General features: G+C 29.1%; 3 protein-coding genes across 3 annotated transcripts; all 3 read left to right on the forward strand.

Annotated features, from left to right (window-relative positions):
* The first annotated feature begins 3,465 nt into the window (after positions 1-3,465).
* On the forward strand, positions 3,466-12,956 carry LOC129919891 (uncharacterized). Its single transcript, XM_056000989.1, has 3 exons — positions 3,466-3,911; positions 12,305-12,482; positions 12,739-12,956. Exons 1-3 carry the CDS (start codon positions 3,743-3,745, stop codon positions 12,926-12,928), a joined length of 537 nt encoding a protein of 178 aa, XP_055856964.1. The 5' UTR covers positions 3,466-3,742; the 3' UTR covers positions 12,929-12,956.
* A 6,147-nt stretch (positions 12,957-19,103) lies between these two features.
* On the forward strand, positions 19,104-31,427 carry LOC129919482 (uncharacterized). The gene is made up of 3 exons (XM_056000366.1): positions 19,104-19,354; positions 24,147-24,336; positions 30,860-31,427. Exons 1-3 carry the CDS (start codon positions 19,150-19,152, stop codon positions 31,023-31,025), a joined length of 561 nt encoding a protein of 186 aa, XP_055856341.1. The 5' UTR covers positions 19,104-19,149; the 3' UTR covers positions 31,026-31,427.
* Positions 31,428-43,339: 11,912 nt separating this feature from the next.
* On the forward strand, positions 43,340-56,104 carry LOC129919933 (uncharacterized). Its single transcript, XM_056001044.1, has 4 exons — positions 43,340-43,648; positions 50,843-51,835; positions 54,669-54,789; positions 54,880-56,104. The coding sequence occupies exons 1-4, from the start codon at positions 43,512-43,514 to the stop codon at positions 55,969-55,971; spliced, it is 2,343 nt and encodes a 780-aa protein (XP_055857019.1). The 5' UTR covers positions 43,340-43,511; the 3' UTR covers positions 55,972-56,104.
* Positions 56,105-72,089: the final 15,985 nt, after the last annotated feature.

Genomic DNA, 72,089 nt, shown 5'->3' on the forward strand with positions numbered 1-72,089 from the left:
TTTAATATCTGTATAAAACTTAAAATTTAGTTTAAAAAATGCAGGATTTGTGAGGGCTTTCTCAATTTTTCAAGTAGCCTTAAGCTTAGAGCTATAAAATTAAATAACGGTAACACTGAAAGAGAATGATTGTAATGGTTCTTTAATCTATAAAATATGTGAACATGTTTTTCATCAAAAAATTTGCTTTTCCAATCTAAATACTAGAGTAATAAGACTTTTTGGTAAAACACATTGGTTTGTACGCGCATTTTTATCTTTTAGTTTTTTTTACTAAAAAATGGACTTCAACTTTTGTACTCTCAGCTCAAAACATTCCTTATACAATTTAATTACTAGTTCAATCATTATTTTTTCGTTTTGGTGTGTTATTAGAAAATATCAAAACTTTTTCTCAAGATTTTTGGAATTTTTCGTGAAAAAAATTTAAAAAAAAGTTACTCCGGGAACAATGGGTTAAGCAAGCTTAGATCACTTAAAATATCATTCGATAATCAATTTAACAAAAACTAATAAATATAACTGTATATGTTTTATATTTTTTAAACCGCCGATAAATACCTCAAAGCTGACGAAATCAGAGCCGAAAATTGTAAAATCCTTAGTGAGTGATCTAAAACATTTCTTTAATTAGTATTGGCGTTTGAAATTTCGAAAAAATATCTACCCTAAAACTAGCATAATTTTGTTTAATATTTTCTGTTACGACAAAAATATTTTTTTGTCTTTACTGTTTTCACAGAGGTTCCTATTTGAATCCTGTAACCCCCTCGTCTTAAAAAAAAATAAAAATTCGCGTACAATTTTAAAACAAAATTAAAAAAAAAATTATATTTTCAAACACAATTTTTTTGGAAAAACTTTGCGATTCGTTTGCCTGAGGTTAGGAAGACAATTAATTCGAAAGTTACCAGTGTTTTAAATTAAAATGATTTTTATTTTAACTTATAAAATAATTCTGGACCAGCGGAAAACAATGCAGAGTTGTTTAAAGGCAAATTATTGAATCGAAGGACTTGTACATTACTAGGGATAGGGTTTCCATGCAAATGCATGTTTTTTTAGGAACACCTCGGAAGCATGGCAACGAAGTATGTACACGAATCAGGATATTTCCTTTAAAATGGCAATCAATCGTTAGTGCATATTTTTGCATATTTTGCATTTGTTAGCATTTTGTTTTTGCATATTTTGACATATTTTGGAAATAAATGCATGTTTTTCGTGCATATTTTCGCAAAAATTGGCAAAAATAACGAAATTTCACGCTTAAAATTTTTGACTAAAAGTGACTGAAAGTCAATTGGAAAAAAGTCAAAAACTTAAGCAAATGCTGTGCAAAACTGGCAAATTGTCCAAACTCATAAAAAACACGATCAAATGATAAATTGGATTATTTAAGAGTAAATTTTGGCCAATTTTATTTATTATTTTTAAGGAAAACCCTAATATTTCCAAAAAGTTACATCTTTGAACTCGGAAATGGTTTCGTATATAGATTTCATAAAAGTTACGTAAAATCTTTTTATAATTTTAAAGAAATATTTATATTTTACAAATTCATGTGGCCTTAAAAGCATATTTAAAGTAGATATTTTTTTTTTTAAGAGTATATTTTGAGCACATATTTTTCGTTTTTAAGTGTATGAAAATCCTATCCGTATACATTACACTGTACTTTAAGGACAGGATGGTCTTAATTGGTTAGACTTAAGGTTGAACCCTAAACAAAAGCAAACGAATCACACAACGTTTTTGTTTGGTTATTCTTAAAACTCTTCGGAACTGCTCGATTCGATTTGCAAAACGAACAAACTTTAATATTTTTAATTCAAATAGCACATTTTCAAGTTTATGCCTACTATCAAAACTTTTGTAAAAAAAAATTTGGCATGACCCCCCCCCCCCCCCCCAAGAAGAAATCCTGGATACGCCCCTGCAGCACACCAAAATAAAGTTGTATGTACCAGGAACAAGACCTATCTTTCTATATGTTTTTGAACCCTCTGAATCCGAATTTCAAGTCCGTTTTGCCCGGTCACCCTCCAGTTTTGAGAAAAATGTAAAAAAGACCCCAAAAAAGGCAAAAAACTTCCTTTTCTTGAGTTTTTTGCATTTAACTCAAAACTCGAGGGTGACAGGGCCAAACGGGCTTGAAATTCGAATTCAGCGTGCCCAAAAACATATAGAAAGATAGGTCTGGTTCCTGGTACATGACACTTTTTTTATTTTGTGTGCCGGTGTTATCATTATAAAAAATTTTTCAGAGCAAAAAAACAAACAAATATAGAGGCTTTTGTACAAGAAAAATAAACTTAAAATAAAAATTCGAGAAAATGTGTTTATTTTTGGTTGTTTTTTGTTCTGAAAAAAACACTGTTTTGTTGAATTCAAATTGTAATATATTGAGAAAACTACTTACAGGGAAATTTTTTAAAATACTAAACCAGAAATAATAGTCTATTTAATAAACCGTAGCTCCAGAGTAAAAATTGAACGAATTCGTTCAAAAGTTCAGAGTAAACTTCAGCCAAAAATGCTACTAAATCCATTGGTGCATTTCTGAGAAAACGGTAGCACTGGTTGGTCGGTTTTCAGTTCTTTTTGATATAACTCGAAAACCAAGTCTAACTTTAAACTGGTTCAAAGACACTTTTCCATCAAGTTAAGGTGATTGAAAAAATTTTTAAAGTTAGTTATGACTTAAATTCTTACCTAAACAAAATAAAATCCTAAATTTTGTATCTTTTTTTTCGTTGATTTTAAGTAAGAATTTCAGTCAGAACTTATTTTTAAAATTTTTTAACAGCCTAGAAAATTTAATTTGCTATATAAAAAGTGTCCTTGAACCAGTTTAAAGTTATCCTAGATTTTCGAGTTGTATAACAAAAACTGAAAACCGACCAGTGCTGCCACTTTCTCAGAAATGCACCAATGGAATTAGTAGCATTTTTGGCTTTAGTATACTCTGATGCCAAGAAATCAGAACTCTTGAATGAATTCGTTCAATTTTTACTCTGGAGCTCTGGTCTATTAAATAGACTATTATTTGTGGTTTTCAACAATTTATTACTCACTTTAAGGTTTAAAAAATTAAGTTTTCCAAATATTCCCAAGTTCAAATCTGATCGCTAATGAGTTTTCGTCTTTTAGCAGAAAACTTAACTTAAGTCTGAAAAGTTCTAAGAAATGTATCTTTATTTTCTTAACGTTTTTATCAAAACTAAAATTTTCAACTTAATTCGTTTTTGTGTCCAAATTGTAGGTACTACCATAAATTTTGATCATTATTCCGAAAAATCAACCCTAATTATCAGACTATTTCAACAAACTACAGACAGACAGTCAGAGTCAGAGAATTATGCGCTCACCTGATCGGGGAGTAGGGGCAACAAAAAAAAAAAAAAATAACATTCGCACAGGTAAATAAATGAACTCAAGCTTAGTATACAGTTAAGCCGCGCGATCGTTGGACGCTAAAATCATATACATTTTCGTTTTCATTGTTTATTTTTTTGTCTGTCAGTAATATAAGTAAAAAAAATTCGTTTCGGTATTTTGATTTTATATCAAACAATCTCTTTAACAAAAAAAATTCCATTCAATACGAAATGTTTTTGAACTGCATTTTATAAGATTTTTTTTGACCTTCAACTATACCAACTTCTATTTAAAGAAGTTTCAAAACATAATCAAAACAAATAGTCTCTCTCGAAAACCCCCCTTTTTTTAACCATCAAAAATGGATAACGCTTGGACGCTTCGCATAATGTTATTCGCGGCTTTAGCCTTGGTTATTTTTGGCGACTTTTTCGGCTATGGCAGCATAAAGGGAGTCAAGTCCGCCTCCAATCAAGGATCGGCTGGAAAATTTCAACAGAAACAAACTGAATTCGAATTGACTGATGATGGTAAGATACGTTAGCAAGACTTTAAACCGTAAAGTCTATAAATATTTTTTATCTATCTAACGCAACTTTATGCGCTTATGCAACTGGTTTCTCATTTTTGCTTTTTTTTTGAAACTTGTTTGAGGTATTTTTTTTTATTTTGTACTTTTTCTTCAAACCCCTTTCGTTTTTTTTTTTTTTGTTTAAACATTTTTATTTTGCTATGATTTTTTGTTGAGGAATTTGTTGTTGTTGTAAAAAATGCTATCTGTGATGTGGTCATTAGCATAGGAAGGTGAAAGTGAAATTTTTGTAGATACTTGGTTCGTGCAAATTAACATGATCTTTTTTTGTTTTTTTTTTTTTTATTTTTTTTTGTTTTTGTTTGAAGAAGATACTTTATCTGAAGAAGAAGAAAAAGATCGTGTGGAATATGAAATTTCATTTAAAATTGTTTATTCAAATATTTACAATTTTATTTTTCTATTGAGACCGAAACGTGTGAAGAATTGAAATGAAAGTTTTTCGTAATGTTTTTTTTTTTTATTTTAGTTTTTAATTCAAGAATAAAATTAGTTTTAATGAATATTTTTTTGTTTCGAAACAGTTTTTGTATATTCATTAAAAATAAATTAAAAAAAAAAAAATAATTGTAAATTAAGTATTATTATGTTTAATTAGTGAGCACAGTTTTGTAACCCAGTTTTGACGTAGTTATTGAATAATGGCTTTGTAAATAATTAAATCGTTTTTTTTTTTTTTGGGTTATTTTTTGTTTATGTTATTTCAACAAAATTTGTTGTTTTTTTTTAATTTTTGAGTTAAGCAGTTCAAGTGCGTGGAATAATTAATGTATGTTTATTGTTTACTATCGTTGATTGAATGTCAAATGAGTAGCAGATGTTTTTAAAGTTAGAGAAGTGTCAAATCTAAAAGAACAAAATATTTGCATTTTTATGAAATATGAGTTATTTAAATAGCTAACTAATATTAATAGGTTTTGAATAGAAAACAAGTTAAGTCTTTCAGATAATTTTGGGACTACTTAAAGAATTTAATTATTCATTAACTGTTTAGTAAAGTTGTGAAAGTTCTATAAAACTCACATAGATAAATTTAAATACTCTGTAATGCATAACTTCAATTGAAACGTTTTCAATAATTTTTCTACATTATGGATATTTTGGTAGAAATGTTTGAAACCTACATTAGGTAGATATTTTTACTTTTGTTTAATATACTTTCTTAACGACCTTTGTTTAATGATATTTTTTTAATTATAGTGACACGATTAATTACTTAGAGTTTAATGGCTGGTTTTCTCCATTTGTATTTGAATTGTTTTTAAGCGCATAGACCGTAGGTAAAACAAGTTATAAGTATGAATAAAATTACTATGTTGGATTTTAAACTATAAAAAATGTTAGAATATTTATGATTTGTAAGAAGCTGGTGGAAATTATGTATTAAAAAATTCCTTCTTTCAAATTTCTTTGATAGAAGTTTAGTCAACGGCGTATAAAAGGGGGGGGGGGGGGGTACGGGGTCATGACCCCCCCCCCAAGAACTCAGAACTTAAAAAAGAATTTGTTATGTGATACTGAAATCTCTTGAGTAAGATTATTTTCAAAATGTTGAAGGTTTAGAACATGAACGAAAATTAAAAGTAAACAAAATTTTTGGTATTGAAACAAACTATTTTACCATATTTTGGGGATGTGGTCATATTTTTAGCGAACGCTATGCTGGAATAGGATTATTTTGATTCGTTCGATAATATTAGTTGAGCTGTAGAGTTTTGTATGGAAACAAAATCCGGATAAGTATTATATTCAAAGATTTTTAAAAGAAATTGAATCTAGTAGGTACACAAAAATAATATCTTAAGGGCAAGACACTGCTTACCAGCAAATAAAAGAAGCAGCCATATCTTCTATTTTTTTATATGATGAAGTGAATAAAATATGTTTTAAATAGGGAAGCTTTCTGTGGCCTTGCTGTGTGGAGGTCAATTCTGTTGATAAAATTCGTCATCGGCAAAATGTTAAAGAAGGATATCATTTCTCAAATCTTTTTAGTTTTTTGCAATGTTCCAGTTCAATACATTCGTCTGATAAAATTTGGTGAATTTTGTTTGCTTACAGAACATAACAGTATTTTGTACATACTAAATTTGCTAGATCTGTTGCATTTTTTGAAACAACTATCGATTTGTTAATCATCAATGGCCAGCCAATTATAGAAGCAATGTAAACAACCTTATCTAAGGCAATTTAAATATTATTATTAAATATCACTTAGGGCTAATTTTTTGAATAGTTAGATACCTAAGTTAGAGCTTATTCCTAGGAATAAAAGTTTTTTTTTATAGTGACATTTATTCTTCTGATAGTCTATCTGAAGATTGAAAAAGCAGGGCTTAATCTAATAAATACAACTGAATGTTTTTTATATTGTAAATCGCTGATTAATACCTGAAAACGGACGAATTCCAAAATATCGCCAAAATTATATTTTTTGTCTTTGCTATTTTAATAGAGGTATTTTAAATTCCCATACAATTTTAAAACAAAATTTAAAAAAAATTATATTTTCAATGCAATTTTTTTTTACAAAACTTTGCGATTCGTTTGCCTGATGTTAGGAAGACTTTTAATTCAAAAGTTAAAACTGTTATTAAGTAAAAACGATTTTTATATTAACTTTCTGGGCTAGCGGAAAACAATGAACAGTTGTTTTAAGGCAAATTATTCAATCGAAGTACTCGTACAGTACATTTTATTTTTAGGAGAGGATAGCCTCAATTGGTCAAAATTAAAGCCTAGTACGCTGCTGATAAGAAACGAAAAATCCCATACAAAAATGAAACAACGAAATGGTAAACCAAAAATTTCGTTCAACTTTTCGTTCTGTAGTACGCTGTTCGGCACAACGAAATTGAAAGTCTAAACTTCTTTTTCATTGTGTGTGGAAAAATTACATTTTGAGTTTTTTTGTTTGTTTTTGTTGTTCATTTTGTCATTGCATGTCTTTCTGCGATGCGTGTTTGCTTTTTTTTCATTTATGTTTTGCAATTTTTGAGTATTTTTCGGTCCAGATTTCGCAAGCATTTCGTTGTCCTCGTGGAGACCGACGAAAAATTTCGTTTCACATCAGCAGCGTTCTAGGCTTTAAGGCTTAACGCTAAACTTAAACGAATCTCATACCGTTTTTGTTTGGTTATTTTTAGAACTACATTCGGAACTTTTCGATTCGAAATGCAAGACGCACAAATTTTAATGTTTAATAATTCAAAAAGCCCATTTTCAGGTTTATGCCTGCTATCAAAACTTTTGAAAAAAAAAAAAAAAAATTGGCATGACCCCCCCAAGAAGCAAACCTGTATACGCCCCTGAGTTTAGTCACAATTGCACAAGTGACTCTGTAAGAATATTTGAAATTCTGAACAAGAAAAACTTTTATTGATTAATTGTGTGTAGATTTCAAACAAATATATTAATTATTTTAGTTTAACATTTTTTATAATTTTATTATTACAAAATAATAAATTGACCTTCCTTGTTTTATTGTTCCTTTTTTTTTTTAAATTAATATTAATGTGTGTGCTGAAAGTGTTTTTTCTTAAAAAAAAAAAAAACATTCAAGTTTTGAAGGTATTAAAAATGATTATAAGAACTAACGATACCTGTCAAAAAATCGTTTTATTTTATTCTGAATTTCTGACAAAGGAATGGTTCAGTTTCATTGAATTTTTGTATAATAAAGTTTTAAATATAGTTTTAAAATAACTGAAAAATAAAAATACACCTTGGATTTTTTAAAAATAATTTTTTAAACAGGAGATTGTATTTTTTGAAATTTAGTTTTTTGGTGTTCAATAAAGAATGCTTAAAAAAATGTCGCAATTCTGTTCTTTCGATTTTGATTTAAAAAAAATAGGTACACGAATGTATTGTGGCTTGTTTTGAAATAAAAAAAAAAACTATTTTTTGAACCGTTAATTGATTCATTGATGAAATGAAACTCATTTTGTACAATAATTTTCTTGTTATCTTTATGTAAATTAAAAAAAATGTCCAAAATTAAAATTATTAAAAATGTCCAAGAAATAGTGGTTGTCAGTTTACGGACAACGTCATAAGAAAACATGTTATTTTGCTTTAGATACAAAAAAATGGTTTAAAAATTATTATTTTTTTTTAGTCAACTCTCATCGTATAATATTTATGATCAAGTTTAAGCCTTTATTTATATTTATTTTTGAAAGCCAATAATATTTTGCAAAGAAAAAGCGGGAACAAATTACTTTTTTTTCCTTTGTCATGTTATCAAAAATATTTTATATGAAAGGTTTAAGAAAAAAAATATACCATTTAAAAGCCTTATTTTATTTTCTAAAGATAAAATCTATATTCACCAATCATCACTAATTTTTCATGAAAAAGCGAGCAAAAATAATTTCTTTTTTTCACAAACTTTACTTCACTACAAATTTTGTTTTATCTGAAAGATAATTATTTCAGCTGAAAATATTAACCACAATCATATCTGTACAATATCTTCAAAAAAGTCTGGAATTTTATGAATAGAATCAATTTTTATAAGAAAAACAATTAGAACTTTTTTTTTCCTTCCACCAACCTTTTATCCAAAAAATATCAATAATTTTTCATTTTTTTCATTCAAGCATGCATATTAAAAATTCCTATACCCAAGCTCTGTAAGCTCTTAAAAATAAACAAAAAAACACTCAAAAAATGCATTTCGAAATCTAGTACATTTTTGTTTTCGTTAACTTTCCAATTACATAACTCAAACTGGCGTAAAAAATTTTTTCTACGCCTGCTTTCGTTTTGAAAAAAACGTTCATAACTCAGTTTGGAATTTTTTAGAATTTTTTTCCATTTATCTATTAGTTAAAACAAAATTCATTTCTCAAGAATCTACCGTTTAGAAAATAACACTGGTCAACAAAATTGAACTTTTTTTTTGTCACAAGAACCAAGATATACTTTTCTAGAGGTTTTTTGATGTGCTGAACTCGAATCTAGAGTCAGAAAAATTTGATTGGCCTCCGTTTTTGAGATATTACCGTTATAAGATGCTAAAAAACGTCATTTTGGCTGTTTTCGAGCTTCTGTTTTTATGTGGAGTAATTCATTGTATTCAAATTTGTAACGGTGATTTAAAGAACAGATATTCTTCTTTCAAAAACTGTTTAAATTTTCCTGATATCTCTTTAATTGCTCGAGATATCTTAAGTTTCAGTTAATAAGCTAAAGAGAAACTAAACTTAAACTAAAGTTTAAGTCACTGGTAACAGAATTTTTGCCACAATAACCAAAATATACTTTTCTGAAGGTTTTTGAGTTGCTGAACTCGAATCCTCAATCAGAAAAATTCTAGAAGCTTCCGTTCTTGAAACATAACCGTTATAAAAAAAAAACCTTTTTTTTTGCATTTTATAACGGTAATATTTCAAGAACGGAGGCCAATAGAATTTTTCTGATATCGGATTCGAGTTCAGCAACCCAAAAACCTTTAGAAAAGTACATTTCTTGTGGCAAAAAACTTGTTGACCAGTATAATTTTTGTTTACCATTTGTGTTCACGTGTAGCGATAATATCCTTTAAAATAAGCTATAAGATTTTCGTATAAACAATTTAATTTTGAATTGTAATGTATACCACATTGCTAACAGGCTCAGGTGGAACGGTAGAAAATGAGTAACGGTTTTTCGTAGATGCAGTCCCGACTAACAATTTTGCTTCTATAAAGCTTTACAGGTGTTATAGTTGCTTATGTAAAGCTTTATAGAAGCAAAATTGTTTGTAGGGGTCGGGATTCATCGATTTATAAGATGTTAACATGTCAAAAAACTTATTTTTGGATTAAGAAAAAAAATTGAAAAATTAATACACTCCTGCTCAAAATTAACGCACAATTTTTTTCTGTTTTAGTTTTGCTCCTCTGTATCTTATTTGCTTGGAAATTCTTTGGTGTTGATTTTGTTTTTAACTTTGGTTAATTAGCTATGTGTCGATTAATATTTTCTTTTTAAATGTAATTTTTTTACATAAACTACTTTTGTTATAATATGGCTTCAACAGCTTTAAAACTTTTTTGTTTAAAAATTCTTAAATTGCATATTTGGGTTTGAGTTCAAAACATTTGAACGGGTGTTTTTTTTTAATTACAAAAAAAAATTACAAATTAAAATTTTTACTTGCTCAATAGGGCAAGTATTGGTTTCGTGTAAAAAAAAAAATTCGAGGTTTTAATCAAAACTAACATTACGATGATGGAGAAGCCCAAAAAAGTGGGTTTCGTCATGACGTCCGTCGGTCTGTGCGTCGGTGCGTCGGTGCGTCCGTGCGTCCATCTGTACAAGTAGCTACAGCCTAAACGAGTGGACGGATTTTCTTGAAATTTGGTATGGATGTTTTTTTCGTAATTTCCAAGGTTGGTTTTTTTTTGTTTTTTAATATCTCGCTTAGAACGTATACCTCCCATACAAAATTTTCGAGTTATTGCAATTTTATCGAAAACGGCTCTAACGATTTCGATTAAATTTGGCACACGTAATGCTGTATATAGTTCTAACATAACTGCGTTTTTAGTTTTTCTCTAAAAATACGGATAGTGGAAATATGGTCTTTATATTTTTTTAAATCGCGGATGTCGGCTCTTCCCGTACATTATTATGGAGTTATTGCAATTTTCTCAAAAATGGCTCTAAGGATTTTGATAAAATTTTGCATACGTAATATTCAAAGTAATTGCAGTAAAACTGCGGTTTTAGTTTTTCTCAAAAAAGTCAAGTCAAATAAAAAAAAATTGTATTTAACTAACATTTGGCCTCCATGCCGGCTCTTCCCCTACATCAACCAAATTTCTTAAAAACGTATATAGAGGCAGCTCTAATAACCTACAAGTAAGCTAACATAAAAGTGCTTTGAACTGCAAGAGCAAGTACGTGCGGCCCCAGTCGTGCATTTTATTTTTTTTAATTTTTGTTGCCTAAATTTTCATAAAATTAAATTAAAAATAATAATGCATTGTTGCTGGTGCTTCATTTTTACGAGCCAGTAAAATTGAAAGCATCAACGTGTGGCAAATGTTAACAAGCGTTAGAAAATTATTAAAACAAAAAGGACCAAATATTTGCCTTTAAATGAAATATGAGTTTGAAAACTTATTTTTAAGACTTATCAAGTCTTAAAACTTCGGTCTGTGATATCATTTTGTGATTAATGATAGTGGTTTTTTCGATTTGTTTTTAAGTGCATAATAATTACGAAATATTACACTTTTGACCAAAAGCTATACAAAATTCAAAATATTTTTCAAGAAGTATATAAGTGTTAAGAAACTTAAAACGACAATACACTGGAAAAAATTTAAAAAAAAATCAATATAAGGAACCATCGTAAAATTGAATAAAATATTAAAATTTTTCTTGTTAGCAAATAAATTTGCGTCTTAACAAAACAATTTTTTGGATAAGTCTGGAACAATAAACAAAAAAAAAAATGCTACAAAACATGTGTTCACAATTAATTCTAGTTTCACATTTTTGGACATAACATTAGCCCAGTTATGGTAATTTTTGGCAAATTGGAAAAAACAACACCCAAATTTGTTGAAGATGATTAACAAGTTAAGATTAAATCTTGAATTAACTAAAAATAGCAAAAATTGTCGTGTTGTCGTCATTATTATAGAATTGTTTTAATTTTTTTTTGGCAAAGATAACGTAATTATGTAAATTAATTTATCCAAATTTAGTTGATGTCTAAGTTGAATAATAAATCTTCTCTATTTCTTTATTTTGCATTTCCAAAAAGCTTAAATGATTTTTGATTATGGTAATTTTTTAAGATTTCTATATTATTTCACACATTTTTAAATATAATTTTTTGTAAGAATAGATTTCTAATGGAAAGTGATTTTAAGAAAATATAATTATTTAATACTATGATCTTTTTTCAACAAAAATGAGTCAACAGTATCTCTGCTATTTAATAAAGTTAATAAAGTTAAATTGTAATTGCATCGTTTTGTATATTGTGGGTAATGAGATGGACATTAAACATGCAATAATATTGTACTTGATTATCTTATTTACAAAGCCAGTCGAGCTTAATAAAAGTTCCATTACCTATTGTTTTTTTTTTTTTCTAATTAGATAATTATATTAATTTTTATTACTTTGATATTGAATATTTAAAAATAATTATAAGAATGCGGAAGCAAAAACTGTTAAAATTAAATTATGACTCGTAATATTTATTTTCATTTTGTATTTATTTAAATTTTAATCTTAATTTAGGACTACTTGTAACTTAATACTTGTTTAATAGAAATATTAAAAAATAATTTTTTATTTGTTCTTATTTTTTTTTTTTTTTAGAAGAATCTGATCTTCAAGACTTAACACCAGCTGAATTTAAAAAGCAACGAGTTCTAGCGAAATCTCAACTCACCGATGCCATTCGAGATTCCTGTTTGCCAAAAATGCTTTGTGAAATGGCTTCCAAACCAGAATATGTTCTTTCGGAAAAAGAAAAGGACTTACTCCATATGATTCGGTATGAAAATTTCAAATAAGCAAATAAAAGTTCAATGAGTCTTAATTAGTTTCAAAGCAATTTATTTTTAATTGCTTTACATTGAAACAAGTTCATTTTCAGTTTCATTTAACCTTGAATGAACTGAATTTAATTAAAAAGGGGCAAAACTTTTTCTATTTTCTTGTTAATGGCTGTTGTATTAAAAAAAATGATAATTATTATGAAAGTTCAATGTTTAGTATTGTAATTAAATTAATATGTTCTTGATTTACAGCTCATCAACTATGTCATTAGCAATGAATAGTCCACCAAGTAAATGGCATTTTGCTGCACACATGGGAGAATTACTCAAACACACTGCCGATAATTTAAGTGGACCAATGGGATGTGCGAATTTATGGCCACACTGTCCAATTAGTTCGAAAAAATTAATGAAACTTTCTTATAAAGTTAATTTGAAATAGAAAATATTTTACATTCAAAAAAACTAATTGTGATTTGCTTAAATCGGTGTAAATATTGTACTAAAAATAACTAAAAATAACATAGTGATTATGACTGAATATAATAGTTTATAAGGATTATTCGCTAGTCTTTTGTAAAAAAAAAAAATTATAAATAACTGCTGTTTATAAAAAAAATTAAAATAGAATAAGATAATTTAGATTTAAAATTCATTGTTAATTTATGACTTAAACTCTGACACCACGTGCAATAGAAATTTTGAAAATAATTGAATTAAATTGAAAATATTTTTAAGGATAAGAGAAATAAAATGGAATTTTAACAAAATAAATCTTTATTTTTTTACTTTGAAAAAAAAAAAAAAATTGCAAATTGAAAGGGCTTTAGAGTTCTCGGTTATCTTTTTTTAAGACGATTTCTCCTGAATTTTCCTCAGTTTACAGTTCTTTATTATTTTTATGAGATTCAACTTAACATTTCATTAATTTTTATATTTTTCTTGTTTAGTTAAAAGTTTAAAAATAAAGAAGGAGCTGAAATACAAACTGATGAATTTTGTATTCACCATTAATAACTGAAAGTTTCTTCTAATTTAAAAACCACCCTAATGTACCTACAAATGGTAGTTATTACATGAAATTCTTTTATAAATAGTTGAAAATTATTTTCTTGTTGCATAAGTTAGTACACTCGGATTAAAAATTAATTCTGTAAGTTAAAATGTTCTATTAAATAAAACGAAAGAGTTGATATACAAACTTCAGATATGAAAAATATAACTTTAAACGTTAAATTTAATTTTGTATTTTTTATGTTTTTTATCAGACAAATTTTAATTATATTGTATTATACTGTATTCAATTTTAAGTTCTGTGTTATTCTGACTTTACCGTAATTTGAGTATAAGCAATATCGTTGGTATAATAGAAAACTAATGTAACCCGATAAAGAACTTGATTTTTCAATATTTTTTTACGAAACGGTAATATTCAATTAGTATAGCAATTTCTTATGAATAATGTAAATCATAAACTTTACCTTAGAAGTATGGACAAGTACATACCTACATTTTACGGCAGAAAATGTAAACACATTTTTTTGAAGATTTTTAATTGTTCCAAAAGTTTTCTTCAAAATATTTCTCGATAATGGAGATAAAGAAGCATGACAGATAAAAATTCTGAATTCCAATAAACTAATAGTTTTTACTTTTTAATGGAGGTTTATGGTAAATACTGCAGGATTTTTAGAATCCTTTTTTTTGTAAGAGCTTTCCAAAATGCAATTTTTTATAGAAATCTTAAAACAAATTGTATTTCAAGGAAAAAGATATAGCGTCATCGATTACCATGGTAATACATACCAATGAGTTTGTCTTATGTCAAAATTGGCGCCAAAGAAGTGGATTTTTTAATGCACAAAAAAGATATAAATTGAGTCATTTTTAAATGATAAAAATTCAAAACACGAACGAAACCCACAAATTAATGATTGAGTTTTTGGCTTAAATTTTTATTCTTCATCATTGGAATTTTTAAACAAAATTGTTGCTTCATCAAAATGATGTAACATTTTTTTAATTTTGTTTAAATAATGCAATAAATTTCGCATGAAATTTTAATTTTGTTATATTGCATATTGGAATGCCAAAAATGTTAAAATTTTTTTAGTTCTGTATGTAGGGGAACCACAAATTTAGTATTGGAGATCTGTTTAATTACTTTTCATTACATATCGAAATAAAGACTTCTTGTGGTAACTTTTGAAAACCATTCGCAAACGACAATCATAATATTTTTAAATCCAAAAAAAATGTTGAAATCCTGAAGATTATATTCTACATGTGTTCAGAAGACTATCTATTTTTTTTTTATAAACTTTTAAGTTCCTAAGTGAAAAAAAAACATTTTAAGTCCTTAAAAATGTAACTCTATAGGATTGGAACTTTTCCGATAGTCAAGTAAGTAAGGTGTTCAATCTATTTGTAACCCTTTAAGAACTTTTTTTTTGTTAAATTTTGCCATTTCACTTGCTCTATAGGACAAGTATTGGTTTCGTGTCGATCAAAACCAACATTACGATGATGAAGAACTCCGAAAAAGTGGGTCTCGCAATTCCGTTCATCCGTCTGTGAGTCCATCTGTACACATTTCCACATCCTAAACGGGTAGACGGATGTTCTTCAAATTTGGTACAGATGATTTTTATGGAATTCTGAAAGTTGTTTTTATTTTTTGTTTTTTTTTTATTTTATATATTACTTAGAAAGTGTACCTCCCATAAAAATTTTACATGTTGTACCAAATAACTCAAAAACGCCTCTAACGATTTTGCTCTAAATGTCGGCTCTTCCCCAATATCAAATTTTTTTTTAATTAATATAGAAGCCTTAGAAATGGAACAATACAAAACCGGGAGGCTTGCCGCCGATTTCTGAGGTCAACTCGGCGAACCCCACAGGCGGATCACTATCACAGTTACGTGGGATAGTTATGATCCCCTCGACATCGAGATCATAACAGCGCCGAGAAAAAGGAAGAAGAAGAAGAAGAATATAGAAGCCAGCTCATAAAATCTACAAGTAAACTCACTCAGAAAGTGTAGTGTAAAATTTTCAAATTATAGCAAATTACTCGAAAATGGCTCTAACTATTTTGATTAAACTTTGCATACGTAATATTTCAAGCAATTGCAACAAAATCACATTTTTATTTTTCTACAAAAAGTCAAATAACAAACAATTTTTTTTTCAACATTTTGCCCTAAATGTTGGCTCTTTCGCAAAATCAAAATTTTTGTTAAATTTATATAGACCCAGCTCGTAAAATATACAAGTATGCTAACATAAAAGTGCATTTTATTTCTAAAAGAATGGACTTCTTCGAGCACAGTCAATTTTTATAAGCTGTAAATATTGGCTTAAGCCATTTTTTTAACTTCGCTAAGTCGATGGCAAATAACTCTGGTTCGCAAAAAAACAAAAAAAGTCGGGAGCAAGAACTCTGTAAGGTGTTTTAAATAATCTTGAATGTGCTGAATTCAAAACAGTTTACAGATTTTTTCCATCACGTCTAGTTTTTGAGCTCTGCTCATCACAATTTTAGCTATAAAGTCCCAAAAACCAATTTTAAATGAAATGTTTTTTGACATTTGATCTAAAAATATTATTTTTCCGTAATATTTTGCTATTTTTTTTAACCAAATCAGGAGTCGAAAACTGAAATTTACTTTAAATCTGCTTAAAAAACCATAAGTTACCTTAACCACCAAGATTTTGAGATATCATACCTTTTAGAAAAAAATAATTTCGAAAATAAAAATAAACGTATTTAAAACGATAAAATATGTCTTTTGAATATTGCATATCGACCGTTAAACTTCATAACCTCGTAAGTCTTTCAGTTTTAAGTTTTTCAGAAATCAAAGAACAATATGTTGTGTTTCTTGTTTTTGTATGAGATCTATCAATACGAGCTTTTGAATTTCGTCATTCCTGAAAAATGTTCAAAACAACATTGTTGAACTGAATATACCAAAAGATAGCTCTGAATTTTCCAAAAGTACCACAAAAACGCGTTTTTGGCCTGTTAATTTTTAAATATTTCCAAAACTTGACGTGCCAGTCAAATTTTGACTTCAGATTCGGAACCAGCACACAAAAGTTCTTTAAAAGGTATGGTTTGGTTCAAACTCCATTTTCGTTGCCAACCAGTGTAATAAATAACTTTAAAAAGACATGCCAATTTAAAAAAAAATTATAGGTACCTATATTTTTGTTCAAATTATTTCTATTTTTTAATGTTATAACCCGGCTGTAACTTTGATTCTATACATTATTTTAACTTCATTTAACTTGTTAGGATTGTACAAATTATTGATTCTGTTGTTTTGTTTAAAATTACACAAGACGAACAAGTGGCAAAAAAAACTGTCTAGTGGAGAGTGAAACAAATACTCTTTGTCCAGCAGTATAAGGTTGCCCAGTCAGTAATAGGTATCCTACACTAAATGGGCAACCCTATACTATTCAACAAATATTCAAATTTTGCTTTAAATTTTAAGTTAACTTAAATGATTTTTCTAATAATGTTTTTTTCTTAAAAAAAAAATAAGTATTAAAAATTTTGTACATTGTGCACGTGAAAAATTAATTTTTTTACAAACAACTCAAACATTCACTTAAATAAGCATCTGATTTCAAATAAAAGCTTTCTAAGCACATTACTCCAACAAATCTGTAGCACAAGTATAGAAACATTTATTTAGATACAAAACTTGTTAATTGGTCTCGGTTTTTTTTTTTTTTTTTAATCGTTTTAAACCAGCATCTTTTAAGTATCTTTGACCTTATGACTAAATACAAAAAATAAATAAAAGCACAACAACCTTAGTTTTTTCCCAACATTTACCTACTTCTACAGATACGAAGTGCAAGGTCTATTTTTTTTTCTGACGCACGAATACACACACGCATGAATCTTTCTCAATTGATGGCAATATTACCTATTAGATGTTTACACTTTAAACCAATCTTATACAGAAAATCACTAAAACAAATAAAGACTGAAAACCATTGACTTTATAATTAAAATTGTTATTTAAAGAAACCAACTTCTTATGCAATTGAGTTAAAGTTAAGATCAAGGACAAAAAATTTAAAGAATTTCAATGTCCCAATCATGATTGCTTCTATTAAACCGGGAAGAAAAATAAAAACTCTTCCTTTTAAAATTCGCTTAAGGAAATACAAAAACACACCTTCTATATAAATTCTTTTAAACTTTCAAAGACTTCCTTTTTAACACCAGGAAGTCTCAACTTTTCAAAATGGTATCTCCAATGTCTATGTTAAATCAAAAACCTCCTACCATATCCGTGCGCTTAAAATTTTTTCATCATCATAATTCATAGTCAGGCAACAACACAACAGACAAATAAGTTGTATTTGTATAGCCTACTCCACTTCACGTCTATACAACTAACCAAAGACCTGCATTTAAAACTCGACTCACTTAACCACATTAAATGCGAGTTACAAAAAAAAAAAAAATTAAAAAAAAATAGTTTTATTACGTAATACAAAATGTTACTATGTACTTATTTTTTGTAACAAATTTGCAACAAAATAATATTCGTTGAGCCGTTGCATTACTACCTGTTGACCGACTATACTCTCCAGCCTGAGTTAAAATCCCCATAAAAGATACACAAGTTTAAAGAAAAAAAAAAAAATCCACAAAAGATACAAAACAAGTCTTGTATTTATATTTTTTCACTTACTCGGTTTGTGGATCAAAACACTTGCAACAATTTCACAAAATTTCATCGTCAAATTCATCAGCCTAGCCACCGTTTGAAAGAAACTTCAAGTTTTGGTCTTGGCGTACGTGTACCAATCCGGGAAAAGTCAGGAAACTGAGGTTTTTGGCATACCAACAATTTACCTGCCTCTCACTCATTTTTTCTCTTCAACACACAATAAGTTGATGAAAACTACGACGACGACGAACGACTTTAATCCATTGCTTTGCTACAACAATAACAACAACTGTAAATTTCGTAACACCTTTAACTCTAAATGGCTGTCTTGATGGAATTCATTTGTGTATCTTCAAGCTCACTTTCACTTAACTCACCGACAGATTGAAGATACTTTTAGTTTTTTTTTTTTTTTTTTTTTTTGATTTTGTTAGCCAAGTGTCTTGAAATTGTCGTAGTCTTTAAGTCTCTTTATGCCCCCACCTTGGCTAAAAAGGCACACTTTTTGAAGTTAGCCATCGTTGTAAAATTGGTTTTAGTCAATAACGATACCGCAAGTGAGAACGAACAACGTCTGTGCATCAGTTACAGTCTGATAATCCATTAAAAAAATATATAAATTTGAATCTTTTTCATTTTTAAATCGACGAGAGGTCTCAACGGAAAAAAAAATAAATTACTGTGAATTTTAATCAAACGTTAATTTGATCGCAGGTTTTTGTACGCACTTTCGTAGCGGTGCTGCCGTGTCAAAATAAACACTTTGTAATGCAAATTAGATTTTCCAAAAAATAAGGATTGACGGTGTAAAAAAATATCCTTTCACGAGGAGAGAAACTAATTAAAATCAGTGCAAGCGAAAAAATAAAAAAAAAATAACCTCAAAAAATTTACATATCCTAATTAACAGTGAATTTATAATTTTTTTTACAAATTTTGTTAAAAAAAAAAAATCTGCATCATGAGAATGTCAACAATTTTATCACTTTCCCTCCCAGCCATTGTAATATTGCTCATCTTTTTCCTCGATATGATGGATGAAGTATTTGCTCAGCAACCGGATCCATTGTTTGAACTTCCGGTTCAGCTGATTGGTTTTCCAGTGATTGTTTTGTCGGTGCGATTGTCGCAATTTGCAAAGAAGTTGGCATACTCTTTGAATCCAGGTTAGTACAGAGTAAAATAAGGTTGTTACTGTGCCTCTATATTATTATTATTGTTTCATAAACAAGTACATACGTAAGATTGTAAAGTATCCATGACCTCAATTTTTTGTATGAGACTGCAGTGCAATGTGCAGAAGTTTGTGGACAATTGAACTGGTCAGTTTGGTGTGGTTTTGGTTGAAAATTTATACTTTCGAAAAAGTTTTGATTTCTAGTTTTTTTTTTCATTTCTTGAATTGTTTATGCAGATTATTCTGTTGACAACGATGAGAGAATATGAATTGATATATGAATGAGTATTTAGGTGCGGTACGTGAGTGGATTACGAAATGTAAATACAAGTTGATGTTTGTCGTCTTTTTGAATGAAATTCCACAAAAGGGAGGATGATATTTTAAAAGATACAAATATTTCAGTAGTTTTTATAAGATTTCAACATTTGTTATGTACAGAAAAAAAAACCATTCATTCGACATACTTGATAGAAATAGTTTACAGAAAGAGAGAAATTGTACGTTTTTGAATGTTTACATTTTTTTAAATATTTTATTAATTTTATTAAACACTGCAACACAAAAACTGATTATTAGAAGAATTTAATATATTTTTATGTTGCTAAGCAAGAAAATAATTAAAAATATCAAATACTTATGAAAGCAAGACTTTTCCATATTTGGCATATTTGTACAAAAATAGTGCGTATACGCCACAGTGTCTGAATTTGAAAATTTATCTGCAATTTTATTTGATACATTGGAGAAGGTGAAAATTTTAATTGGTTACTGGGATGTACATAGTTTGTTTGTTGTATACAATACAAATTTGTTGAAAAGGCAAAGGGATAATATAAATAGAAGATAGACAATACTCATCATATTATTGTATCAATTTAAAGTCTTTCTTATATTTCTATTCTTTCCAACTAGTGCTGTGCAATTTGCTTTAGAAATTACACTGGCATATACAATAAAATAAAGTGGCATTTACTTTGGACCAGAATTACCTAAGGACATGTATTTTGAACCTCTGAATCCGAATTTCAAAGTCCGTTTGGCCCTGTCAGACCGCAGTTTTGAGAAAAATAAAGGCAAAAAATTGCGAAAAAAAACTGCTGTGACTGCAAGGCTGGAGAGAGACCTAGGCCAATAAACTTGAAATTTGGATTCAACAGGTCGAAATACATGTCGTTAGGTAAATCCGGTCCAAAGTACAAACTAATTTTTTTTTGTGCCGGTATTTTTACTATAAGCAGTTTATTTTATTTGTACCTCAGAATATAGCTCAGTAACATTTAGCACAGTAAAAACAAGAAATTATTGCTAATCAAACAAAAGTGTTCGTTTGCTGTTGGTTACGGCTATTTTGAAAAAATTATAAGACTTTGTTTCCACTTTGATAATTTGAACTCAAGCTGGGACAAAAAGGCCTAGTTTTTAGTCGGTTATTATGTATATTAGATAATATTAGAAAAATTAAGATCGTCTCTTTTCGCGTTTAACCACGTAAATACTAGTTTTTCTAAAATTTAAATAATTGCAATTAAAGCTCAAAAGTTTCAAGAATCTAAAAACTCTTCTTTTAACATTTAAGTCCTTGGCGGAGAAAAAGCACAAGCGAAAAAAAAATTAAATCTGTTTTAAATAAAAAGACTGCCGCTTTAAAATAAACGGACAGATCTTTTTAATTTCTTCCACCTTAACAAATTGCAAAATGTATGCCAAAAGAAAAGAATCTTCTAAAATTAAGGTGCAAATAGAAATCCCTTTATTCTTAGCAAATACACTTAATTTTTTTAAGAACCAAACTCTTATTAAAATGAAATGAAGTTCAATTTGATTTTAACAGATTTTAAAGAACAGTACTAGGTATTTCTGACAGTAAAGTTCCGTCCCAAATTTTGGCTGCACAATTTTCGTAAGATTTTCAAAATTTTTAAAGATATTTTCAGTATCTTGTATCTTTGCTGTCGAATGCTGACTTAAAGTTGTCAAAGCGGGCATAAATATTTTTAAGCGATATAAACTTAAGTAATAGGTGTAAATATCTTATCTACAGTCGAGTACATGAAATTCGTTAGGTAACTCATATTTATCTATCCAGTTTGTGAGCCTCTTGAATAGAATACATCTAAAAACTTTTCGTGTAGTGTTGAGCAGTAAAATTCATTTATAATTTTCAACCATGTTTCGACCTCCTTTTGTTTAAATTGGAAGTTATAATGATAATTCAAAACATGAAAGAGAGAAATTTTTATCAAACCGATATGGTCGTTGAAAATTTGCAGCAAACATTCAGCGAATTGTTCTGTGCAGAACTTATAGAATTCTTGTAGCATGAGATCTTATCTTGGTACTTAAGCTTCTTTTATTTGAAGTGATACTGTTCTTAGCCTGTTTGAGCGAGAGATTGATCCATGTACTTATCTTCAGTGGTACCACTGAAGATTGAAGTAGATCTACTTCTTTTTTTCAAAGAAAATTAAAATCTACTCCCTACTTCGCACCATTACAAAAATATCAAAATCTACTTCATTTTAAAATCTATGTTCCAATCTACTTCAAGTTATCAAAATATGAGCCAAATCTACTTATTTTTTTCAGAAAACCAAAAATTTGACTAAAAATTGTTATAAAACAATATATAAAAATACGTTTACACCAAAAATATGTAGTTGGATAGAATTCAATTTTTTGTTTTTAGTTGTTTTTACTAAATAAATTATTTAACTTATAGTAGAGTAACTAAAGCAAATTATTAGGGAACCCGGCCGAACAGCTCTGATTTTGACGATTTTTTTTTTTCAAACGTAGGTAACTAAAAATACTTTAAAGTCTATAGGTTAAAAATTGCCGGTGTTGCCGTATTGTTTTTTTTTTTAATTAAAATTATTTTTTTTTTAACAAAACCATTTTTTTTGCTTAAATTTCATAAAACAAATGATAGCAAAAGATTCTCTAGGTAATTTAAGGAAAATATATAAAAGGCAGTAAGGGACAATCTTCCATCGTTTAAGCGACAAATGCAATTTTCTAACATTCTGACCTCAAACACAAAAAAAATATTTAGAAAACAACGGCAACACCTACAATATTATCTCTTAAATTTAAATATACTAAATTTAATCAATAATTTTTTAAAAAATGGTCCTCAAACTCAGAATTTAAAAAAAAAAATGTTATTAGAAAAATTTAAAATGACTTTTTTCCAAACTTTTTCTAATAAAATATGAATTTATTTAAAAACTATTTTTGGCCATAAATATTATCAGTTGAATTTCGAAGCAAAAAAGGTAAAATATATCACAGTTTTGAAAAAAAAAAAAAAAAAAATGAAAAATTACTTCATTTCAATGGTTTTTTTTATTAAAACTGAATTTTTGCATTGAAATAATTAATTTTCTCAAAGACTGTGGTAAATAGGAACTTTAAATTTTTGCTATTTAACTTTCAACAGTAAGGGTTATTAAATGAATAAAAAATAATTTTATGTTTAGATGTTGAACTTTAAAAAAAAAAAATAAGTTACATTTTTTTCAAAACTTTTATTAAAAAAGTTCTTCGAAAATGAAATACTTTTTGATTTTTTTCATAAACCGTAATACATATTGACATTTCCTTTAATAATTTGAAATCATAATAAATGCGGCCAAAAAAATTTGAAAATAAATGCATTTTATATTACGACCAAGTTTAAAAAACGACATGTTAAAATTTTTTCAAAAATCTGAGTTCAGTTACCATTCTTTCAAAAGCCGTTCATTCAATGAACTTAATTTTAATTTTACATATATGACTAAGCTTCTAGCTTTTAAAAAATGTATATTTGAATATTGTAGGTGTTGCCGTTGTGTTCAAATATTTTTTTTGTGTTTGAAGTCAATTAATAAGAAAATTGCATCTATACCTTGAACTGAAGATTGTCCCTCACTCCCATATATTTTTTTTCCTTGAATTTACTAGACAATCTTTAAGCATCAATAAATTTATGAAATTTAGTTGGAATCAAAAGAGTTTTCATGGAGTGCAAAGAATTCATTTGGCCTAAACATTTCAGATTTCAACAATAAAAAGACGGTTTTATATGATCTCTATGTCGGTCGAATGTTCCAACTGTGAGGTTCACACTGTTTCATTTCTGAGGCCATGAATGTCTAATTCTTCTAGGTATTGAATACAACTTCTTTGTTTCGAAAAAAAAAAAATTGTCAAATGAACTGGTGCCTTTTTTAAGAGCAAAAATTAAGAATAACTATTACGTATATATTTTAAAACTTCTTTTTACATATTTGACAATGTTGCGTTCGAAATTGGTGTCAACTGTACCAAAAATTAGACTAATGACTGATCCAGAGCATCGACAAGGCTCCTGGGATAAAACTACTACTAAAAAAATACCTATCTTTTTAGTAATTTAATTTCATATTTATGTAAATAGCGAAAGACCGTTAAAAATTCAAAATTAGTAGAAGAAAAATAATTCTGTATCTTAAAATATACAACCTGGAGCCTATTTCACCAACTTAAAAAAATTGTAATTGCAAACACTTTTCATAAAGCACTAATACCAACTTCTTAAGATATAAGTTTTGTTGAATTTGTCAATTTTTAGCATCGACAAACTTTTCTAGAACTGACTCAAAAATATTCAATTTAATAGTTTTCTTAAAATTTATTTGTATTCCCATTTATTACTCATACCAAACTAACACTTAAAGATTTTTCTCTCTCTTTTTCATTTTTATATCGATATATGTACGATTTTTTTTTCAAAGAATATATTTTTCTTGTTCCAGGAACCTACCGAGCAAAACGCGACATATCACAAATTTACCTCTCTCAAACAGCAGCTGATGCAATTGTTGCTGAAAAAGAAATCATGAGGGAGTTCGGTCCAAAAGCATGTATCCTTGAAGAGCCATGCCGTTTACATGCAGCACGTCCTGGCAAAAGAGGTGCACAACCTGACTGGCAAGAAATTCTAAGGTTAGTAGCTATATATGAAACAAAACAAAGCAAAATACAAAAAAAATGATAGTAAAATTTCATCTGAATTCTTTATTGCTCATTTATTTTAATGTTTGTCGTCATTTTCTCCATTCGAATGCATAAAGTTTCTCCGAACTGCAACTGCATATGCACATGCAGTCCCTTCGATGCTACTTCCATAGTAGAAAAAAAAGTACCTCTGAATATTAAGTAATAACGAATCCTTTTTTTTTCTCTTTTTTTTTTTGAAATCGAAACAATAAAATGATTTCCAATCAAAAATTTTTATAACAAAATGCTAAGTCATCTGTAAATTTTTTTTTGTTGTTTGTCAGTATTTTCTCATCTGTTGCACTATAGGATACCTACACTCGCTTTTAAGGATATAAATGACATCGTATTTTCTTTGTTTCCTTAACGTTGCAAAAGAATGCAATCATCATTGTCCAAATCATCGTTATACAAGAAGATGTAGATGTACTTTATTTCACATTTTTTTTAGTTTTTGTTGTTTTTTTTCAATCTTTCCGAGTCCTTGACGCCAGTAATAAAGATTTTTACTGCCATTTCTATGCTCCATCTCAACCCTAACAAAACGTTTCAATTTAAAAAGTTACCCCGTTCATCTCCGGTACAAGGACAACTGCTCCAAAGGATGCAACGTCAAATTGAATAAGTTTTATTTTTGTGCAAGTTTTTTTCTGTCCAACTCGATTTGCTTTGATTTGTAACTTTTTTTTTTTTGTTCATTTTCATAAATTTTTAAAACGACTTGCATTGTATAATTGCCACGAAAACTTAAATTCATTGATGCACTTTCTGGGAAATGTGAAACAAGTGCAAAAAGGTGAATTTCCACAGTTTGAAATGTTTTAATATTTCCTTACTAAAATTCAGCTTCTATAAGGTCTTATAAAAGTTCTCTTATACTTTTTAGAAGCTGTAATTTGACAAAAATTGCTTAAAGCTTCCGAGCTATTTCTTTATCAATTTTAAGCTTCTATAAGCCCTTACAAGAGCTAAAATAGCTTCTATAATACTTTTTGGAAGTTTTAATTTTATTAAAATTGTTTACAGTTTCCGAGATATTTCTTTATCTATTTTCAGCTTCTATAAGATCTTACAAAAGCTAAAATAGCTTCTGTAATAATTTTTAGAAGTTTAAATTTTATTAAAATTGCTTAAAGCTATTTCTTTATCAATTTTAAGCTTCTATAAGCCCTTACAAGAGCTAAAATAGCTTCTATAATACTTTTTGGAAGTTTTAATTTTATTAAAATTGTTTACAGTTTCCGAGATATTTCTTTATATATTTTCAGCTTCTATAAGATCTTACAAAAGCTAAAATAGCTTAACTGTAATAATTTTTAGAAGTGTAAATTTTATTAAAATTGCTTAAAGCTTCCGAGCTATTTCTTTATCAATTTTAAGCTTCTATAAGCCCTTACAAGAGCTAAAATAGCTTCTATAATACTTTTTGGAAGTTTTAATTTTATTAAAATTGCTTTAAGCTTCCGAGCTATTTCTTTATCAATTTTAAGCTTCTATAAGCCCTTACAAGAGCTAAAATAGCTTCTATAATACTTTTTTGAAGTTTCAATTTCATTAAAATTGCTTACAGTTTCCGAGATATTTCCTTATATATTTTCAGCTTCTATAAGATCTTACAAAAGCTAAAATAGCTTAACTGTAATAATTTTTAGAAGTGTAAATTTTATTAAAATTGCTTAAAGCTTCCGAGCTATTTCTTTATCTATTTTCAGCTTCTATAAGGCCTTACAAAAGCTAAAATAGCTTCTATAATACTTTTTGGAAGTATTAATTTTATTAAAATTGTTTACAGTTTCCGAGATATTTCTTTATCTATTTTTAGCTTCTATAAGATCTTACAAAAGCTAAAATAGCTTAACTGTAATAATTTTTAGAAGTCTAAAATTTTATTAAAATTGCTTAAAGCTTCCGAGCTATTTCTTTATCAATTTTAAGCTTCTATAAGCCCTTACAAGAGCTAAAATAGCTTCTATAATACTTTTTGGAAGTATTAATTTTATTAAAATTGTTTACAGTTTCCGAGATATTCCTTTATCTATTTTTAGCTTCTATAAGATCTTACAAAAGCTAAAATAGCTTCTGTAATAATTTTTAGAAGTTTAAATTTTATTAAAATTGCTTAAAGCTTTCGAAATATTTCTTTATCTATCTTCAGCTTCTATAAGGCCTTACAAAAGCTAAAATAGCTTCTGTAATAATTTTTAGAAGTTTAAATTTTATTAAAATTGCTATAAGTTTCCGAGCTATTTCTTTATCAATTTTAAGCTACTATAAGCCCTTACAAGAGCTAAAATAGCTTCTATAATACTTTTTGGAAGTTTTAATTTCATTAAAATTGCTTACAGTTTCCGAGATATTTCCTTATTTATTTTCAGCTTCTATAAGATCTTACAAAAGCTAAAATAGCTTAACTGTAATAATTTTTAGAAGTGTAAATTTTATTAAAATTGCTTAAAGCTTCCGAGCTCTTTCTTTATCTATTTTCAGCTTCTATAAGGCCTTACAAAAGCTAAAATAGCTTCTCTAACACTTTAGAAGCTGAAAACTCAGTTCGATTGTGAAATTTACCTTAAAATTCACATTTTGTTACACCAAGTACAACATTCCGAGCTATTTCTTTATCAATTTTAAGCTTCTATAAGCCCTTACAAGAGCTAAAATAGCTTCTATAATACTTTTTGGAAGTTTTAATTTTATTAAAATTGCTTTAAGCTTCCGAGCTATTTCTTTATCAATTTTAAGCTTCTATAAGCCCTTACAAGAGCTAAAATAGCTTCTATAATACTTTTTTGAAGTTTCAATTTCATTAAAATTGCTTACAGTTTCCGAGATATTTCCTTATATATTTTCAGCTTCTATAAGATCTTACAAAAGCTAAAATAGCTTAACTGTAATAATTTTTAGAAGTGTAAATTTTATTAAAATTGCTTAAAGCTTCCGAGCTATTTCTTTATCTATTTTCAGCTTCTATAAGGCCTTACAAAAGCTAAAATAGCTTCTATAATACTTTTTGGAAGTATTAATTTTATTAAAATTGTTTACAGTTTCCGAGATATTTCTTTATCTATTTTTAGCTTCTATAAGATCTTACAAAAGCTAAAATAGCTTAACTGTAATAATTTTTAGAAGTCTAAAATTTTATTAAAATTGCTTAAAGCTTCCGAGCTATTTCTTTATCAATTTTAAGCTTCTATAAGCCCTTACAAGAGCTAAAATAGCTTCTATAATACTTTTTGGAAGTATTAATTTTATTAAAATTGTTTACAGTTTCCGAGATATTCCTTTATCTATTTTTAGCTTCTATAAGATCTTACAAAAGCTAAAATAGCTTCTGTAATAATTTTTAGAAGTTTAAATTTTATTAAAATTGCTTAAAGCTTTCGAAATATTTCTTTATCTATCTTCAGCTTCTATAAGGCCTTACAAAAGCTAAAATAGCTTCTGTAATAATTTTTAGAAGTTTAAATTTTATTAAAATTGCTATAAGTTTCCGAGCTATTTCTTTATCAATTTTAAGCTACTATAAGCCCTTACAAGAGCTAAAATAGCTTCTATAATACTTTTTGGAAGTTTTAATTTCATTAAAATTGCTTACAGTTTCCGAGATATTTCCTTATTTATTTTCAGCTTCTATAAGATCTTACAAAAGCTAAAATAGCTTAACTGTAATAATTTTTAGAAGTGTAAATTTTATTAAAATTGCTTAAAGCTTCCGAGCTCTTTCTTTATCTATTTTCAGCTTCTATAAGGCCTTACAAAAGCTAAAATAGCTTCTCTAACACTTTAGAAGCTGAAAACTCAGTTCGATTGTGAAATTTACCTTAAAATTCACATTTTGTTACACCAAGTACAACATTCAGCACTTTGAATGAAGTTAAACTTTTCTGCACTTTGAGCTGGAGAAGATGCCTGGCCTCTTCGAAACGACTACAAAAGTTCATCTGAAGTGCAAACATGTTAAAATCATTTTTATTTCAACTTGTTTTGTTACACGAACAACTTTGCGGCATTACACCACACAGACACATACTGAGAAAACTTTTATTCCAACAAAACTTTTTAGAGCTGCTAAAATTTTACGTAGTTCCACCCAAAAGTGACGGGTGTTACCTCTGTACAACTTGAATATTATGTAAACTTTAGTTCGGCGCAGTTCAAAAACTTACTCGAATGCACTATTACAAATGATACAATGTGAGTCCTTGGACAGCACTCTCGAGATTTTAATAGGTTTTTCGGTTTTCGTAAAATGTTATCTTCGTTTAACAACAATACACTACACACTGGCTGGTAGCTGTTCCTCATGAGATAACAAGTAAATTGTATATTTGAACCGTGTCGGTTGTGTGGTAATCCTGGAAATATATGCATAATTTTATTTGCATTGCATCGTGTGATGGTTACAAGGAAGGACCTATACCAACCTTTCATAATATTCTGATGGGAAGTTTGAACGGAACTGTCCAAAATATTATAACAGCACATGCATGACGAGGATACTAGTTCTCCTTCTACGAATGTGTCAGGAGTGCCTTGTTGTTTAATCAGTTTCGATACATAAACTCTGATGAAAAGTTCTCATTTTCTATCTCTCCAATCAACTTGACTCTGCACACGATACAGTCCTCTCCTCTTTCGAATGCAACAATGCACAAATAGTTTCTAATTCTAATTTTCCAGGATACTCATTTTGTCCTTTTGAACAAATGTGTGCTGTATGATGACTATGCACAGTCAAGTGAACTTATTACAACTGAAGTGTTAGTTTTGAGTTTGACTCAGAAGTTGATGTTTTGGGTCATTTTCAGGAGAGTATAGAGATAATGATAGGTTTTTGCTGGTGCAGAAATAAAATATTATATTAGTTCAAAGTTTGTTTACTATTTCATTTATTCGTCTTTAGATTTACCTTGTTTTCTTGTCAAAATTTTATGTGATCTGTGTGTGAAGTGATTTCACTTAATTTATTAGAGTCCTTAAATTTTTATTATTCTTATATATGAGGATACATGAATGCTGAGTGACAAAACTGATGGAAAAAAACAACTTAAAATCAACGAAAAACACGTTGATTCAACTATTTTTCAGAATGATTTTGCGTTGAAGACGTTTTGGACGTGTTTTGGACGCGTTTTGGGCGCGTTTTAGAGGCAGTTTGGAAGCGTTTTGGACGCATTTCAGACGTTTCGGGTGCGTTTCGGACGCGTTTCATACGCGTTTTGGTAGCATTTCAGCCGCCTTTCGGGCGTGTTTCGGACGCCTTTTGGACTCGTTTGGAACGCGTTTCGGACGCGTTTCAGACGCGTTTTGGACGCGTTTCGGACGCGTTTCAGAAGCGTTTCATACGAGTTTTGGACGAGTTTTGGTCGCATTTCAGCCGCCTTTCGGACGCGTTTGGAACGCGTTTCGGACGCATTTTGGACGTGTTTTGGACGCGTTTTGGACACGTTTCGGATGCGTTTCGACTCCCAGAAATTACGCCAGATTTTTTTTTTTTGAAAAAAAAAGAAAACAAAATTTTCATAATTTCCTAGGCAAAAAGTGCAAAACTTTTCTGGGAATATTTCCAGAATTTCTGGCACTCTTTCCAAAAAAAATTTTGGTGATTTTTCCATTTCATAAAATGAAAAAAAAAGCCAGACAAAAAAAATTGGAAAAAAAGTCAGAAACCATCTGGCGTTTTTTTATTTTTTTGTTTTGGAAAAAGAGCCAGAAAAAAAATATTAAAATCGCTAAATTATTTTCGTATGCTTAATTATTTTAAGTATCATAATTTTAAGTTACAGTTTTTGTTACAAAATGTTAATTTTTGTATGTTTGGTTTTAAAATAAGACAAAATTATAAAAAACATTTGTTTTTACTTTATTTTGAGACAGTAAATTAACGCGCTGGGGGAGGGGCGGAGCGCGATTCCACAGCGGTCGGGTGTTCCACCGCGCCGCGGCGCCAATTTTTAACAAAAGAAATATTCTGGCGTTTTTTTCAAAAAAAAAAATCTGGCGTAATTTCCGGGAGCCAACAAAATACCTACTCCTTTATCCTAAACTGCACACTGCACCTTTGTTCTTACAGATTTTTAACATAGTAAGCAAATTTGAATTCTAAGCAAACCACATATCCTTGTCCTTATTTCTTTAATATAATTCCATCAACAAAACACCAAAACACATCCCTAAATTCATTGTTTCTAAAGAGGTTTTTACCAGAGGTAGAAAATATTCAGATTTAAGCTTAGTCCTTATACCATTTTGGACACTTGAAAATGTGATTTGCTTGTTTTCGAAATTCTAAGTTCAGAATGAGAGGAGATGACGATAAATGATCAAAAGATTCCAGAGCAAATGTATAAGCAAAATAGGAATAAGCTTCTCTAAAATACAAAGGATGCAAACTCATTCCGTTGTTTGTATCCTTTTACATATATGATTCTAATGTGATGACTTTCCTCTCTCTCTTTCTCCCAAACAGAAACTACAAAGTTCAATCAACCGGCATGAAACAGTGGTACCTCCTTTCGGTCTTCATTGGTGATTACATCCGAGATGTGCCATTGTGCAAGCACCTGGCCAAACGCTTACCGTGTGGAACTGATGAACCCGAACAGTTCCTCCCGCTACAATTCACCAGGGATTAATATCGTTCAACCAGGAGGCTGCTGTCGTTTTGCCACAATCCGAGGACGAGTCCTCTCCTTGTCATTTAACTGGACCGACCATCAACAGGACACAGAACAGAAGTGCCTCGGACGACAATTGTTGCAACAAGCACCGCGCATCCTTTTCCATCTCCGAATGTAAATAATTATGTAGATATATTAAAATCCTTTCCCTCCATCATCGCATCTCGCCGTCATTGTGTCCTCGTCATTTGTTGGTTTGTGTGTGGCAGTGGCAAGAGTGCTTTATGAAGTCCAGAAACATCAGAGTGTCCTGTGAAAAGGACTCTCCTCTACTCAACGCGTTTCCATTGCAATTTTCATTGCGACGACGGAACGGACTTGTGTAGTGTTTGCCAAAAGTATTTTGGGATGCATAAACCTGGTGATTATCTGGGGGACAAATCAGAATTAATACCTGATGCCGCTTGTCCTGCTGCTGATGAGTCACACTTGTCTTTTGTTAATTTGTGTTTTTTGTTGATTTATTTTCTCTTGTGTTTGTTTCTTTTCTTTTTTCAATAAAAGAACTTTTAATTGTTATATGTTGATTTTGTAAATTTTATTTAACTTTTCTTTATATTTGTTTTAAGTTATAATTTTTACAATTTGGGTTTTTTACTTTTTTGGTAATGGCGAACTTGTGCCTGAGAGTGAAAGAATGCGAATGAATAAAATGAATGTCAGTAATGACTGAATAAAATGGCGGAAAAAAAAGGAGGAAGGGCAGCCAACTGCCCGCCACAAAAAACACGACGAAACAATATTTGGTGATGCCAAATATTATTTCGTCGGGGATTTTGTTTAAGGGTACGTTAACATTACTGCCCCCCCTTGGCGTAAGTCGCCAAAGAAATTTTAAAGCATTCAATTCTTAAAAAATTATGATGATTATGGTTTGAGAAAAAAAAAATTTTTTAAATGAAATTTGTTGACGGCGTGAGGCACCCAAAAAAACAAATTTGAAAAAAAAGAGTATTAATAAAGCTTTTGTAATCTTTCAAACATATTGATTGGCATATTATAATATAAATAATTTTAATGATACAAAATATAGTGTTGTTATTGAGAGGGCAAAACACAAAGTTTTACGACTGTTAGACTTATGTCGCCGTATTGGGTTTAGAGCGTCGCCACCCTCACTCTTCCGTCAGGGCCGGGGTGTACATTTACAACACGCCCAAGGCGCCATTCAGTGGAAGGAAGATTTTCGGTTTTTACAAAAAACTAGGTCATTTAACTTGAAATCTTTTGATGGGATTGATACTAATGTCTCTGATGAAGTTCTTTAAGATACTCGTCTTTCCATCGACGAGAGAATTGTTGTTGGAGGCATTTCACTTTTTCCCGTCGGTTAATATACGACAAATCGACAAATTCCAAATTTCTTTCAGGGAACATTCTCAGCGTACGCCCACAAATAAATGACCTGGAGCCAAAGCCAAGATATCAGAGGAATTATTTAACATGGATGAAAGTTGACGCGAGTTTAAACAAGCTTCAATACGAGCTAAAATTGTAGAAAATTCTTCAAATGTTAATCGTGCACTGGTCCCTAATCTTCTGAGGTGTTTCTTACAATTTTGCATTTCTTGAGGAGTAATATCGAGTGAAATGTATCGAGTGTCTGACCTTTTTGAAAATTTTTAGAAAAAACGGAATATGTAGCAAATGAAAAAAAACGCATAGCGCGAGTTAAAGATGAAAAGCGATCAAGAATCTTCTGAACGTTCTTGAAACCCAAGGAAACAACGGTTTTTTCTATTGTCCGAGGTCTTCGACAAGGGGAAGGGGGTAGATAGTAGAAATTACTGGCAAAGCCAAGAGGGACCATTCCGTTAAAAAATATTACGCCTCAAATCTGAAGCGGTTAAACCCCGAGTGGCTAAATCAGTGATGTTTGCAATGTTTTCTAAAATTTTGCTAGTGCGGTTTGCAATAAAAGTTTTCCAAATACAGGGTGGTTTCTTAAGCCAAGCTAATACGATGGACGAATCGGTCCATAAAAAGGTCTGGTATGCGTGGACAGAGAAACTTGAAACGTAAATTTTTACAATTTTGGAAAGAGAAGTGTCCCACACAACTCAAGGCGTGGCAATCATATTTGATGGGTGAATCCCTTGATTTTGCACAAACCAAGTGAGAAGAGAAAGTTCCGGTAGACTGACGAACGCTTATGTATGAAGTGGTGGCATATGCCTTTTCTGAGGAGTCACAGAAATCATAAAATTTGACTTATTAAACGTGGGATCGGCCAGCTGAAGGCCTTCAAAAATATTATTATCTTGAGAGGTTGTTAGTTAGTATTTTAAGAGCAATGGCTTGAGCTGAAATAGTGACTTGAGGGGGATATGCAGAAGTGATTGAAAAAAAAACAAAATTTCTTGTGATGGAGAGATTTTCACTGATTCCAGAAATAGTTGTGTTTTTGTCGATATATGGTACATTCAGACGTTTTGAAAAGCTGCCGAAATGCCAAAAAAAAACAATTTTTTTTTTTTTTTTTATAGGTCACCATGAAATTTTTATATGTTGCGAAGAAGCAGATATTTGAGAATTTTATATAGCTTGTGATTGAGAAGTGGACTGTAGATTTAAATTTTGATTTTGAACTGGAGAGGGATTATTTTCAAGGAGCAAAAGTGTATGTATGTGTATGTAAAAAACTAAGCAATTATTGCACATCTTCTTTTCTCGAACTATTTCGATTCGGAATTGGATTGGTAATGCCGAAAATTTAGGACACTCATAAATTGCCAGTTCTGCCGACCAAATTTTTACACTTAGTTCCTCCCGCCCTCGCAAGAAAAGTATAAAAGACTTTCTGAAAATTGTTTTTCTTGGTGACTTGGAAATTTTGTGATAATGGTTTTGAAGAAGTGGTGTCTGAAATAGATTCTAACGTCTGGAATCGTGAATTTAAGAACTTTCCTAACTTTTCCCAAGTTGGTACCTTTGTTGGATCTTCTAAAGATTGTTTCCAAAGAGAAAGTGTTGTTTTAATTTAATTAATATCAACATCAATACGAGTGTTTTCATATTTGGAGTGGGTTGAAAACTTAGATAAGTTCTAAAGAAAGAAAAATTTTAAAAGATAGTTGAGAGCGCGAAGCTTGAAAAGTTAAGAGCGAGTGAGTGAAAACGTGAATAGACTTCGGCGTTTTCAGAATTGGTTTGAAAAAAATTCCAAAAACCAATTCAAACAAAATAATTTTTTAAAGTATAATTAAGAAACGCAAGGGTTCTCAAAAGAACTTTGAAAAGAGAGAGAATGAGTGAAAACGTGAATAGATTTCTGCGTTTCCAGAATTAGTTTGGAAAAAAAATTCCAAAAACCAATTCAAAAAAAATAATTTTTCAAAGTATAATTGAGAAACGCAAGATTTCTCAAAAGTGAAGAGCGAATGAGTGAAAACGTGAATAGACTTCTGCGTTTTCAGAATTAGTTTGGAAAAAAATCCAAAAAAACAAAAGATAGTTGAGAGCGCGAAGCTTGAAAAGTTAAGAGCGAGTGAGTGAAAACGTGAATAGACTTCGGCGTTTTCAGAATTGGTTTGGAAAAAATTCCAAAAACCAATTCAAACAAAATAATTTTTCAAAGTATAATTGAGAAAAGCAAGGGTTCTCAAAAGAACTTTGAAGAGAGAGAAAATGAGTGAAAACGAGAATAGATTTCTGCATTTTCAGAATTAATTTGAAAAAACTTTCAAAAAATAATTCAAACAAAAGAATTTTTCAAAGTCTGATTGAGAAAAGCGGGGGTTCTCAAAAGAACCTTGAAAATTGAGAGCGACTGGGTGAAAACGTGGATAATAAGTTTTGCGTTTTCAGAATTAATTTGAAAAAACTTTCAAAAAATAATTCAAACAAAAGAATTTTTCAAAGTCTAATTGAGAAAAGCGAGGGTTCTCAAGAGAACCCTGAAAATTGAGAGCGACTGGATGAAAACGTTAATAAGTTTTTGCGTTTTCAGAATTATTTTGAAAAAACTTTCAAAAAATAATTCAAACAAAAGAATTTTTCAAAGTCTAATTGAGAAAAGCGGGGGTTCTCAAAAGAACCTTGAAAATTGAGAGCGACTGGGTGAAAACGTTAATAAGTTTGCGTTTTCAGAATTAATTTGAAAAAACTTTCAAAAAATAATTGAAACAAAAGAATTTTTCAAAGTCTAATTGAGAAAAGCGAGGGTTCTCAAAAGAACCTTGAAAATTGAGAGCGACTGGGTGAAAACGTTAATAAGTTTTGCGTTTTCAGAATTAATTTGAAAAAACTTTCAAAAAATAATTCAAACAAAAGAATTTTTCAAAGTCTAATTGAGAAAAGCGAGGGTTCTCAAAAGAACCTTGAAAATTGAGAGCGACTGGGTGAAAACGTTAATAAGTTTGCGTTTTCAGAATTAATTTGAAAAAACTTTCAAAAAATAATTGAAACAAAAGAATTTTTCAAAGTCTAATTGAGAAAAGCGAGGGTTCTCAAAAGAACCTTGAAAATTGAGAGCGACTGGGTGAAAACGTTAATAAGTTTTGCGTTTTCAGAATTAATTTGAAAAAACTTTCAAAAAATAATTCAAACAAAAGAATTTTTCAAAGTCTAATTGAGAAAAGCGGGGGTTCTCAAAAGAACCTTGAAAATTGAGAGCGACTGGGTGAAAACGTTAATAAGTTTGCGTTTTCAGAATTAATTTGAAAAAACTTTCAAAAAATAATTCAAACAAAAGAATTTTTCAAAGTCTAATTGAGAAAAGCGAGGGTTCTCAAGAGAACCCTGAAAATTGAGAGCGACTGGATGAAAACGTTAATAAGTTTTTGCGTTTTCAGAATTATTTTGAAAAAACTTTCAAAAAATAATTCAAACAAAAGAATTTTTCAAAGTCTAATTGAGAAAAGCGGGGGTTCTCAAAAGAACCTTGAAAATTGAGAGCGACTGGGTGAAAACGTTAATAAGTTTGCGTTTTCAGAATTAATTTGAAAAAACTTTCAAAAAATAATTGAAACAAAAGAATTTTTCAAAGTCTAATTGAGAAAAGCGAGGGTTCTCAAAAGAACCTTGAAAATTGAGAGCGACTGGGTGAAAACGTTAATAAGTTTTGCGTTTTCAGAATTAATTTGAAAAAACTTTCAAAAAATAATTCAAACAAAAGAATTTTTCAAAGTCTAATTGAGAAAAGCGAGGGTTCTCAAAAGAACCTTGAAAATTGAGAGCGACTGGGTGAAAACGTTAATAAGTTTGCGTTTTCAGAATTAATTTGAAAAAACTTTCAAAAAATAATTGAAACAAAAGAATTTTTCAAAGTCTAATTGAGAAAAGCGAGGGTTCTCAAAAGAACCTTGAAAATTGAGAGCGACTGGGTGAAAACGTTAATAAGTTTTGCGTTTTCAGAATTAATTTGAAAAAACTTTCAAAAAATAATTCAAACAAAAGAATTTTTCAAAGTCTAATTGAGAAAAGCGGGGGTTCTCAAAAGAACCTTGAAAATTGAGAGCGACTGGGTGAAAACGTTAATAAGTTTGCGTTTTCAGAATTAATTTGAAAAAACTTTCAAAAAATAATTCAAACAAAAGAATTTTTCAAAGTCTGATTGAGAAAAGCGAGGGTTCTCAAAAGAACCTTGAAAATTGAGAGCGACTGGGTGAAAACGTTAATAAGTTTTGCGTTTTCAGAATTAATTTGAAAAAACTTTCAAAAAATAATTCAAACAAAAGAATTTTTCAAAGTCTAATTGAGAAAAGCGGGGGTTCTCAAAAGAACCTTGAAAATTGAGAGCGACTGGGTGAAAACGTTAATAAGTTTTGCGTTTTCAGAATTAATTTGAAAAAAAACTTTCAAAAAATAATTCAAACAAAAGAATTTTTCAAAGTCTGATTGAGAAAAGCGAGGGTTCTCAAAAGAACCTTGAAAAGCGAGAGCGACTGGGTGAAAACGTTAATAAGTTTTTGCGTTTTCAGAATTAATTTGAAAAAACTTTCAAAAAATAATTCAAACAAAAGAATTTTTCAAAGTCTAATTGAGAAAAGCGAGGGGTTCTTAAAAGAACCTTAAAAATTGAGAGTGACTGGGGTGAAAACATGATAAATGTCGGAGTTATTTTGAGAAAAAAAATATTTGAAAAGTTTAAAGAAATGCACAAGTTCAAGATTAAAAAAAAAAACTTTTCAAAAAGATATCAAATATATTTAAATTCGCCAATATAATTTATCGCAAATTTGTTGTTTAATGTTGATTTATTTATTTTTTCTTTTCGAAAAATAAACGAAAAATTGCAAAATATTCAAAGAATATTATTAAAGAAATTTTGAAATAATTTAAGAGTTCACAAAAGAACCTTGAATATTTCATGCGAATGTGTAAACTCAGGATATTTTTTTATAAAAAAAAAGCGTTGAAAAAATCTTAAGAGAATTTAGGGACCAGCACAAAGAAAATATAATATGAAAAAAAACTGTACCGAAAATGAATAACAGTTCATATAAAAACTGTAAATTAAAAATGAAAATGAATAACAGTTCAAATAAAAAACTGTGAATTAAAAATCACGCTATAAATGCCAACACCAAATTTTTTACCGTTGTTGGGAGCACGAGCAGCGCAAAGAAACTTTGAGTTTGGTTCTCAAAAGAACCTTGAAAAAAAAATGAAATGACTTTTTGAAAACGTTTTGCGTTTTTTTTTTTTTTGTCCAGTTAAATAACCTAGTGTGACTGGAGAAAATCTCAACAAACGAGAACGCGATGCAAAAAAAGAAAGAGAAAGAATGTGACGCCACTTTTCCCGTAGAAAAAAAATTAAACGTTTTATCTATATGTATATAAATTTATGTATATGTATATGTATGTAAGCGCCAATCAATATATCAAAAAAAAATGACAAAAACTTTACTTACTCTGTACATATATTTTTGTAATGAATTTTTAGGTTGCTTCTGATGATTCTTCTTCTTCTTGTCGATCTTGATTGTGATGTTTCCTTGGCTCCTCTGTATAACTCCGACACCAATCGATGCAATGGTGTACCTTATTTTTTGTTTTTAAATTGTTCTCAAAAGAACCGATGATTGTTGCAATGCACAAAAATTGCAGCCACGTACAATTGCTTTGTACGTAAATGTGGTTGCTGATGTGTCTTGATGCACAAGCACACAAACCACACACGTGGGAAAATTCTGGTGGTGACTGTGGTGATGGCGACTGCAGCGGCGGCGAACGTGGTTGTTTCACCAATTCAATTTGTATCCCTGGCTCGCTAGGACCAAATGATTATCTGGGGGACAAATCAGAATTAATACCTGATGCCGCTTGTCCTGCTGCTGATGAGTCACACTTGTCTTTTGTTAATTTGTGTTTTTTGTTGATTTATTTTCTCTTGTGTTTGTTTCTTTTCTTTTTTCAATAAAAGAACTTTTAATTGTTATATGTTGATTTTGTAAATTTTATTTAACTTTTCTTTATATTTGTTTTAAGTTATAATTTTTACAATTTGGGTTTTTTACTTTTTTGGTAATGGCGAACTTGTGCCTGAGAGTGAAAGAATGCGAATGAATAAAATGAATGTCAGTAATGACTGAATAAAATGGCGGAAAAAAAAGGAGGAAGGGCAGCCAACTGCCCGCCACAAAAAACACGACGAAACAATATTTGGTGATGCCAAATATTATTTCGTCGGGGATTTTGTTTAAGGGTACGTTAACACCTGGTTTTGCTACAGAATTACATCCTCCACATTCTAGTCTTTCATTCATTTCATTCATGTTGTGTACCAGCCAGAGCTCCCAGATAGACGACCGACCCATCAACAACGATGCAGCAATAAATATTCCCTAGCAGGACATTTCGACTGGACTTTGTATATTCATTCTATATGGATATTGTGCACCCATTTAGAGAAGTAAGAAATTGTTTTTGAAGGTAGGGAAAGGATTCTACTGCAAAAACGAGTGTTTCATCAGCTCAGCAAAAAGGTATTAACTTGTTGATTTAAAATTTTAACAAAGTCCCAGGTTTTTTGTGTGCAAAGTGCAATCCTTTATTTTTTTTTGTTGGTTTGTTGGTTTTGCTTTGTTCTACTGCCTTGCATTGTGTTATTATGTTGAATGAAGTTTTTGTGTAAATTTATTGTCGTACCTATATTAAAATGTTTTTTAAAAGGACCCTTCTGCTGACTGATGAAATTCTCTCTCTGTATGCAGATAGTATTAAGTTATATGTATTTTTTGTTTATTTTTTTGTCGTCCTCGTTGCAGCGAATGACTTAAATATTTGTTTTAATTTTTATTATTATTTTTTTTTATATATATTTATTGCATTCTTTTGTTTTATATAAAATAGAAAATAACTTTTTTTAAATTTTTGTATTTATGTTTTAAAATGTAAATATCCTTTTAAAAGGTTTTAATAAATATTTATATGTAAAATAAAATGTGCCTACATTTTACTTAATTGTTTTTGTTCTTATTCAATGAAAAATGTTTTAATAGATGATTTCGATGTTCAAAAACGTAAGTATCACATCAATAAACAAAAAAGTGCACATTTATGTAGTTTCGAACAAATTCATGATTTTCTACCATTTTTTTTCTACACAAAATTATAAAAAAACACAACGAAACATAAAATAAAAACAATGATTCTTATTGCAATCGAACTAAAAAAATACTCATTCATCAAAAAGTACTGACTTGTCTTTAATTCCATGTGCTGGGGTGTAGTGTTGCTCGAGATACAATATCGTTTCGTTTTATATGTTGGTAGATATCTAGGCGTTAGGTGATTCAAGTTTGTATGTAATGAAATTTGAACATACTTTTGGGGACCGAAACACGTAATTGGAGTAACAGATTTAAAATAAAAGGTTTAACATTTTTTTTTCAGTTTGTTGATGTTACTAAAACAAATAAATTGCAAAATATTTTTTTGTTTTTAGATTTGATTTTGTTTATAGAAATGCGTCTGATTTATCGTACGGAAATTTAACATGGACTCATTTATGAGATTATTATCACCAAACAAATAAGATACGAGTATTAGAAAATAAAGACTATCAAATAAAAATATTCATTAAAAACAAAGCACGTTTCAATAATTTTTAGAAAAAAAAAAAACACGTTTATAAACCAAAAACTATTTCTTACAAATATGTTGCTGGTTCATACAAAATTTGAAAATTTGAAAAAATTGATAAACGTTCATACATATAATTTTATAATTTGAACTTTTGGGTAAACATCAAAGATTTCATTAATTAAAAATTGACAGACAAAATGTTTAGTTGTTTCTTTTTCAGTCAAATACTTTTGTAGACTAGATACCATCCTATAGGGGCTTGTCGTTTAATATTTTTTTCTCGTAAAATTAGTAACCAATTTTTATAGAATAACTGCAATGTATTTGAAAATAAATATGTATTTAAAATTTATTAAAAATTAAAATGTAATTACCTACTAATTACAAATTAAATGTTCTTTTTCAAGTTTATTCCAAAAATCGACACCAAAAATTTTATTACATTTTTTTTTTATTCAATATACCTACCAAATATTTTGAACACTTAGGAACAGGTCTAAAACTAAAATCGGTCGAAAATTTGATTTTTATAACGATTAAAGGTAGAAATAATACATTTTTTCCATAAATTTGGATTTTGGAGGTATGTATATTAAAAAAAAATACACTTCTTTACTATGTTCAAAAATCAGTCTAAAAGATATTTTTGTACTTTTAAAAACAAATTTGGTGTGTTTTTTTTTAAGTTTTAAATTTATTGAATTTTTATTTATTGAAATTTATTAATCAAATTGACAAAAAAAAAAAACATAAAGCCTGGTAAGAAGATCGAGCTAATTTTTGTCTCCACTTTTTGCTAAATTGTGACATTTATAAAACGTGCAGTTCGAAATGAAACTGTGATTTTTTAACCGGAGCTGCTTAGCTCGGCTTAGTTTTGGAAAGATTTTTTTACGGGAGCTAAAAGTGAGCTCGATCTTTGTACCAAGCCTAAGGTACAAAGATTGAAATCAATAGTAGATAGATAAGGAAAATTCAAGGGGTGATTCTTGTATGTATATACTACAAAAAAAAAAATGTTCTATAAAAACGCTCTATCTACCACTGTTATCACTTTTTGTTAAAACTCTGCTACCTATAATAAGGCGCATTACTCTTTGGTAGCTTTCGGGTGGTCTCGTCACCCACGGGCATCCCTTTCGCCCCCCTTCGCTACGGCACTGTGCCAGACATTGTATAAATCCTATTTTAAATCAAGCTCCAATTTAAGCCATTGTTTAGATTTTTATGAATCAATAAAAACTAAAAAAAACATACTGAACCTAATAACTCTAAAATTGGTCCGCAGTATACATAGTTTTGTTTATTTTCTCAGTTTTTTTCTTTTGTAGTTGCTACCCTTTTTAATCTATTTTTTTTAGTATCGGCGACAAATAATTCAAAAAATCCGAAAAAACAAATAACATAAATTTTTCATTTAACTAAAATGAATTTTTTTTTAAGAAAAAAAGTTTGATCTTTTTTCTATTTTTTTTTTTTTTTTAATTTTTTTAGTCCAAAAGCCATGTATTAAAAAGTTTATCAAAAAAGAGACATTTTGAAAAGAATCATCATTGCTAATTCAATACGTTGTTGTATTCTTGAGTTTTTTTTTTTTTGTTTGGAAACTTCGACTTGATAAATTCGTCCTTAAATTTTGACCAATCAAAGCAGAAATAAACTGTTTTATGGATCATTGTATTAATGTGTAGAAATATTGCTGGTAGGTGTAATAACCTACCTTTTTGAAAAACTCGAGTTATCTTTTATAAAAAAAAAAAAAAACTATAAAAAAATACTAGTCAAAATGCCTTAAAATTAAAATACTATTTTAATAATACCATTTTCTCTACTCCATCAAAAATTATTTTTTTTTAAGTCCGTATCATTAATTGCATAATTTTTCACAATATCGTGGCTATCACCCACAAGCAGTTAATTTTATTAATTTCTCCATCTTCATACCCAATTAATCGATATACCTAATCGAGCATTTACCCTACTAAGCTTATAAAGCCACAAACCTATTTAAGCAAATAAACTGTTACTTCATCAGTTTCCTTTTAAATACAAATAATGTACAAACCCCAAACATATAAACTCTCAAAATATTATGTGATAAACAACAAACAAAAAGAAAAAAACCGTAAATAAATTATACCAATCTTGTTTATAAAGTTTAACTTCACGGGCAACTTTCACTATAACACCTAAATTTGTACCTATCAACCACACATGGAATGGCTCTGTGCCATCGCAATTTTTCCACCTCAATGAAAACGTTAACTTGGCCAAGACCCATGAGTGACTAAGCACATAATGACTTTAACTAACAACCTACCTTTACATTTTTTGTAAAATGCTGGCTTAGATGATACACAAAGTTGTTAACAAGTCCCGGAACTGGTCAAAACATCCAAGCTGATTTTTGTGTTTACAACCCACAATTTTTGCTTAGCAGAAAATCCCTTCCTCTTTGGCAAAGAAAAATAAAAAAAGATAAAAAATTATATCTTGAAGTTCAGAGTCGGTCTTCGTTTGGCGAAGAAATGTGCATAAAACGTTGGACTGTTCATTTGGTAACTTCATCTTAAATTCAACGCACGTATCGCGCGTTCAACAAGCTTGAAACTACTTTGACGTGTGCGGTGTTTTTTTGTGTGCTTCATGACATTCAACCTTAAGTAGTGACATCTTTTTTTTTTTTTTTTGAAGATATACAAAAAAGAACTTGTGGATATTTTTTTTATAATTAAGTGAACCCACTCCTCGACTTGAATTTTTGATCCTTGAAGAACTAAATTGTCCCGGGGAATTAATTCATAGACTCTTCGTCTTCGAAGACCAAGGTGAAGTCTAACGGTGGCAGTAGCATAATTAACAAAAGTGACGTGCAAATCGTAGTGAAATATTCCCATTTTTTATCATCCTTAAGGACCTCGAAGGAGAATTTTCTCTAATAATACCACAGAGTCGAGAGTTCGAGTGGAACTTCGACGCAGAGTGCGGGAAAATAGCTTCATGTGTTTGTGTGCGAAAAAAGCTATTGTATCTTGAATTGCAAGTGCTTCGCAGATGTTTCATGATATTTTTATAGCAAACGAAAAAAAATAAAAACTCATCTCGTTGTCGTCATCGTGTCGTGTCGTTTGGAAAATATTATTATTATTATGAGAGCTGAAAACTCAATTTGATTTCACGTGAGAATAACACAAAAGTGAACGCTTTTCATCAGCAAAGACGACTTTTCTTCCACCTTCATCGTCCTTCTTCTTCCCATTTTGAAAACTGCGAAACGTTCACGTTAAGAAGTTATGTTACCAAGCATCAACTATAGAACTGAAATACGACGAATACAAATAATACGAATAAGAAGTGGAAGTGATTTTGTTGGGGCATCATCAAATTAAGTTTTGAACATTGCGAGAATATGCTCCCTAAAAGTATGCATCATTGCGCATTCTTAATTATAACATTTTCATTCTCGTACATTTTGTGCATACAAAATGGTAAAACTGTTTCATCGTCATCAACATCATCATCTTTAGTTGTTGACAAACTCAAGAGGTGAGTGAGAGTTGGAAGAAAGAATGATTAAGTTTTTGAAAAGAAAAAAACTAAACAGATTGTGTGCAAAGGTTTATTAAAAAAATGTGATGAAGAAAAATTATGAATATACTTTAGGAGAAGATTATAATGTCAACTGTATTTATATCCTTTCGTGGACAGCTTGTAACTTAGAGAGGAGTTTTAAGGGGATATACGCGAAGTTCTTAAATGTCAGTTTTTATAAGATGAATGAGAAGGTGCAAAGCATCAGCATTTCAAAAATTTGAGTAATAAGTTTTTGTCTTAGTAGGTATCATTATTAAAATGTAAGTAAGTCTAGGTGCTATAGAGACTCTTTAGACACAGTAGACATTAAAGTTATCATAAAGGATCTTCACCAAGAAAAAAAAAAAACTAGATTTAAAAGCACTAAGCACATTCGCATTGGTTTTCATTCAAACATGTAGATTTTCAAGAGGCATTCACGAGGACGTGAATGTTTTCAAGAGCTAATGTAATCATTATAATCTTAGGCATCCTATTGAAGCAGATCATTTTAAAAACATTTATAAAGTTCATTAAAAACATTTATAAGGTTCAAAAAAAATTCGCAACCAGATTATTTCTTTATATTTCCTTGAATATTCAAAAATTATTTATTTTGTTAAAAATTTAGAAAACTACACGCTTTAATACTTCATAAAATTATATAATGGTTATAGGAAAATAAAAGACCTGATCAGCAAACTTGATTATTTTTAAAAAATTCATAACTATATTAATATGATCCTGAACTTTGCAGACAATTTGTCTGCTGAGGTTTGGACAGCCACCAAAGTCGCAAAACTGGTCTGATTTTGAAAAATTAAACGGCATTCGCTTCGTTAAATAAAAATCTAGGGGCGATATTTTTTAGTTTTTTTTTATTTGTCTTAACAAAAAAGTTATGGCCAAAAAACGCAAAACCCACCAAAAAATTAATTTCAAAATTTTTGGACTTTCGTCACCACTGTAATAATGGACCCATTTTCATAAAATAAACGCCATTCGCTTCGTTAAATAAAAATCTAGGGGCGATATTTTTTAGTTTTTTTTATTTGTCTTAACAAAAAAGTTATGGCCAAAAAAACGCAAAACCCACCAAAAAATTAATTTCAAAATTTTTGGACTTTCGTCACCACTGTAATAATGGACCCATTTTCATAAAATAAACGCCATTCGCTTCGTTAAATAAAAATCTAGGGGCGATATTTTTTAGTTTTTTTTTATTTGTCTTAACAAAAAAGTTATGGCCAAAAAAACGCAAAACCCACCAAAAAATTAATTTAAAAATTTTTGGACTTTCGTCACCACTGTAATAATGGACACATTTCTAAAAACTAAACGCCATTCGCTTCGTTAAATAAAAATCTAGGGGCGATATTTTTTAGTTTTTTTTTATTTGTCTTAACAAAAAAGTTATGGCCAAAAAACGAAAAAAACAAAAAATTGAAAATGAAAATGAAGATAAAAATATAAGCAATCCTAATATTTATAGATCCCTAATATTTTCTAAATATTTAATGGAAAATCTGATTCCCTATATTCCTTTATGGACACTTGTGTTAGGAAATCTAGAAAACCACAAAACAAATAGTTCTGTTGAAAACTATTTTAAAATTATAAAAATGGAAAACGAAAAAAGTTTGAAAGTTGGTCGTTTTATCCATATAAATTATGAAGGAATAGATCCTCCTTCAAACAGCTTAATCTTCCCAAACCCAAAGTTAACTTAAAAAAAAAAACAAGAGGAAATTAAATGAACCTGATAACATAGACTCCGAAGAAAGTTGGAATCGTGATAAGGTCAAGCACCAAAGAGTGCCATATGCTAAAAAAGAAAAAATTGGAAAACTAGTTGAAGTAAACGAAAAAACAATTAATCTCAGTTTCAATGAAAACGAAACCATAAGTAATAATAACTATTACAACACACAAAACCCACCACGACAGTATTTTATTGGATATACAATTAATGTAAATGACAGCTCAAATATGATTTTTTTATATATATATACCCCGTATATTTAGGTACTCATTCATTACTGGTTAGCCACCTTGAGCACAAATCACAGTTGTAAATAAAGTAATCATCTTCTATTTGATGTTTTGTTTTATTGAGGTGGTTCAAACAGTTTAAATGGGTCCATTTTTTGCAGGTAATGCAGTGAACCCAATCTGTTTTCCTGCCGACTTCTGCTTGACCGCAAACTAAACATCTTAAATGGATGTTGAGGGATTTTTTGATGCAATCTACTTGCAGTTTTTTTCGAAAGTTATCTGCATCAAAATTGGATATGATAGCTTGATTGCCCTTTAGTATTTCTTGGATGAAATACAAATTTTTAAATTCATTTTTTGGTGGGTTTTGCGTTTTTTGGCCATAACTTTTTTGTTAAGACAAATAAAAAAAAACTAAAAAATATCGCCCCTAGATTTTTATTTAACGAAGCGAATGGCGTTTAGTTTTTAGAAATGTGTCCATTATTACAGTGGTGACGAAAGTCCAAAAATTTTTAAATTAATTTTTTGGTTGGTTTTGCGTTTTTTGGCCATAACTTTTTTGTTAAGACAAATAAAAAAAAACTAAAAAATATCGCCCCTAGATTTTTATTTAACGAAGCGAATGGCGTTTATTTTATAAAAATGTGTCCATTATTACAGTGGTGACGAAAGTCCAAAAATTTTTAAATTAATTTTTTGGTGGGTTTTGCGTTTTTTGGCCATAACTTTTTTGTTAAGACAAATAAAAAAAAACTAAAAAATATCACCCCTAGATTTTTATTTAACGAAGCGAATGGCGTTTAGTTTTTAGAAATGTGTCCATTATTACAGTGGTGACGAAAGTCCAAAAATTTTTAAATTAATTTTTTGGTGGGTTTTGCGTTTTTTGGCCATAACTTTTTTGTTAAGATAAATAAAAAAAAACTAAAAAATATCGCCCCTAGATTTTTATTTAACGAAGCGAATGGCGTTTAGTTTTTAGAAATGTGTCCATTATTACAGTGGTGACGAAAGTCCAAAAATTTTTAAATTAATTTTTTGGTGGGTTTTGCGTTTTTTGGCCATAACTTTTTTGTTAAGACAAATAAAAAAAAACTAAAAAATATCGCCCCTAGATTTTTATTTAACGAAGCGAATGGCGTTTATTTTATAAAAATGTGTCCATTATTACAGTGGTGACGAAAGTCCAAAAATTTTTAAATTAATTTTTTGGTGGGTTTTGCGTTTTTTGGCCATAACTTTTTTGTTAAGACAAATAAAAAAAAACTAAAAAATATCACCCCTAGATTTTTATTTAACGAAGCGAATGGCGTTTAGTTTTTAGAAATGTGTCCATTATTACAGTGGTGACGAAAGTCCAAAAATTTTTAAATTAATTTTTTGGTGGGTTTTGCGTTTTTTGGCCATAACTTTTTTGTTAAGACAAATAAAAAAAAACTAAAAAATATCGCCCCTAGATTTTTATTTAACGAAGCGAATGGCGTTTATTTTATAAAAATGTGTCCATTATTACAGTGGTGACGAAAGTCCAAAAATTTTTAAATTAATTTTTTGGTGGGTTTTGCGTTTTTTGGCCATAACTTTTTTGTTAAGACAAATAAAAAAAAAACTAAAAAATATCACCCCTAGATTTTTATTTAACGAAGCGAATGGCGTTTATTTTATAAAAATGTGTCCATTATTACAGTGGTGACGAAAGTCCAAAAATTTTTAAATTAATTTTTTGGTGGGTTTTGCGTTTTTTGGCCATAACTTTTTTGTTAAGACAAATAAAAAAAAAACTAAAAAATATCACCCCTAGATTTTTATTTAACGAAGCGAATGGCGTTTAGTTTTTAGAAATGTGTCCATTATTACAGTGGTGACGAAAGTCCAAAAATTTTTAAATTAATTTTTTGGTGGGTTTTGCGTTTTTTGGCCATAACTTTTTTGTTAAGACAAATAAAAAAAAACTAAAAAATATCGCCCCTAGATTTTTATTTAACGAAGCGAATGGCGTTTATTTTATAAAAATGTGTCCATTATTACAGTGGTGACGAAAGTCCAAAAATTTTTAAATTAATTTTTTGGTGGGTTTTGCGTTTTTTGGCCATAACTTTTTTGTTAAGACAAATAAAAAAAAAACTAAAAAATATCGCCCCTAGATTTTTATTTAACGAAACGAATGCCGTTTAATTTTTCAAAATCAGACCAGTTTTGCGACTTTGGTGGCTGTCCAAACCTCAGCAGACAAATTGTCTGCAAAGTTCAGGATCATATATTAATATGATTTTTAAATACATTTTGAATTATTTTTATTGATAAACAATACAAAAAAAAAAAAAAAAACAATTTTTAATTTATTTTTTTAAATAGACTTTTTTTTGCTAGTTTAAGTAGTTGTTAACACGACTTTTAATTTTTTACTTGAAAATAAAATAAAGTTAGACATCAATAAAATTTAATTGAAATGAAGATAATAATAAGATAATGTTATCCTAAAAACGGATTATTTTCAGTGTAGTAACTCAAATTTTTAATAAAAAATTATAGAACAGAGTTTTACAGAGTTTTTTTTTACATTCATCTCTGATGCTAGCGTTGAAGAAGCATTTATTGAATGGAATTATTTGTTTCTCCCAGATATTAACCTATAAATTAGTATAGATTTTTTTGAACTATGACAAATGACCCTTTTTTATTTTATCAAAAATAACTCTACCTTGCTAAAATCTAATTATCTTTAAAAATGGATGTAATGGTTTTTTTTTTTTATTCACGTATTCTATCAGAGGTACAATCATTTCTTTTAGGATAAAATTTCTTTTTTTAACAATCTCGTTACTGACTGAATTGGTTTTGACGGCTTTTAAATCTGGTTATGATAACTATGGCCAGAAGCTTAAAAATTATAAAATTTACAAATTATTAAATGAATGAGTACCCGCATGTATTGTATACGTTTCTTTTGGTTCTAGTACCCGCATAAATAACAGCGTTACTCGTTACAGGGAAAAGGTATTCCGGATTTTTTAAAAATGTTTGTCAAGAAAATGTTTTAAAATGAAAACAGATTATTTTAAAAAAGTTTTAAATTTTTTACTGTAAATTAATGAAAAAAAAAAAATAATTTTTTTTTGATTTATTTGAAAATTTTGTTTTAGATGTTGATTAACAATAGCTTCAAAACGGCAACTTTGTTCAAATTTTTCTTTTCAAAAATTAAAGACTAAAGATTTTCTTTTCCAAAAATGCATATAAAAAAAGTAAAATTACATAAAGTTTTTGTAGCTCAAGATGTCTTTTCTTTGAAAACCGAATTTTATTTTTTTTTTTCATATAAACATTTAATTTGTTAATTGCAAATTGAACTCTTCAAGCAAGTTCGTGTGACCAAGTATAGTGTATTTAAGTGAATTGGAAAATTATTAATTTTTTCAAAAAATAAAATAAAAGAAAAGCAAAAATTCAATCGAAAAATTTGTTATTGTTACCGTCAAAACTTGCTTGAAATAGAGTCATTTGGGGTAAGATTGCGCAGTGGGTAAGAGCACGCACTGCTTATTTCTCGAGTTGTGTAAAAAAAAAAATTAAAACGAAAAATGAGGAAATTAGCGTTTAGTAAGACGTTAATAAGTGACGATCTTCGCGAGTGTATGACCAGCTCCATTTTATTTTAAAAGAGGGTTGAAAAAAGCCGAGTAAAAAAAAAAAAAAAAAGTTGTGCTTAAAAATTGTGTTGCGTCGGCGTGGCAGCATTAGATACCGAGATTAGCACATGTTTTTGAATAGTGCATATTTATTTAATTGATTCTAGTTAAAAATTTGTTAGACTTTGTTTTATTTTATTATAAATTTGATAAAAAGAAAAAAAAGTACCTTTGTGGGTAAAATCGCGCAGTCATTTTGTGGGTAAGAGCGCGCACTTCTCCCCATATTAAACTTTTCTTTTTTTGATTTTATTTACAGTACAGAGAATTTTTGAACTTGAATCTTGAGAAACGAAGGCTTTCATTCATGAATTCCAATAAAAAAGGCTCTGATTTAATTAGAAACATTTTTTATTTGTTTTGTTTTATAAATAAAGTTTAAGTTTTTGTATTTGAACTTTATTTTTTCTTTAATATTTTCATTCATTTTAGTGAAAACTTAAAACTTATGAAAGAAAGTTTTATTTAACTTAATATTACATTAAGTTTTTAATAATTAGTAGAGTGCGCACTTTGACTTCATATGGTTTTTGTTTTGAATCATATGAAATATTTAAACTAAAAAATTTACTTTTTGTGTTTTCTTGTTCCCAAAATATAGGTTTATCAAGTGTAAAAAACTTTATGCTGATATCTCTTACAGAATCTTCACAATTTTGACTTAAAGTGAATAGTGCGCGCACTGACCCCAACCGACTCTATATAAAAACATACATTTTCACAAAAATTTATCAAAATCCAACTATTTCTGTAATAGCTAAAAAAAAATTTTACTGACATTTTTGAGTTTATGGTTAGAAAACATCCAAATAAAATTTCTTAGCCTTTTAATTTTATCTACAACTAAAACGCATAATTTTTCGATAATAGGGGAAATTTAGCTTTAGAAATTGACAAAAGTCCAGTTTTTACCCCGCCCTCTTTTTTCCTTATTTATACGATTAATTCTAAATTTCTCATCATTACATTATCTGCTAAATTTTTTTTTTCTTCCTTTTCAAAAATTATTTGCAATGGTGTACTAACAAAAATAGGATATAAGAGGTAGTTATAATTTGTATTAATTTTAGTTTTGGTAACAAAAAATTGTTTAAGACTTTAAAATAGATTTCAAGTGAAACTATGTCTATGTTTTTTGGAGTGTTGTTAAATTTCTCACAGCAAACACAAGCAATTATGAAAAAAATATAAAAAAAGATTTTTACTTAAAAAGGCAGTTTATATTGCATACCCATTTTTGTAAGTGTGAGTTATGGCTTCACCTCGAAAGGCCGGGGAAAAATTCAAAAAAATTGTCAAACAAACGAAATACTTTTTCAAATTTTCTTTTTTTCTTATTCAAAAAGATCTAATTTTACGGATTTTTCAACGGTCTTTTCAGTGAAAACAAAAAACGTACTGTTTTCATACTCTTCTTTCATTTTTTTTTTCCATTTCCCCCCAAACACATCTTATATGTATTGTTGTTTTCTTATTTCAGAAGACATTTCGATTCGCCGTCATCTCGTCAATCTTTCTTCCAACAAAACGAATTCGACAATTCAGATAATTTCCAACCATCAAATGTTCCGACAGGTTTTCGATTTCCTGACAAACATCAACAATACAATTCAAACAGTCCAAATGAACTCCTGCCATCATCATCATCATCATCATCATTTGGATACCAAAATACTTATCTAAACAATAATCAACGAGAAGTGGCAAATACTAATCAAGGAGGACTAAATCCATACAATTTAGCCTTAAACACGGGAGAACAACATTCAACCAATAACGCTAATAATCTTAATAATTATCCATATCAGCAACAGCAAAATTCCAATGCAATTGCCAGCTTTACTCAACATCATCGAGACTCATCGTCAAATGTCCCAAATGCAAATGATTTCTATCTTTCTCATCAACAACATTTGAATAACAAGAATCCTTATTATCCCATTCCACAACCATCACAAGGATATCAGGATGATGGCTATCAGCTAATTCAACGAAGGCCCACTTATGCACAGGCCTTTGGTAATTATTTGTTTAACGGCGGACAACCCAATTACAACCGACCAAGACCAACTCCTCCAGCTCCACCTCCTTTGCAAGAATCATCTTATAGTCCTTATCAAGACGGAGGACGTTATCCTTATGACGATCTAACATCACCGTCTGGACCGTACTCATCCCATCAGTATGCGAATCAATTTGGTAATTTCGGCAATGGCGGCGGTAGTGGTTTCGGACTACCATCATCGACGGCAACAACAACAAGTCCAACTAATCCCTTGGGAAGCTTATTAAACAGCATTGGTGGACCGTTTGCTGGCGGAAATCCTCTTAGTATGCAAATCATTCGAGGATTGGAGAATATTGCACGCAATGACGATTTGCAATGTGTACCCAAGGTCCTCTGTCAAATGCTTGGCTCTCCATCCCGACGAGTTTTGTTGCCCAGCTTCATTACATCGCCGGTATTAACAAGGTAAACAAACTGCATGAGTGTGCAAATATTTATATGGGAAAGCCTCGTAAGGATATAGAATTTATTATAATTAAAGAAAGTTGGGTTAAGTTTTTGACGTTATAACGTCCTAAAAATCGATGAGCGATGCCATTTTCTCCCGTTCCGCCTGAAATTTTTAGCAATGTGGTATAAATTGCAACTCAAAATTAAAAATAAACTATTAAATATACAAAAATCTACTATAACTTATTTGAAAGGTTATAAACTAAAAGTTAATGCTAATAAAGGATTTTTGAAAATTCAATCATTAAATAGGGTAAATGGGGTAAAAAGAGATGATATAAAAATTATTGTTTTAACGTTAGACTGTACATTAATCTTTTGTTAGGAAGAGTATTGAAAAAATTCTAAAAAAAATTGAAACCAAGTTATGATCGATTTTCAAAAACCAATAAGAACTTCGATAAAATGGTTATTAAGAGTAGGGATGATTTTTTTTTTTTTAATTTTAAAGATGCCATTTAAAATTAAAAAAAAAAAAAAAAGATAAGCCTTTAATACGAATTATTTTTCAAGGCCCTGAATTTCGAAAAATGATTTTTTGAAAAACACGAACATATGTAGATATTAGGGGCACTTTTTTATTTTTATGAATTTTTCCAAGCATTAAAAAAATCTCAAACTCACTTACAGTACTAATAGGTATCATTGATGCAGATACATGTACATTGTGCAAAAAATTGCACAATAAATAATAAATAAGGGGAAAAACAAATTTTTTTCCACAATTTGGCGACTCTCCAGAAGGGCTTTTGGAATTAATTTTTTTGGACCAACAATAACGGTACTTGAAATATTTCAAAAAAGGCTCCAACGATGTTAAAAAAATTCAAATGTAAGTTTTAAAACAAGGGCTATCTTTTAATGATTTTTTTTTTTTTGAAAATCATTATTAACGGTACCTGCCATACAACCGTTTATTTAATCAGATTTTCTCCGAAACTACTTATTCATTTTCAATGAAACTTTTAGTAAAAAAGCATTCATACAGTTTTAATACCTATAAGCCAAAAATAAAATTTTGAAAGAAATTTTGGATTTTCCAAAAATATTAAAAAAAATTTTTTTTTGAAAAATCAAATTTTAGAGAACCGGAAATTGAATTTTTTTGAAATTTTGGTTTTAGATGTTGATTCATGATTAAAACAAAATGGCATACCAATTTTATTTTAAAACTTTTTTTTTCAAAAAATTAGTTATAAAAAAAATAGTTTCTTAAAAAATGGCTCTGACGATTTTGAAATTTTTTTTCTAAAAATCCATCTTAATAAAACAAATGAAATTCCATACTTGCTTTGGAGGGAAATTTGATTTTAAAAGTTTTTTTTATTCCTTTGAAAAAAAGATTTTTTGTGTTTTTTAATTTTCTTGTTTACGTACAATTATTAGGTACATTTACTAAATTTCTACATAAAAATTCCTAAAAATTCTAGCATCTTGAACCCTAAGAGCAAGTTTGTGCGACCCTGTCATGCATTTTATTTATTTTGCGAGATAGATAAATAAAATTTATACAAATTTATTCCAACTTTTTCGTACACAGAATTCGGAGATAGCGGTAAAAGGATAATCTTTTTTTTGACACGTAGATATTAACTTTTTATCTAGGTATAGCACATAGAAATTTGATTTAACTTTATTTCTGATAATATTACCTTTTATTTAATATATGACACATAACGGTACATGCACTACAAACTACACAATCTAAAATTGAAAAACTTCAAAATTAATACAAAACACCTGTGGGAGATTGTTTGGCGACACCATCCACCAGTGAAAAAAGTACACCAATGTCAGTTTTAATTTTGGCATGGTTGTATTTAAGAAATTATAATTTCTTTTGTCGGTGTCGTACAGATATATTTGAGGCATAATTTTAAAGGTGAAATGATTAGCTTTCCAATGATACAAAATTCATTATAAAAAATGGACCAAATCGAGATGGAAGAAAAAAAAGTTTTTTTTTTTGATGAAAATTGATTCCAGCTAACATTTTATGCATTTGAGATAACAATCGGACAGAAGTGGGTCCCGAAAGTCCGTCTATCTGTCAGTCTTTCTGTCTGTATGTATAAGGAGCTACAGCCTAAAACGTATGGACCTTCAAACTTGGTGTGTAGCACTTTTTCGAAACTCTGCAGAGGGGTTTTTGGAATTAGATAATGTTTTTAGACCAAAAATAACGGTACCTGTCATATACTAATTTCGGAAGAGTTCAAGTTTTCTTATGTTACCAAATTTCTATATAAAAAGTCTTAAAAATTTTAGCAAATTGAACTCTAAGATCAAGTTGCGACCTAGTCTTGCATTTTATTTCTAGCTTTCGTACAAACATGATTGAGGTGAATATTAAAAGATAAAATAATAAGCTTTCAGATGATATAAAATTTAGTATAGGTTGTCATGTTAAAATATTGACAGTATGATGTGTAAAGAAAATAAATTTGTTAGCTTTTTTTTATGAAAAATGTGTGATTTTAAGAAATCCTTTTTATAATTTTTACAAAATAATAGACTTAAGTTATGGTTAATAATTCTTTAGAAGATTAATAAGGATTTTTGATGGTATAATTTTGTTTTGTTTTTTGTATAGTTACTTTTGCATATACAAATTTTTAAATAATTAAAAAATGCTTGTTTTTAATTTAATTGATTTTAATAATTTTTTTTTTTTGGCTTATTTTATATTATATTTAGCTTCAAAAATTATAAATTATTACGTTATCATGTAAAATTACTGTCAGTAAACCAATTTTTTTTTTTTTTGCTAATAAATATTTCCCTCCAGGTTTGTGGCATCATTACCTGCTCTATCACCAGCACTTATCTACGGAAGAGCAGCGCTACTCGGTCTCAGTGGTGGAGAGTACAGTTGTGCTCGAACTTACAACAAATGTCCACAAAATGAGGTAATCTAACATTTCTTCGTGCATTTGTACGAACTTAATTTAAAATTCCATTCAAATTTCTTCCAATTTTTGACATCTCTCCTTCCACAGGATGACATTTTATTTTATCTCAACAATCATCGCGGAGGTTTCTTTAAGTTTTTCAGCGAACCTGATACCAGTCAGGATAATATTGAGCATCAATACACAACTCAGCCACCATTTTACCAACAACAATCGGCAGAACCATCAATTTTTAATTTCCTGACAGGACTTGGTCCCACATCCTCCACATCCACATCCACCTCAACCAACAGCAACACTAATCAAGGAAACGTGAATTCTTTTATGAGTGAAGCCGTAACGAATGGAATTGGTAGTCTTTTCGGAAACATCCTTTCAGGTTTCTTGAATGGACAAGGACAAGCAACAAGACGTAAGGATGACGTAGTTGACATTGATGTGGACGATGATGATAAAAACTCAGAAAAATATTCTGATTTAATTGAATCAAATTCCACAACAAAATCGAATCCTTCTGATGAACAAGTAGAAGGGAGGATACTTAACAATAAAAGCAATATCCTTGCTGCCTATGCTGACGAACCTTCTTCTTCTTCACAAAACGATAATCCAATAAGTTTTCCCCCAGAAAATAGCAATGACAATTACGAAACTCAACAATTCCAATCGGAATTTCGATTCCCTAATACTCCTCCTTCTAGGGATTCGGTTGAGGAAGAAAATTCATCAGATTCTCGTAGGGGCAAGAGGGTGAATTTTATTGATGATGATTCTCATCGTCCTTATTCGTATGCCAACGATGCCGATGGTGGAACGAAAATGATTTTTCCTGATCGAACTGGTACTGGAAATTTACGATTTGACAATGATGAATATTTTCGGGTTGGGAAAATCCTTAATCGTCGTCGTCCTTCTGATTATAATCGTGGTTTTAGGGAACAAGATGAATATAGAAAAACGACGACAACTACAAAAAGGCCTACAAATTATTATTCATCAAGTCAGAATTCAGGAAGTTATAACCGATATTCATCGAGTAACTATTACAGGCAAGATTATAATCAGAATCAACAAAACCAAGATGATAAAGAAGATACTTCGGGGAATGTTTATGTGACAAATGGACAAGGAGTTATTGAGTACTATATTAATGCGAGTGGGAAGAAAATTTATGTTTAAAAGAAAAGAATTTTTTTAATTTCTTATTTTAAAATTTAAAAACGAATTTGTATAAGAAAATAGACAAAACTAATCTAGTCGTTAATTTGTAAATATTTATAGAACAGTTTTTAATATAAAATAAAAAATGGTTGGAGCGAAAAAATTTTCTATAAAAATATTTCTGTTATAAGAGCTTGCAGAAAATCTTTAATTTTCTTAAGTATGTGTTTCGATAAAATTTAAAACTATAAAAAAAAAGAAGTTTTCGACAAATTTTTATCAAAACGTTCAACAAAATTTTCCAAAAACATGTATGTATATTAGGATTTTAAAAACCCTTTTTGCACCTTTTAGTCACAATTTTGGATTTAAATTTTAATTAGGTAAATATCTTGGTTTGTATTCCTCTTAGAAAAAAATTCTTTAAAACGAATAAACAATGTTACTTTAAAAACTCATAAAATTTGTATCATAAGAAAATATTGAGAACTTTTTTAGTGACAAAAATGTAAAAAATTAAATTCTACATTTATTGTTCGCAGGTCAATAGAAAGCCAGAAGAAATAATAAATCCTAAAATCCAAGATGGCGGCCAAAAGTGAATTTCAAAAGTGCAGATCTTTGATCTTTGTCCAATTCTCTATCGAGTAAGAAAATAAAATTGAGGGCAGACTAAGAACTTTGGGAAAGTTTATATGTAAATGCAATGGACTAACATACGAATTTCGATTTATTTTGGTTATTCCCTCCCCCACTCCCCCTATATTTGGTAGGACCCCTTAATATTATAAGCATAATAGTCTTTTGTTTGATGTAATTTAGGTAAAGAATGATTGTTTTTTTTGCAATTCGCACATTCTTTTTTCAAATAACCGTATTTTTATTAAAAAATTGTTATAATGAAGACATAAATAAGCAATTTAGGCTCAAACGACTAGAACGACTTAATAACGCTTAGTTTTAAAAAAATGAAATGCACGGCTGGGTCGCTCGTACTTGCTCTTATAGAAAAGTTTACGGCCACGTCCTGAGCTTTTTAATTAAAAATTCATTAAAGAATATTTTTATTTAAAAATAAAAATATTCTTTAAAAAAAAATGTATACAAAATTCAAAAGAAAATATTAAATGAGAAATTTGAAATAATTTCATTGCTCCGTTTTTAAAATTTTGACTTAAAAATAAAAACTGGATCTTTTTTAAATCCAAAAATATTTTTTTTTTACTTTCTCTATTTTGACTTTAAAAAAAAATTATTTGAAATTGGTTAAGTTGCTTATGAAGAATCAAGAAAAAGGTTCTATGACAGTGACAGGTTCAAAAAATTATTTCTTTATTGAAAAAGTAGGGTCTTTTTTTGTTTTGTAAACTCATTTTTTTTAAATAGAACCAATGAACTTGTTTGAAAAGTTGTTTTCATGTGCCAATTAATATTTCCTTTTGGCATACCACATTTTTTTAATTGAAAAAAATTGAAATATTTTAAATTTTTTTTTCCAAAAATGTTTTATTAGGTACCTAAGGTATACAAGAAATCAGATGGAATAGGTACATCGTTTTAAAAAAAGTCTTTTTGTATTTTTAAAAAAAGGTTAATATTACATTTCTTAGTTTTAAATTTCTTATAGCTACATAAAATTAAATTAAAAATACTTTTTATGAAGCTTTTACCTAAGAGCAAGTAAATGGTTTAATTTTTTTTTGTTTTTGTTTAACTTTCAAATTAATTTTTTTTTTTAATTTTAATTACCTATTGTTTAACATTGCAACAAAAACATGTTTGTTTATTTTTCTCCAATATGATTCTATTTGCCAGAAATACCATTTGAAAAATCGCAAAAATTTTGGAAAATTGGAAATTTCGGATTAACTTTTATGTTTTTTCAGTTGAGTTTGCCAATCTTCAAGTCCTCATACTAAATCTTTTTTATGTTTCTTCCCCTTGTGATATGTATGCAAGTTCAATTGAGAGAAGGGAATTTGTTTTTCTCTAAAAAGATGAAAACTATTTTAAATGTTACTCTATGATTTTTCACAAAACGGAGAAGTTTTTGGTCTGGAAGAATTTTTTTAAAAGATATTAAGTATTATCGACTATATCCATTTTTCTCATTTTACAGCAAGTGGTATAGAAAAGTGGTTTGTTAAAAACCTTTAGATTCTTGCGAACTTAGTTTATAATCTTGCCTATACCATGGTTATTCCTTATTAAATTGACATATTCTTGGGTGAAATAGATTTAAAATAATCATTTTTATCAAAAAAAAAAAAAAAAAACAAAACCAACTTCCATGGATCAAAACTGGGTTTTATGGTTTTTCTTATAGTTTCTATAGCCGAAACTGAACAAAATTGAAATGGGACCAAGCTGCAGGCACCAGCTTTCCAATACAAACAGAATCATCAAAATGTCAGGAAAGGAATTCGGAACCATTTCATTTCAAGATAATAGACCCCAATAACAATTTTGCTTCTATAAAGCTTTACAGGTGCCGCCATTCCTTCTATAAGGCTTTATAGAAGGAAAACTGTTAATAGGGGAGTGACTTTTTTATAAAAGTTCATATACATATGTTAGTTTTTCTTGGATGGAATCTGTCCAAAACTAATTCTTTGTCACAAAAAAAAAAAACATAATCTCTTCGGTTACTGAGCAACAAAAACCTAACCTCAAGTTAATGTTTTTGGCAGCCTGATTAATGAACTCAATCAGTTGTTAACCATATAGTCCTTATATCTGCCAATTAAATACATTGTTTCTCCAAATTTTAGTATACGTAAACATTAAAGTTTTGTTTTCCTATATTTATAACACCAATCCACCCCATTGTGATAGAAAAAGTAAAAATAAAAATCCCTCCTAATTTGATAACACATAAGAGGATTACCTCAAAAGAGGACAAGTTTCCTACCCCTTAACTACATTACAATTCAATATTGTTTCCAGGTTTTTTTATACACATGTATAAATTTTCACTGGCGCGTAATGAATCCGCATGCACGTCTAATCTATTCCAAAAAGAAGAAACATAATAAAAGAGGTGGAGGATTTGAGCACCCGCATAACCCATGACTGCGCGTTTATATATGTCCACCACCACCACCACCATTATTATTATATTTATTTTTTCTTTGTTACAAAATTTCGCCGCACAAAAACTTGATAACAATAAATCCTAATCGCCAGGAGTTTTGTAATAACCTAATTTACTTATATAGCCTCCTCAGCATGTCCTGAGTGACGTGCCAGTGACATGCATGCATGATTATTCTCTGCTGTCATATAATAGTTTCAAGACCGACGAGTTAGGTTGTCGTTAACGTCTCGAATTTCAATAACACAGTCGTTTGCTAGCTATTATTTTATTTTTTTCCATTTCGTCGTCTTCTATAATAATTTCTTTTGGTTAAAATTACTCTCTGACATGCAACAAGGACTTGAACCAAAATCTCAATTATTATTATATCCTTGCGTTTTGCACCCACGAAGATCGACACATAATACTGGCCTCTGTCCTTTTTTGTGGCTAAGCTCAAAGGTCTTGTCACTGTCTGATTGAAATACTCCACCAGACTTACAACTTTAATGAGAATCTGCTGAACGTTGGTCGGTTGTTTAATGGCAAACAATCGTAGAGTGTAAGTGAAACCACATTGAAATTATTAGTTATTAATAATTTTCAAATACACCCGCAAGGCTTTTGGGTGCGCTTTGTGTTATTAAGGACCCGTTTTAGGCGATTACATGCAACAAGCATACAAAATTCATGTCGGAAATGTCGACGCTATGCCTATTACATGTCAAATGCGAAAAATAAAACAAATCTGTCAATCAAAAAAGGAGCATAATTTGACACCCATTTAGAAAGGATTTGTGTATGACAATAAAATTGAAAGAGGTGGAAGGAGTGGGTGCGTAGAAATGACACTCCCTTTGATGTCGAAATAATATTTTTTGCTGTTCTAGGTAAATCCTAGTTAAATTGAACGAATATTGTTAAGCATCCATTGATACGGATATTTTGCTAATATGACATGTACCGTGGCAGATCTAATGGCCTGTTATCCTTTTTATTATAATATTCTTTTTTTTTTTTTGTTTCGTTTGGTTGCGATATATAATGGGATGGTTTGAGTGTGGGAAAAAAGGGATAAATCTGGTGGGAGAATTCAATAAATGATATAAATTGCCTTAGGCAAAAAAAGGATTGCTTTGAAATATCTATTGCATACATAATGTTTTTAACAATACAACTGCGGTATTAAGCTACCACATACAAAAATATTTTTTTGGACCAAAATTAATGGTACTTGATATGAATAAAATGGAAAGTCTTTGAATTCTCAAATCGAGTCTAGCGATTTTTATTATAAAAAAATAAACATTTATATTGTGGAAAATAAGGCACTATTTTCGAAATAGATAAATAACATTTTGAACTGTTATTAATGGTACATTTTTCTTGATTTCTGACTTTCTCATAAGCTGCTTCAACAATTTTTGTTCTTCGAAAATCTCTTTGTAGCTTAGTGTTAAATTTAAAAAATAAAAACACATTTTTTGTTTCTTTAAAATGGCAAATCAATTTTTTGAATTTATATATTATATATGAATATATACATACAGGGTATCCCAAAAGTCAAAGTGAAAATGAAAACGTGTAGGTGGTGACAGTTATCAGAAAGATAATAAAATGATAATGAGTTATTGGCATTCGAAAAAAAATCAAAAAAATGGTCACATGACAATCATTCACGTGCCGTGTCTACAAATCTTAAGTTTTCTCAATTTTTACTTGCTCTATAGGGCAAGTATTGGTTTCGTGTTGAAAAAAAAATTGAGGTTTTAATCAAAACCAACATTACGATGATGGAGAACTCCGAAAAAGTGGGTCTCGCAATTCCGTCCGTGCGTCTGTGCGGTTGTGCGTCCATCTGTACACATTTCTACAGCCTAAGCGCGTGGACGGATTTTCTTCAAATTTGGTACAGATGATTTATATAGAATTTTGAAAGTTGATTTTTTGTTTGTTTTTATATATCTCACTTGGAAAGTGTACCTCCCATACAAATTTTTCAAGTTATACCAAATAACTCGAAAACGGCTCTAACGATTTTGATAAAAAATTTTGTGTATAATTTTTCAAACAAGACCCAAATTTAGATTTAAAAAAAATAATTTTTGGAATGTTACAAACGGTACCTACCTGCCATAGAACCGGTTTTTTGGTTTCAAAATATCTCTTACAAGACTAACCTGATTTCAACGAAAATTTTTACACAAAACCGTTTAATTAACTGTAATATTAAAATTTTAGAAAATTTTCAAAAAACACATTTTGGGATTTTTAAAAAATATTTCAAATTTTTTTTCTTAAAAAATCAATTTTTTGAAAACGGGTTTTTGAAATCTTTTAAAATTTTGTTTTTAAGCTTAAATAAATTATTTCTTCAAAATGGCATATCAACTTTTTTTTTTAATGTTAGAAAATTTTTATATATACATATATTTTATATAAATCAATTAAAAAAAAAAAAAAAACGACTCTAACGATTTTCAAAATGTTTTTTCTCAACATTAATTTTCATACAAGAAATCAGATGACATACTTCGTTTTGTGATCAAAACCTTTAAAAATGGTGTTTTATTAATATTATAAAAACAGATTTTATGTACTTTTTTACATAATGTAAAATGGTTTAATTAAATCTAATTATAATTTTGCCTCATTTTTTTATTAAAAGCTTTAAGATAGCATCTACTTTTACCATAAGAGCAAGTACGTGCGACCCCAGTCGTGCATTTTATTTCTTTTGCTTCGGAACTTTGAATAACCTTGCTAACAAATGCATTCAAACATTTCAACTCATCAGCTGCATCATGCAAAATATAACTTTTTTGCCCCACAAAGTACTCAAGAATTTTACATGATCCTAATTCAATTTTAAAATGGTATTATTAGGTACATTGTTGGAAATATTTTTCCATATAATTAATGGAAGCGTAAATGTTTTTCTCAAAAAATCCGACTTTTTTATTAGGTAGGTAATTTTCTCATATTATTTAATTTTTGTACCCTCTCAGAACTGAATTTGTATTTTTGCAGTAGTAAATGCCTGCACTCCTATCCATTCAGTCTTTTGAGGAGAAATAGCGACCGTAAATGAAGGTATAAACACAAATATTTGAGGGCTCTTATGATTTTGTGTGTAGTTTTATTCAAAACCCAACTTTTGAAATAAAAAAATATTTTGTACACCGTTATTAACCCTTTCGAACCCAAGCTATGAAAATCAATATTAAAAAATTTTTTTTTCGGTATTATCGGGTCAAAAACATCACAACTAAGAATTATGAATAGCAAAAAGTAATTTTCCAAAATAATAAATAGCAAAACTAGTGTGTTATTCTCATGTTACATGTAAGTAACATGCACCACAGCTTATATGACCACCAAAAAAAATTAAAGGTATGATATTTGACTAACTTTTTGTAATAATCCAGTAACTAGGCATTATTATCTAAGCTAACTAAGCTATCGAAACCTTAAAAATTGTTTAATTTAATTATTTTTTACGAATTTTTAAAAAAATGTTACATGAGAGTAACGCTGGGTCCGAAAGGGTTAACGGGTACCTGCCATTGAACGGTTTTTTTTAAACAATAAATTTTTAGAAAATGACTTCTAAATTTAAAACAAAAAAAGTTAAAATAAACGTTAGGTTTTTTTTTCAATTTTCAAGAAACAAAACGAATTTTTGGATTTTTTTAAAATTGAAAATATTTTTTTTTTGACAACGGGTTGATGAATTTCATCTAAATTTCGTATTCAACACATTTATATGTTGAATAATGTTTTCTTAAAAATAACATAGGTACCTACCCAATTTTTTTTTTTTTTTTGAAAAATGTTAGAAAAATTTTTTTTACAAAAATATTTTTTTTTTAAATCGGCTCTAACGATTTTCAAATTTGTACTTGATACTTGATTTTTTATAAAAGATTATTTAAAACGGTATTTACATAATTAATTATAAAAACAGATTTTTAAAAGGCCACCAATAATTTGGAATGCTTTTTTTTTTTAATTCTTTGTTATATCGTTATATGAGATTTTAAATTGCATAGGTACTTTGTTCGGAGTTCAAAACATTTTTGTGTTTTCGTAACTTTAAAAAACAAATTTTATTTTTTAATTTTTTGTTAAATTTCTGATAAAACAAAATCAAAAAATTTCAATAATAATGTAATGATGTCTTATATATTATAAAAGACAATCGAAATTTCATTAGTTGACGAAAAATTTGATATACTAAGTTAGAAAGCCTGCTTTTGATTAAAATTATTTCAAAGTTATTGTTTTAGTTCGAGTAAAAAAAACACAAAGTGCTAGGAGTACAAAAATCATTGAACTAAAGAAATCCTTTCTTATTCTTGTTATATTTGACAAGTACATAAACTTTTATCTGAAATGAATTCCTTACATTAATCACTCAGCCATCAGTTGTCAAGGATCGTTATAGCATTCATTGTCAAACATGAAAGTTTCCATATAAGATACCTTATCCTTTACCTCTTTTTTACAATGCCATGAATAACATCACTCACATTCCATCACAAGGTCCCTCTATCGATGTAACTGAAATGTTTGTCATTATTTGATATGAAAGAAAATATAATAAAATATCATGTCAAAAGATTTATATTAAATACGGTGAGTAATTTCCTTTAGCTTCGGTCGCATCATAATCTGTCATTCATTCATCGGACAAACTTGGACAGGACATGCCATCATGTTATAAGGACACCAACCATCCTACTATTCACATATCCTTTATCATCTTTCGTTTCATATACAAATAAATTGCATCTCTCTTGGTCATTATTTATTCGGTCTGCTGCGAGATATACTTTTATTAGACGACTATTATACGACAACCGACGAAAGCATCCATAAGAATTCCTGTCGAAATAAATGTAATATATCTTCTACTAGGTTTTATTCATAATAATCATAAAATATCCAATGCGGAAAAACTTCTTGCACACAATTCATTATAGTAAAAAAGGATATGTTGGGACATATCCTTGTAGATTTGCCAATTGAAAATAAAGATGAGTGCAAACATGACCATCATCATTATGACCAAAAGGTCCTTATAACTCGTCCCTGATATTCATCATATCACATAAAAAGCCCTCTAGATAGTTATTTTATTATTAAAAAGATGTCTTTGGGAATATATTTACATAGGATTCTGGATGTTTAGATGAATTTTCATATCAAAATAATGAGGAATCCTTAATTATTCTGGTACCTCTTCTATTCAAGTTATCTAAAATTGTTATAAAGTAAAAAGCACATATTAATTACAAAACGTTGAGATTTTTGCTTTTATAAACAAGCTAACATATTTGCATAACTTAACTATAGCTCTATTTGTAGCGCCAGCTAGAAGTTGTAAAATATAATTAAATATTAATACTTCCACTTTAATATTGCGACGATACAACGCATTGCGCTGCAGTTTGTCAGTTTTACTATATTTTACCTGGCAAAAACTTTGAAAACCCCCCCGGGGTTCGGGGTGGAATTAGTAGCAGCGGGAATCATGTAAAAGCTACGCTCTGGCTGATGTATCTAATGAATTTTTAATGAGCATAACTTCGACGAGCTTCTATCTATATTTATATACCTAGGTACCTATGATATTGAATTTGTTTGGTAATTATTTGATCATTTAATTAAACCATCAGGATGGCATTATTGGCATCGTCGTCGTCGTCGGCATGGAAGTTTCATATGTGCGTACGAGTATCAAGTATTTATATACATTTGCATATGAGATTTTTAATGTTTCTGCACCTGTAGCTTGATATTACCATACAAGGAGAGAGAACAAGTAGTTAATGCATTAATTAATCATGTGTCTTTAAAACTTAAAGATAAGCTCTTGCTGGATTGAGTATTTTAAAACGTAGTTTTTTTTTTTTCTAAATTTGTAAAAATGCATAGTTTAAGCTTTGTCAATGTCAATAATGGTACAAAATTTATTCAAGTTTTATTTTTTGTCTAATGAAAGGTTTGGCGGAGAAGGTCAAATATGTACGCAACATACGCGTGCAAAAAATAATGCATTTGCAGAAAAATGCGTAAAATTTTTATTCGAAGTGAAAAATTTCATGAAAAAGTAGTTTATTCTTCAACTTTCTTGTAAAAAATTTATTTGATAAGTATTCTAATTATATAATAAACTCTTTTTCTTCTAACACCATTAAATTTCTATATATCAAAACCTATAATAAATTTTTATCAACCGAAAGCCTGTTGTTTCAGCTCAAATTACTCATATTGACCATGTCTGCACTCTGCACAACATCTACAAAAAAAGCTAGAATTTTTTGAACCCAATCAATTTTCATCAAAAAGCAAAAAAAAAAAATAAATCGTTTTTATCTTCTAACATCATTAAATCCATTTTTTTATATGATAACCTAGAAAGAATTTAATATCATCTGAAAGCTTATTATTTCACCATTTATATAACGTTTCAATCATATTTCTACGATGCCTACAAAAAAAGTTAGAATATTTTAAAGCCAACCATGTCGAAATTTCAAACTGAGAATACGGTACTTCCCACACTGGTGGCTGGTCATGGGCAACAGATCTCCACAGGTGTTTTGAGGTATTTCTGAAGTTTTTTAAATTTAACATTGTGTAGCTTGTAGTAAATGTACCGTTATGTGTGATATATCAAATAAAAGCTAATACTATCAGCATGCCCAATAAAGTTAAATCAAATTTGTATGTGCTCTAGATAAAAACAAAGAAAGTGTTGAAAAATATTTTACCTTTATCTCAAAATTGTGATTACGAAATTGATTGTAATTTTGCTTAAATATAGTCCTGCCATTCATTCCATTCCAAACGGTTAAAACAGTCAAAAAACTAGGGACAAAAAACCTTGTTTTTTCCGTTATTCAGTCAAAAATCATTTTAGAATACCTAACAACTTTTTGCACATGCACTTTTACAATTTTATAATTTTGAGATTGTTTAAACACTCCAAAAAATTGCTAAAAATAAAAAAATGTATTCCTAAAAAAGTAGGTGTTTTTAAAAAATTCATATTTCGAAACGCAGAGACTTAAAAAGATCGGTATTAGACCCTAATTTTTTTTTTTCATTATCTTTTGAATGGAATTTTTCAAATTGTCAAAAAAAAAAAAATTCCCCTACCTAAGTATAATCACTACTTTGTCAAAGGTCTACCAAATCTTTAAGTCTTAAAAAACCATTCATAACCTGGTTTTGAAATATTGTAGAATTTTTTCAATGTTAATTTTTTCAACTTTTTACAAAGTCGCGTTTAGCCACTTTTTTGCAATTTTGTTAGACTCCAATTTAGCCCATTTAATGATTGAACCTGAGAAAATTGCGTCACTTTTTCGTGGATGCTGCCATGGTTCATCGATTTATAAGAAGTTATCACGTCAAAAAGTTTGTTTGGGTTGAATTATTTGGGAAACTAAAAGTCGGTCAGATTTTTAGTTTTTTTCTATGAACTTGGCAATAAAAGACCAATATAATGATGTATAATGTTGATGGATTTTAATTAAATTTTTCATTATTTTCACTCCTTTATGTGAATAGACCAAAAATAATAACTTTCCTTGTGGTCTATATTTCGAGAGATTGCAATGTAAAGAATTTTCATAAGATTTTTCTTTGTCAAATGAAATCAAAATAAAAACCCTAAGGACCTCATTCCATTGACTGCTGCAAAAACGTTTCCGTCAATCCGATTATCAAATCTCTTATGATTGGTGTTACAATTCAAGCGTTTTGCAACCGCTGCTCGCCACAAAACTACATATTATCTAGAAAATTTCATGATGTTGATAATGTAATTTAGTCTTTAAAATGCCACGTGTCCTTTTTTGGCAAAGAAGAGATTGCTCTTTGGAGGATTGACAGCGCTCCCCGATGTCAAACAAAAAAAAAACGCTCGAAATCCGACACACTTTCATATCGCCGCTGAAGTGTGGCACGTGAATTGTGAACAATAGGTGGTCTATAATAGTGAAAAGGAGGGCGTAGATTATTACAATTTTATTAAATTCAATTGTAAAGTAATCTTTTATCAACAACAAAAAAAAATATCATTTCGGTGAGAGATTTTCCACCTTTTGTTAGAAGAGGAAATGTCAATTACTAGGTAGGACTTACATAAAAATTATATAGACACAACTTTTTTTTTTGAACAACGACGACACAGAAAATACACAGCTGGATACCACAAAAGAGGAAATAAAAGAATACAAATTAATAGCAACCAAAAAGGTTTTTTGCATTCAAATTATTTTCCATTTTTCCAGGATATTCATATATTTTTTTTTGTTGCTTTTTGCATGTTTTTGCTGTTTTAGAATTACCCTCAGGGTGTTAAAGTTAAAAAATAAATAAGACAAAAAAAAAAATTCCGAAATTGGCAGGGTAAATATGCGAGATGTAACGAATAAAAATTGCTTGTCTATATTTTTTTTTTGTTTTGTGTCCTAGGAAAGGACGAATATAAAAAATAAGGATAGTGATGTGCTTTAGGTTTTTTCTTTTTTTTTTTTTTTTGTGGAAGGGAAGTTTACCTTTAGTCGCAAAAGAATAAAAAATCAGTATTTACGCGAATGTTGTTTCTAAATTTTTAATTAAAATTTATGTTTGCACAGACATCGGTGTTGTGGGAGCAGCTTTTTTCCTTGATGGTTGTCGGGATGTGTGTAATTTGTTTGCTATTTTGATTCTTTTTCTTATTGCTGCAGAACTGTAAGCACTGAATACTGAACACACATGGGGTAAATAGGTTGGTTATTAGGGTGGGTCAAAAAAATCGAAAATTTTTTTTTTGATTTGGTACTCCGAAAAATCGATTGCTAGACCCCTCTAGAATATACACACCAAATATGAGTTCTTTATATTAATGGGAAGGTCCTCCGCTTTGCAATTTTCCATTTTTACATCAAGCTTCTACTAAAAAAAAATATTTTTTTTATTAATTGACTTTTTAGCAAATTTCTTTTCAGATTCTTGTAGGAAATTGAACGCTCTACAAAAAAGGCCTTATACACTTTTTTCGTTTATCTAACCGTTGAATAGATATTTGAGGTAAAAAAATCGAGAAAATCTTTAAAAAATCGTTTTTTGGTCTTAATTTTGTAACAAACTGAAAAATTATAATCATCAAACGCGCAAGACATATTCTTGTTGGGAATTGACTGCTCCACAAAAAAGGTCTTAATAACTTTTTTCAATTATCTAACCATTCTAAAGATATTAGAGGTCAAAGTTAAAAAAAAATATAAAAACTTTTTATATTTAAAAAAAAATTCCAATTCACTGAAACTTCATAATTTTCAAATCAACAAGATATATTCTTGTAGGGGCTTAAACGTTCTACAAAAAATTCCTTGGAATGAAATTGATTGCTTTAACCGTTTAGAAGATATTCGTATCCAAACCAATGCTCACTGATTTCAATAGTTTTCTTATGACCCGTATGCATTTCGATTTGGATACGAATATCTTCTAAACGGTTAAAGCAATCAATTTGATGCCAAGGAATTTTTTGTAGAACGTTTAAGCTCCTACAAGATTACGTCTTGCTAAATTGAAAATATTAAATTTTCAGTGAACTGGAAAATTTTTTAAAATATAAAATGTTTTCATAATTTTTTTTAACTTTGACCTCGAATATCTTTAGAATGGTTAGATTAATGAAAAAAGTTAACAAGACCTTTTTTGTGGAGCAATCAATTTCCAACAAGAATATGTCTTGCGCGTTTGATGATTATAATTTTTCAGTTTGTTACAAAATTAAGACCAAAAAACGAATTTTTAAAGATTTTCTCGATTTTTTTACCTCAAATATCTATTCAACGGTTAGATAAACGAAAAAAGTGTATAAGGCCTTTTTTGTAGAGCGTTCAATTTCCTACAAGAATCTGAAAAGAAATTTGCTAAAAAGTCAATTAATAAAAAAAATATTTTTTTTTAGTAGAAGCTTGATGTAAAAATGGAAAATTGCAAAGCGGAGGACCTTCCCATTAATATAAAGAGCTCATATTTGGTGTGTATATTCTAGAGGGGTCTAGCAATCGAGTTTTCGGAGTACCAATTCAAAAAAAAGAATTTCGATTTTTTTGACCCACCCTATTGGTTATATTATAGTTTTATATATGAGCTTTAGGATAGATGATTTTTCAAACCTTTTTTTTGGTTTTCCACAACAATAAAAAAGGTAATATTATCCTGGTAACAATTAGTGTCATCTCATGTTGTTGTTTTTAATTTTATGCGAAGGATTTTGATTAAAAAACAAATTCGCTTCGTTATGATTTGAATTTGACTACAATTAGTTTTCAGAGTTGTTTTATTTTTTTTATTTTTTAAATAACCTATAGCAAAAAAAATACAACAAAAATACGAAAACTAATTGCAGTCAAATTCAGTGACAGTAGCATTTTTAGATCTCAAATAAATTAAAATTTCCATGCTTGCGCTTGTGGTTAAGGAATGTTTCTAATCGTTTTTTTTATTTTTTCATTTTTTTTTTTTTTTTTTTCATTAAATTCTAAAAGGATTTAATATAAATAACTGCGTTTCAAATACTAAAAATGTTTTTAGTAACTTTTTTGTTTGAAAAATTGGCTATTTTTTAAATTTAAAAAATCATTTAAAAACCAAACAAAAAATCGCATTTACTCATTTTTCCCAATATTTTTGAGGTTATATATGTAAATGGTTTTGAGTAAAAGTTGTAAATCTTTATATTATCTACAACTTTTGTTTTCATTTTGACGTGATAACGTCTTATAAATCGATGAACCATGGGAGCCACCACAAAAAAGTGACGCCATTTTCTAACGTTACACACTCGCACTTTCGCAGTGTGGCAAAAAAATTAAATTCAGAATTTAAAATAAACTATTAGAGATACAAAAATCTTCTATAGCTTATTTGAAAGATAATAACCTAAAGCTTAATCCAAATGAAGGATTTTTAAAAATACCATCATTTAATAGGGTAAACAGAGGTAAAACGGAAAGATGAAATTTGGGCTAAAATCTAAACGCGAAATCGTAGAGAATTGATTTTTTTTCTATAGATAGATGAGATTAATTTAAGAATAGGTAAATGCATTTAAGAAAAAATTCTAAAAAAATTTGAAACTAGCTATACAATTTGTTTGAACGTTGTACACGTGATGGGGCTATGACAAAACGATGATTTTGGGTAAAGGAATTTTTTTTTGACAATTCTAAAGATGCCAGGTGAAAGATGAGGGAAAAAAATTAGGCATCTGTTACGGATTTTTTTCCAACACTCTGCGTTTCGAAATATGAATTTTTGAAAACACCTTGTTTTTTAGGGGTATTTTTGGTTAATTTTTGATTTTAAGCTTTTTTTTGGAGCGTTTAAAAAACTTATAGGACATGTAGGTTTTGGCCTTATGCATACATGTACAAAAACATGGAATCGTTTAGTGAGTTTTCACTGAATAACGGAAGAAACAAGTTTAAAAAAAAAAAACATTTTTTGACCGTTTTTAACCGATTTTCATCGTTTTTTACCGACTTCCAAAAAGGAGGAGGTATTCAATTCGTCTGTATTTTTTTTTTTTTTTTTTTTTTTTTTTTTTTTTTATGTTTGTTACCGCATAACTTTGGACTGAGTGAACCAATTTTGATAATTCTTTTTGTATTAGAAAGCTGGTGGCTGCAGTGTGGTCCCATTTCAATTTCGCTAACTTTTAGTCATAGGAACTATTTTAAAAACCATAAAACCTAGTTTTGATCCATGGAAGTCGGTTTTGTTTTTTTGCTAAAAATGATTATTATTTTTATCTTTTTTTCTTTAATGATAGACCATGACCACGACTAAATGTGTGCGAAGTTTCGTAAGCACAATTTTTAGATAACGGTAAAATAAAATTTTAGAATTCAAAAGGTGATAACTTTTGACCAAGAGCAGATAGAAATTTTATTAACAAAAAAATTATGATACAATTACCTTTCATTTGGTATATCACACATAACGGTAGACTAACTACAAGCTACACAATGTTAAATAAAGAAACTTGCGAAAAACCTCAAAACACCAGTGTGGGAAGTACCGTTATCTCAGTCTGGAAATTCGACATGGTTGACTTTAAAAAATTCTAACTTCTCTTTTAGGCATCTTTGAAATAAGATTGATACGTCATATGAAAGGTGAAATAATAAGCTTTCACATGGTTTATATTTTTTATAGGTTATCAAACAAAAAAATTGATTCCATAGCCTGAGAACATAAAAATAAATGTTCTTTTTGCTTTTTTTGGTGAAATATGATCGAGTTCAAAAAATTCTAGCTCCTTTTGTAGATGTCTCAAAGACCTGATCGGTATATATATTTTGAGCTAAGACAATAAGCTTTCAGATGATGGAAAAAAATGAAATTAATGACGTGAGAAGATAAAAATTCATGTTTTCTTTGCTTTTTTGATTAAAATGATTGTTTTCAATAAATTATTTTTATACTCTTTGCGCATTGTAAAAATTTAAAAATAAAAGAAGAAATACTTGGCTTTTAAATTGCATAATTTTTTTTGTAAGCTTTTAAAATAAAAAAATTAATATAAAAAAGGTATTTTTTTTTAGCTTTTTCTTGTAAATTATGATTGTTTGAAAAAAGTAATCTCTTCAATTCACTCATTTTAAACAATACTACACAACCTGTTTTCGACGTTATCACGTAAAATCATCGTCCGTAAACCGGCTTTACAAACAACCTCTTTTTTTATCGATAGGAGGTCTACTTTTGACAGAAATCGTAAAAAATTACAATTTTTGACAAAGTTTTTCGAATTCAAATTTTCCATGTTTTTTTTATTTCCAAAAGTGTATTCAGTTCAGGCGTAAAGTATCCAACTTTTTCAAAATTTTCAAAGAAGACAAAAAAAAAAAATATAAAAAAACAAACAATTAAAGGATATACCTACTAAGTTAGAAAAATTATATTTTTTTCCAAAAAATCATTTTTTTGTTAAGATTATATAACAAGTTTTCTTCAGAAGACCATTCAATTTTTTTCTTTC

The sequence above is a fragment of the Episyrphus balteatus genome, chromosome 4, assembly GCF_945859705.1.
Source record: "Episyrphus balteatus chromosome 4, idEpiBalt1.1, whole genome shotgun sequence".
In the NCBI taxonomy this organism is placed as follows: Eukaryota; Metazoa; Arthropoda; class Insecta; order Diptera; family Syrphidae; genus Episyrphus; species Episyrphus balteatus.

What these genes read in the sequence shown, in the direction of transcription:
- LOC129919891 (XM_056000989.1), top strand. Translation starts at nt 3,743, where the DNA reads ATGGATAACGCTTGGACGCTTCGCATAATGTTATTCGCGGCTTTAGCC. An exon ending in ATTCGAATTGACTGATGATG is followed by an intron (nt 3,912 to 12,304) that starts GTAAGATACGTT and finishes TTTTTTTTTTAG; the next exon opens with AAGAATCTGATCTTCAAGAC. An exon ending in GACTTACTCCATATGATTCG is followed by an intron (nt 12,483 to 12,738) that starts GTATGAAAATTT and finishes CTTGATTTACAG; the next exon opens with CTCATCAACTATGTCATTAG.
- LOC129919482 (XM_056000366.1), top strand. Translation starts at nt 19,150, where the DNA reads ATGAGAATGTCAACAATTTTATCACTTTCCCTCCCAGCCATTGTAATA. An exon ending in GGCATACTCTTTGAATCCAG is followed by an intron (nt 19,355 to 24,146) that starts GTTAGTACAGAG and finishes TTCTTGTTCCAG; the next exon opens with GAACCTACCGAGCAAAACGC. An exon ending in GACTGGCAAGAAATTCTAAG is followed by an intron (nt 24,337 to 30,859) that starts GTTAGTAGCTAT and finishes TCTCCCAAACAG; the next exon opens with AAACTACAAAGTTCAATCAA.
- LOC129919933 (XM_056001044.1), top strand. Translation starts at nt 43,512, where the DNA reads ATGCTCCCTAAAAGTATGCATCATTGCGCATTCTTAATTATAACATTT. An exon ending in ACATCGCCGGTATTAACAAG is followed by an intron (nt 51,836 to 54,668) that starts GTAAACAAACTG and finishes ATTTCCCTCCAG; the next exon opens with GTTTGTGGCATCATTACCTG. An exon ending in ACAAATGTCCACAAAATGAG is followed by an intron (nt 54,790 to 54,879) that starts GTAATCTAACAT and finishes CTCCTTCCACAG; the next exon opens with GATGACATTTTATTTTATCT.